The 71,445-nt window shown below is 44.1% G+C and overlaps 2 protein-coding genes across 2 annotated transcripts; one reads left to right on the top strand and one right to left on the bottom strand.

The window, feature by feature from the left end:
* Positions 1-12,439: 12,439 nt before the first annotated feature.
* Positions 12,440-21,882, bottom strand: Clrn2 (clarin 2). Its single transcript, XM_028865862.2, has 3 exons — positions 21,436-21,882; positions 15,926-16,105; positions 12,440-12,853 (listed from the first exon to the last, which is right to left on the bottom strand). Exons 1-3 carry the CDS (start codon positions 21,686-21,688, stop codon positions 12,588-12,590), a joined length of 699 nt encoding a protein of 232 aa, XP_028721695.1. The 5' UTR covers positions 21,689-21,882; the 3' UTR covers positions 12,440-12,587.
* A 3,759-nt stretch (positions 21,883-25,641) lies between these two features.
* On the top strand, positions 25,642-42,565 carry Qdpr (quinoid dihydropteridine reductase). The gene is made up of 7 exons (XM_028865861.2): positions 25,642-25,836; positions 28,282-28,374; positions 31,740-31,836; positions 32,709-32,849; positions 37,611-37,719; positions 39,361-39,444; positions 41,971-42,565. The coding sequence occupies exons 1-7, from the start codon at positions 25,741-25,743 to the stop codon at positions 42,074-42,076; spliced, it is 726 nt and encodes a 241-aa protein (XP_028721694.1). The 5' UTR covers positions 25,642-25,740; the 3' UTR covers positions 42,077-42,565.
* Positions 42,566-71,445: the final 28,880 nt, after the last annotated feature.

Here is a 71,445-nt window from a genome sequence, read left to right as displayed (position 1 = left end):
TACAGAATCACAGACTAGAGTTTGCTGGCGTTTTGTTAACGTTAGGGGTTTGCATCAGCGTAGACATTTCTCGGTCTTGAGAACATGCTCCCCTGTCATGTATGTTTCTGTTCTCCACTGTGGGTGGCAGAGACTAAAGATCAAGCCTCCCCACTAGGGAAGCGTTTTCCTTGGCTGCAGTTCAGTAGGCAGCTTGCACTGCATTATGCTTTATCCTGGCAGAGTTCCACGGGCATTGCTTATGCAATGGGGATGCTGACAAAGCCAGCATGTCTCTGAGGTTGTTAATTAATCCATCTCCACTCCTTGGGAGGTGATTCAGGTATATGTATGGAGTGACCTTTAACAGGCAGAAACACATTTCTCAGAGTGTGCTATAGTGTAAACATAATTCATCCGAGTGTTTATTAAAGATGCTGACTTCCAGGTTTCACCCTGGGCCCGCTCTCTCAGAACCTTGAACACAGTCTGAAAATATGCTACTCTAAAATACTTCCTCAGGTCAATTTAATACTCTGTCCTCCATTCCTTAGAATATGGTTCTAGTTAGAAAAATCAGTTCCAGACGATTGAGTAGTATACAGCCATAGACAGAAGCGGCCACTTGAATCTATGCACAGATTCAGCCCAAGGAAAATGGGAGGTGTGGAGGATTTGTATCGAGTAGGGCACACTTGGCAAGGGGTGGGCCTGACTATGCTAGAACACAGGGCACGTTCCCTGGCCTCTGAGAAAAGAATGGCTCAGAAAATAGATTTTGTGGTGATATTGTGTTTCCCCAAATACTGTGCACCCTAATAAACTTATCTGGGGTCAGAGAACAGAACAGCCACTAGATACAGAGGCCAGAAAATGGTGGCACACACGCCTTTAATCCTATCACTTGGAGGGCAAAGATCCATTCAGATCTCTATGAGTTTAAAGCCACACTGGAAACAGCCAGGCATGGTGACTCTTGCCTTTAATCTCAGGAAGTGATGGCAGAAAGGTATATAAGGCGTGAGGCTCAGGAACTAGCCTGGTTAAGCTTTTAGGCTTTTGAGCAGCAGTTCAGCTGAAATCCATTTGGATGAGGACTCAGAGGTTTCCAGTCTGAGGAAACAGGATCAGCTGAGGAAACTGGTGAGGTGAGAAAGCTGTGGCTTGTTCTGCTTCTCTGATCTTCCAGCGTTCACCCCAACACCTGGCTTCAGGTTCGTTCTTAATAATAAGACCTTTTAAGATTTGTGCTACAAGATTTCATTTTTATTAGTTTTCAAGTAAGAAGAACACAACTCCACATTCCCTCCTGAGCCCTTGAGATCTGTGTGCTTGGCTGATGTCTACTGATCAATGTACAGATTCAAGCAATTGCCCTTACATTGGAACATGCAGGTTGAGGGTCCTCCAGGGCTTAGGAATAAGTTCACCACGGCCAGCTGTTTGTGGCTCACGCAACACTACCCTCTGCACTAGGGCAGTCCTTCCCAGGCATGGAGAGGCCTAGAATGCCTCATTGCAAGGATGTCCGATTGTCTACAGGTCCTGCAAAGATGCGATCTCTGATGCTATCGGACTGGGGTGGCCCAGAGACTCCATTGTATCAAGGTCTCTACTGCTGCTGCTGGTGGTGGTGGTGGTGGTGGCTCACTACCTCTGAGCAGTGGCCTGGCCTTTTCTTTCTCCTTCCTTCGTGCATTCCTCCCTCCCTCCCTCCCTCCCTCCCTCCCTCCCTCCCTCCCTTCCTCCTTCCCTCCTCTCTCCCTCCCTTACCTCCCCCGCCATGTGTGTGCATGTGCAGTGTATTTTGAGTGCACCCATGTGTGCACGTGGGGAGACCAGTGCCTTCCTCTCTCAATTTCTACCTCTTTTTTTTTTTTTTTTTTTTTTTTTTTTTTTTGAGACAGAGTCTCTCAGTGAACCTGAATTAGTTTTTCAAAACAGTGAAGCTGGGCTGGGATGTAGCTTAACGGTGGTTCAGCATTTGTCTAACACGAGCAAGGCCTTGTGTTTGGTTCCTAGAAACAAAATTACTCCCAACAATTTTGAACTTTGACCAGATTAACTTTGAACTTTGCTACTGGAATAAGTCCTTGTACACACCTCCATCTTGCTTACTCCCCCTAAATGATGTAAGGTATTGACTAGTCATGGGGATTTAAGGAAATAAATAAAAATATGAGCAGTGTTTTAATCTTTGTTTTCTTTCTCATAATTTTTCATTACAGGTTTTATATTATTAAAATGACAGTAACTCTCAAGAAAGGTAGACATTTATAGGCAAAATATCGAGTCCTGTCATTTGTCAGATGTACCCATCTTGAGCATCTTATGTTTGTTGGATTATCATTTTAGGTCCTTCTGTTGCTGCAGAAGATCACTGTGACTTCACTGATAACAGGTGAGTTGTCAGATCTCTACCATCCCTTTTCTGTTCCCATGGTCCTGCAACACCCTGAGCTATGACACCCCCCCCAATATACATAGAAATAGTGCATGAGATGTGAAAAGGGTATTTCTTACTCAGCTGAGACTGGAAAGTGGAATCTAGCATGTTAGAATTATGATTTAAGGTCTATTGTTCAGCCATCCTGCAACCCAGGCAGTAAGGATAATGAATTGATAGCTGGTAGACTGCTTCCCCCTAGTGGTGAAGCTGCTTGTAGTACTTCAGTTTTCACATGTGCTTAACATCAGAATTGCTTATGAATTAGTCTGAATTAGTGTCATGGATTGATTTTGCTATGACAGTGACAACATACACATTCGTGATACTATCACACAATGCTAAAACCATTACATAGCTATTTTAACAACTGAATCAATAATATCCAAGGCATTCAAAGCTCGTGTCTTGTCTAATTTCTTTCTGACTCATCATTTCAACTCATGAAACAGATTATTTCTGATTTGCTGTAAAGAAATCTGAAATAAATGCATGGGATTATGTGACTTAATGTCCTAGTTAGCTGTGATGGTTAACTTGATGTGGAGACAGTTATCTGAGAAGAGATTCTGCATTGTGAAATCTCCTCCCCCAACCTTCTCCTTCCCCATTCAGGCTGGTAGCAGACATTTCTTAGGGGAGGTTCGTTATGCCCAGTACAGCCGACCAAGTTCAAAGAGATGACCTGTCACATGGTTGGCCAACTCCAACCTCACTGCAACAATTGTGTCCATCCCTTTCCTACTCTGAAAACAGAATCAGCTAAGCATTTCCTCACCAGCAATTTCCCTAGAAACTCTCTCTTGCCCTGGCATGTGATTACTGCTAATGATTTTATTTATAAACCCATCACTGCTCGAGCAAGGCTGTGTCAGGATGGGGTTGGTCCTGTGCCCAACCTTTTGTTAGGATCCAATGAATTATTTGCTTCTGCCTCTAAACAATGTCATATTCATCTGCGTATCCCCAGGGCCCAGCAGTATGATAGGGATAGTGTAATGCTCTCAATATTTCTACTGAGAGTAAAGCTGAAATAGTCTGGTCTAGGGGAGAACAGAGCAGGTGCAACAGAGCACATACCTGGCAGCATTTTATTAAGACTTTCTTGTTAAAGGAGAGGTGGAAATGGAGGACAGGGTTCAAGGTTTGGCTGAAGCAAGATTGGATCAAGCCGACAATCTCGAAAAATGCTAATCAGACTATGTTGTTGTAGTCTCTATGCTCTTAAGTACATTTGAAATTATCCTCAGCAAGAAGTAGAAACAAACCCACATCTGTTTGAAATACATAGGTTCAAGAAGGAAGTGGTGGAGGGAGAATGAACTGGGCTGTTACTTCTGCAGGGCAAAGCTTGTTTACTTTGCCTTTGTCACGTCAGCTATTTGTGGGGAACAATAACTGTGACACCCACCTCTTTTAGGGGAGAAGCCCAGATGAGGGTGCTGACAGTCTTGGCTTGTCAGCCCTTGCAATGGCTCTTAGTTCCCCAGAGATAAAACCCCCATTCAACTACAAGAAGAAACAATTGGATCATAAAGTGGATATGGTTACATGTCAGCTTTTGGCTCAGATTCTGTAAACCGATTCCTCTTTAACAATGGCCTGAAGAAGAGATCACAAGACCTGATGGCATTGTCTGATGTGAGAAGCCTGGAAATTTCCACTACTGGGGGATGATGTCATGGGACTTGATACCATTATAGCCATTTTAAAAAATTCAAGCATGAAAACGACATACAAAGAAGAAATAGGTTTGATTCTTTTTTTTTTTTTTCAAGTGAAGAATATAGACTAAAAGTAAATACATGGTGGGTCTGTAGATGGGGAATGCTGTGATGGCTCTTCTGCAAGGGATGAAAGGTTGAGGTACAGTGCTGCACCACTGGACGAGCCCTGCAAACATTAGGCTAAATGGAAAATGGTGACCATACAATCATACACTTATTGTTGTATTTCTTTGCAATGTCCAGAACGGTCAGCTCTGTAGAAATACCTAGAAAATGAGTGGTTGCTAAGGTCTGTGCAACACACACACACACACACACACACACACACACACACAGAGTGAGAGAGAGAGAGAGAGAGAGAGAGAGAGAGAGAGAGAGAGAGAGAGAGAACTGTTAGATCCAGGGTTTGTAGAGGGGTGGTAATGAGAATGTCCTGAAACTATGGTGATGCTACATGATTCTGCAAATATACTGAAAACCATTGAGTCAACCACTTTATTTTTTATGTAGTTTTTAATTATATGTGAGCATGTGATCTATTTGGGGTATGTGTATAGTTGCCTTCAGAGTCCAGAAGATGGTGTTGGATTTCCTGCAGCTGGAATTACAGGTGCTTGGGAGCCACCCAACATGGGTACTGAACACTGAACTTGAATCCTGTGCATTCACACAATACTAATTATAATGAAAAAAGTAGTAACTACAGTGAAGAAACGTGGCTGTACCACTCAGTGAATGTCAGCACCAGTAGGGTTCTGTGGGTCTTCTGTAGGATGGACACAAGTCATTTCGCTGACCTGTGCCAAGAATGCAATCCAAGTCTGAAGGTGAATAGCAGGAAGTCTAAATGGAGGGAAATTCTATTAAGGAAATCTGTGCTATCAAAAAACACCAAGGTCATCAACAACAATGGACCAAGACCTTCCTAGTTTAGAGGAACGAAAGAGCTGCACAGCCTAAATGTAACCTGGGCTCTGAAACTGTAGGGCTGAGGGGAGGCTCAGTGGGTACAGTGCTTAATAGGTAAGCCCGAGGATCCGAGTTAAGATCTCCAGAAAAACTGGAGTAAGATCTATAGATGAGAGAATGGGACTGTGGCAACATTAATTTCTTGAGTTTGATCATTGTACTGTATTTATTTAGCTTTTAGGAAATACAGATTGAAGTATTTGTGGGTAAGGAATGTCTACACTTAATGTTCAAAATATTATATGTGTGTTGGCACCCAAACACGTTAACACAAGAAACATTTTTTTTTAAATCAGTGCAGAACTTCAAATAGCTTGCTCGAGAAGCAGAAGTCAACACAGCTGGCAGACAGCAGGCACATAAGGAGGCACCCCCTAGATGGGTCAGTGTAGGTGGCACCTAAGAGGAACATCCCCAGCACACACAGGCTTCAACGAGGACAGCACATTTCTCTCTCCAGCAGCGCCAGCAAGCCTGCTGTTCCCATGAACATCTGTCTACAGCTCTCTGCCTCTGACCTGTTGAAGTCTCGTAAGGTTGAGAAAATTGTTATGCTATGAAAGGAGGAAAAAAATGCTTGACAACCAATGTATATTTTTTCCCCAAGAGTTCAAGAGTGAAAGAAAGATTGCTTCTGCTGGATGGTCATTTGTCATTTTGATTATTATTCCCCCTGTCAAAAAAAGCTCTGGGAAAAATAATTGCATGCCATGTTTTTATATTAGTTTTATTGAGCTAAGAACTCAGCTATAAATATCATAGAATATCTAATCAAAATATAATAGAAATGGTGGTGGGTATCTTCTCACAATGTTGAATTTCCAGGGTGGCTGTGTGACATCATCACTTGTCGCATTGATGGTCAGGTTATGAAACAGCCAACATGAAGTCCAGCCCAACACTATCACGTGGGAGGTAGTGCCCATTATAGCCTGTGTATTTTATGTGGCATTGAATCACCTTAAAGTTTTTAGAGTATGAAGGAAAAGGAGAGATCAACTTATGCAATTTCCTTGTTTTATAAGTGAGAAAACCATGCTTTTCGTTATGTAACTCAAATTCTGGCAGGAGGAACTACTTCTTGTTTTGTTTTGTTTTTTGCCCCCCCAGGACCTGACATGTGATGATCCTTGATTAGGAGGAAGTTTTATCCCCATCACATTGTGATTGTGCTTGCTGACATTGTGTGTTTGGGATGGTTTAAGATGACTTAGTCTATGTAGGTCAATATCAAGGAACTCTATTTTCTATACATTTTTATTTTATTAAACCAGTAACATAATACAAGTGTATTTTAAGACCCAGATATTTAATCTCCTCTCTTCCTACTCTGCTAAATTCCATGTAGGAATCTCTTCCATGGTGTCTCTGTGAGATGCTCTTCAGACTGGACATGATTCTCTTTGGAATATTTGAAACTCTCAAGATGTTATAGATTCTTCTATGATTTCTTTCTTTCTTTTTTTTTTTTTTTTGAGATGGGGTTTCACTGTGTAGCTATGGCTGTCCTGAAACTCACTGTGTAGACTAGGTTGTCCTTGAACTCACAGACATCTGCCTGCCTCTGCCTCTAGAGTCCTGGGATTAAAGGCATTTGACACTTCCGCTTTGTTTCTATGATTCTTTCAAAACCTGTGGAGCCTGTCACTGGAACCATGCTGACTTATAGAAGCCTGCATTCCCACACACCAGAAGACATCCACCTTGATGCAGGCCAATCACAGTTGTCTTTGAAGCAAAACTGAGTCCACTCTGCTCCCTTGTCCATAAGGTGGTCTGCACATGCCCTTTGGCAGTGACTAGTCAAGCACCAGACTTGCTAACTTCCCTGGCACTCTGCCCACCCCCAGCTACTCAGAGAATGAGGTTTTGCAAGGCAGGGACTTGGGCCTGTTTGTTCACTGCTGTATTTGGAATGGCTAGATCAGCTTCAAGCTTGTTGAATGAATAAATGTCCCAAGAGCCTCAAATACTTACAACATAAACTGTTTTCAGAGTGTTCTGTGCCTATGTTGATAAAAACAGAAGAAAATAATCAAACAAAAAACCCTGGTCAACAGGTCTTCACATTCAATATAACATTTCCCCTTGTTTTCAACTCACTGTGCTTCCCCGTTGCTTTCTTTTGGATTCCTCTCTTGTCAGATTAACTGTCTCATCTAGCCATGTGCCACCTATTCCTCTATAGATGATTTTGAGGTCTGGTCTGGGATGAGGATGGAGGAGTAGAGAGGAATCCTAAGCATTTAGAGCAGAGAAGGCACCATGAAGTCTTCCTGAGATCCCACTGCTAAAGACACCTCATGCTATGTTTTCAGGAGACAGAGAAATCAAGCTGAAATAGATTGGAAGCTTCCTTCCTCATAGCCCACTGTGGTGGTTTGGCTAAGATTATCCCTCAGAGGCTCAGATGTTTGAATATTTAGTTCCCAGTTAGTATTGCTGTTTGGGAGTGTCTAGGAGATGCGGCATAGCTGGAAGAAGTATGTCACTTGGGGTGGGCTTTGAGGTTTCCAAGCCTTGTGCTATTTCCAGTTTGCTCTCTCTGTTTTGTTTTTATCACAGCAATAGAAAAGTGACTAATAGCCGGGCAGTGGTGGCGCACACTTTTAATCCCAGCAATTGGGAGGCAGAGCCAGGCAGACCTCTGTGAGTTCGAGGCCAGCCTGGTCTACATAGTGAGATCCAGGACAGGCACCAAAACTACACTGAGAAACCCAGTCTCAAAAAACAAAAAAACAAAACAAAACAGCAACAACAAAATCCCAAAACAAACAAACAAAAAAAAGAAAGAAAGAAAGAAAGAAAGAAAGAAAGAAGGAAAGAAAGAAGGAAAGAAAGAAAAGAAAAGTGACTAATTTTCTCCCGTAGTGCTGGAAGGTGCTTTCGGTTGCTGTGGGTGAGCTGTCATCAACAGTCTTACCCAGCTAAGGACCCCACAAGCAACACTACTGAGAGGCTAGTGTCAAAACATGCCCACTGGTACAAAAGTGATAAGTCTGTGTTTACAGGGGTAACCAACCACTCAGTAACTTAATCTGAGGCCCTCTTTACAGGAGCGAATCCTCAGTTGCCCTATCCAAAAGGCCATGGCGTGGGATGTTAAATGCTCTAGTGGGAAAACTACTAATGCTATCATACTAAATGGACATGCCATGCCCATCAAATGGCTTTCTAAGTAACCATGTTTATACCCATAGGTTATTAATGCTGCCAACTTTGATCAGAGAAGCTTCTTTATGCAGTGAGCACCAGTAGCTCCAGCATCTCATAATTGGCCATTGAGATGAGAATAAATGCCAGTTCACATTCAGTCATCAACTCAACATCTTGTCACCTGTACCCCATCTTCCAAGGCTCAGGGAACGTCATATCATGAGGGTGTCCTAGTTTGTTTTCTATTGCTGTAATAAACACCATAACCAAAAGCAACTGAGGGAGGAAAGGGTTTATTTCACCTTACAGTCTGTCAGGAAGAGAAATCAGGGAAGGAACTCAAGGCAGGAACCTGGAGGCAAGAACTGGAACAGAGATCATGGAAGAATGTTGTTTACTGACTTTCTCACTATGGCTCACTCACTCAGCTGTGTGTGTGTTTGTGTGTGTGTGTGTGTGTGTGTGTGTGTGTGTGTGTGTGTGTGTGTGTTTTATAGCACAGGATCACCTACCTACCCGGGGATGGCACCATCTATAGTCATCTGGACCCTCTTATGCCAGTCTTTAATCAAGAAAATGCCCCCACAGACTAGCCTACAAGCTGATCTGATGAAAGCATTTTCTCTATTTCCCATCTTTTCCCAGATGACCCTGGCTGTTGTCAAGTTGACAAACAAATCAAAAACTAACCAGAACAAAGGGGAAATAAAGAATGTAAGAGTAGGAGGAAGGGGGAAGAGTGGTGTGGAATGTAGATTGGTAGGAATGGACGATGCGATCGCTGCACAAGATCTGTATAATACTGGACCTGCCAACAGCCTGTCATGGAAGGGGGAGGGGCTCATGAAGCCCCACCACTCCCTGAGGATTTATATGCTGTTAATGAATGCTGAGGGAGGGGGATGATGTATTCTTCAGTCGTATAGTCACTGGTAAGATGCCCAACCTCTTGCAAATTACCCCTCACCCATTCTCTTATGAGCAACCCTAATGTAACTCACCATATCATTAAAAGAAAGAAGAAAGCAGGCCAAAACATTAGGAATATTAGTTGGGAAGAGGAAGGTGATCAATGGAAGAGGGAGGGGAGTCTAAGGGAGTGTAACTGGGAGTGTATATAATCAAAATGCATCATATAAATGTAAAAATGTCATAAAGGGGTCCATTATTTATAACTAATATCTACTAATAAAAATAAAATTCATTTGGAAACAAGAACAACCAAATTTTAAACAATAAAACAAAGCAACAACCACCTCCTTCCAGACTTCCTGAAGTCATCAGGTAAGGTGTGAAGTTTTTAAAGAAGTTAAGTAGCTTTGGAGATAAATAACCTTTGCCCAGCTCAAAGATAGGATACTACAAAGATGGACATCTTAGCTAGCTGGAATCATTGAAAAAAAAATGGATGAATATAGTTAATAGTAAAGCTTCTCCAGAAAAATAAAGCCAATAGGATGTGTGTGTGTGTGTGTGTGTGTGTGTGTGTGTGTGTGTGTGTGTGTATGCATACACAGTCAACGTTCCATATGTGCAGTTCAGCAACAATGCATTTAACCAGTCATAGATCATGAATGGATTTGAATCTGCCATGGTTGTGTCTGTACTGAACATGTGCACACATTTTCCCTTTGTCTTCATTCCCTAAGCAACATAGCATGACGAGTGTCTACAGGGTAGTCACATTTATTAGGTGATCTAAGTTGCCCGGAGATAATCAAGTACATGAAAGAAAAGCTGGTCATATGCAAACATCATGCCATTTTATATAGGGGATTTGACTGTTCACGAAAGGGTTTTGAGTATCTGAGGAAGGTCTTAATTGATTGATTCTTAGGAGTTGGTTCGTGTGACTGTGGAGGATGCCATGTCCAAGTTCCACAGGGTTAGCTGGTGAAACTGGATAGGCATGAAGCTAAGTGTGAGGGATTCAAGGAAACTGCAGCTGAGTCTTGGTAGCTTGTCCCCTGGGCAGGCAGGGAGGTAGATGTATGGGAACCAAGGAAACTGCACAGATCTTGATAGCTGTCTCCTGATAGTAAGAACTCTGATGGTTAAGCATTACCACTTTATGTTCTTCCTTATATATCAAAACCCCAGCCACTTGAGCCCTTCCTCAGTTACTATATATGTGCAGTAACGAGTGTGCATCCTCAAAAAAATCTGAACTCATTAGAATATCATTTGCATTTTGGTCTTCCTTGTCAGCTTTTAAGTACCATGGGAAGAATTACCCTACAGAGGGAGCTTTGGTCTTCCATGATTCCTTAACCCCATGAATAAGACACCCACTTCCTAAGTATTTATAAACCTTTATTAAAAAATCTTCAATGCTTGGCCCACTTCTGGCCCCTCCTTTGGGACTGCATACTCCATTCTCTCTTTGGAGTATACGCTTTGCTTTGCTAAATGAATGCCTGATTAAACTGTCTGTATCTCTTTTTTAAATTCTTTCCTTAGAGAAGACAAGAACTGAGAAGAAACTTTCACCAGGTAACACCAATGGTTAGATGGAAACTCAGAGATCCAGTCCAAAGGCAGAGTTCTCTCTCTCTTAGAGGAGGTCAGTTTTTTCCATTAAGACATTCAACTGGTTGGATAAGGCCCTCGAATTTATAAAAAGTCAGATGCAAACATTAACTTTGTCAAAAAAGTGTCTTCAAAGAAGCATTTATTTGACAGAACAAATAAGTGGCTGTTATGGCCTATGTAAGCGGACACAGTGGATTAACTCTCATGAACTGCTTAGGAAATGTCTCTCAAAACAGGTTGAAGAAGGCCACATTCTCATCTCTTTCAACATTCTCATGCGTGGCCTTCCTGGGACTTCATGCCTTGTGTGTTCCTTCATTACTGACTCAACTTGGGATTCTTTATCAACCTTGCATCCCTCACCACTGGAAAAAGCCTACTCATCTTTCACAGTTCAGATCAAATGTTAGCTCAGCGAAACTTTAATACCACACTTTATCCAGGAGACTTCATTTCTTCCTGTTTCCCTGTGCCGGGGCTACTTTAACATTCTTACATTGCATCACTTGTATATCAAACTGCAGATCAGCAGCATGGCTTTAAAAGTATAGGGGGAGTTTCCCGAAGGTGGTATTTGTTGGAACTACCAATCCTAGGAGCAACGAAGGGAAGACATTAGAATTGGGAAAACTTAGAAACTCAGAGGCGGAGTTCCATAAAGCTTAATGACCTCTAGAAAGGGGCACTACTTGCCTGGTCCTGATTTACCTGAGCTTGCTGGATGGGCTGCATGGGCAAGAGACCCTGACCCAGCAAGAATGGGTATCAACTGTTTGCTGCTGCCCAAGTCTTAGTTAACTGTTACAAGTGTCAAGAGGTGGGAAAATTTAAGATATGCTGCTTTGCTTTGTTAGTATGGGTACTTACTTAATCTAATAATGTATCTTCCATAATTTGTTCTGATTTTGCACAGTGTCTGTCATAATTGATGTAAAAAGTTTATATGATCTAAAAATAATATGCATTCTGGTACCAGACTTAGTAGATTTCATGCCTCATCTCACCAAGTTGCACAACTTGTCTGTACCTTGATTTTTCCATCTGTCAAATGGAGCTAGAATGGCTCTGGCCACTTGGGAGGATCTAGATAGTTAATAGGTGGAAACGTCTTGGAATGGTTGGTGCTCTGGGCTGGGGCTATCGCTCATTTGCAGAGTCTGCCTCATATATGCAAAGCCTGGACTTGATTGGCACCACCAAGAAGAAAAAAAAAAGAAATAAAGGAAAAGTCAAGCAACCAAACAAATAAACCTGTGTTCAGCATATAGTGGCCACTCAGAAACCCACAGTCATTCCCATTCCTAGTGTTATTGTTGTTAGTTGATTTCTGTGTCATGTGGATATGTTCTTACTTCTCAAGGATCGGGGCATGATCATAGTTTCTTTGCACACCTCCAATACTATAGAGAACAAGCTCTACTGAGTCTTACTGGAGTTTATGTGACCTTGTTTGCAGAGATCCCCAACAGCACCATTGGAACCTCACAACCAAGCCTGCGAAGTGGCTATTACCCCCTTTTGACAGACGAGGGAACTGAGAATTAGTCAATAAGTGAATCGTCCAGTGTCAGACACAGCTGACCGGTTCAGCTCCAAGGTCATTAAAAAGAAACACCCTGGTCATTGAGAGTTTTTCCTTTCTGGCCCAGCCAACTCTTTAATCCCCCACAGCCTTCCTTTTACTACCAAGAACACTTGGATTAAGAAGGCTGGAAAAAGCAAAACCCCCATTGATGTCGCAAACTGATTAAAAGAAAGGTGTGGGCAGGAGCCGGATATCAGTATAAAATGTCCTCGGGGGTAACGGTGGCCTCTTCCATTTTAGTCTTGATCTCTGGGAGGGGAATTTGACTGATTGCCACCACAACCAAGTTTGCTGCGTGGGCCGAGGCACTCGCCACGCATATCCAAAATGACTCTTCATACTGTTCTTCCACCACGACAAACTGAAAGAGCCTCTCCTGGAAGTTGGCAATTCTTTCCGTCAGGTCGTGAAATTTCACTGCAGCCATGAAGCTGCCGATGGCTAGTGCCACGACTCCACCTGAAACCCAAAATAGCGCCTTTACTTACTGCTCCTCTTGGCAGTCGTAAGGTCTCTACTTCTGTGCTGTGTGAAACAAAATCGTTTGGGTGTGAAGAATGAATACAGCAACACAAATTTGAATTTGTGTTTAAAAGCAGGAGACAACCCACAGAGTATCAAAGGCAAGAGGGACAGTTTTCTAGAAAGAGAATAAATTAATAACAGATGGACTAGAATCTGGATGCCTCTAACTCCTCTTTCCAGTAGTATCCCTATTAGAGGACCACTTTCTAGACCCCTTACGCCTTCTGTATAGATGGTGAACACTGTGTACAAAGAGGTAAGATCCTATTCGGTAGGGTGAGGTTTCACCTTCTGGCTGCACTGTTCTACAGAGGGTGGAAACGCTGGAATTCCAAACCTCATTTAACTCCCTAGCAATTGAGCAAAACTTAGAAGTTGTTTGGTGGGTCCCCTCCCCCATTTTAATTGAACTTGACAGTCAAAAAGACACAATAAACCGAGTCTGGTAGTGTATGTATATAATTCAAAGGCTTGAGAGGCTAAGGCAGGAGGATTGCAAGTCTGAAGACAATTGACCTACAAAAAGAGAATCAGAGAATCAGGGAAGGGTGGGCAAGGTGATGTTCGCTTTTAATGCCAGTACTTGGGAGGCAGAGGCAGGTGGATCTCTGTGAGACTGAGAGTAGCCTGGTCTACATAGAGGGTTCCAGGTGAGCCAGGACTATGTGGTGAGACCCTGTCTTAAAAGAGAGAGAGAGAGAAAGAGAGAGAGAGAGAGAGAGAGAGAGAGAGAGAGAGAGAGAGAGAGAGAGAGAGAGGAAGAAATAACAAAACAAAAACCCATTCTTAACTGTGTGTGGAGACTCATAATTGTAACACATGAGAGACTGAAATGGGTCACCGTGAATTGGAGTTCAGTCTGGGATACAGATTAAGACCTTGTCTTTAAAAACAATTTAAAAAAAGGATATATTTTCTATGTTTTTAAAAGATTGTTACACAGTCACTAAAGAAACTTTGGAGACCAGAGACAACTATAAGTACGGAAAATAAAACTTAGTTTCACCCTAAAGACCAGGCATACTTTGTACACATTAGTATGTTTCTTACATTTCATTCTTTTGAATACAACCAAAGGTACTCTTAACTTGATTTTAAATTTGGTTTCTTTTCCTTTCACCTGAGGATGTTCCTGGGTTGTTAACTGTTCTATAAGGGCATGACTTTAAAAACATGTATACTATCTTATTCTGGAGCCATGCCTACATTTTAAAGGATGGCCTTGTTTCTGGGACTCCAGATGTTAGGAACTGTATTCTCTCCATAAGCCCCATCTATGGGGTTCTTCAAAGAGCCAAAGGCTATTTACATTTTTATTCTTTTTGACAATATGTTTCTTCTGATTGCCTATTTGTTAGGATCTCATCAGTGGAATTAGAACAGTGGTTCTCAACCTTCCTAATGCTGGTGACCCCCAACCACAAAATTATTTCACTGCTATTTCATAACTGTATTTTATTACTGTTATGAATTGTAATGCAAATATTTGCTCCATGATCTCCAAAGGGGCGAAGACCCACAGGTTGAGAACCACTTAGTTAGAGAGTCCTAGGACTCTAGAAATGTAGACTCTATTCTCTAGATATGTACAGAAATAAGTATTTATTTAATGAGTAGGACTGAATACTTTTTACGGTAAGAGTCTGCCGAGGTAAGACACCTGCACTCCTGGTGATTGTACAGGATAGCTAGCCTTTATATACAAAGGCAAATACATAGCAATGGATGCACTATAATATATGTTACAAAACCAGTATTTGTGTTTACAATTTATAATCCTCTTATACATGGCTAAGGAGGTGAGAGATTATTGCCATAGTGGAAGATTGGCCGTCCCATATGGGTTTTCTGAGACAGTCTTCTTTTTCATAGGATTTTGTTGTTGTCATTATAGACGATGTATTAAGTACATAATTAAAGGTAACTCTTATTTTCCACGTGTTCATATATTAGCTAACCTATGTGAACACAACACTGTTTCTTTCAGCAAAGAAAACATTCCTTTCCACCAAGGTTTTGGACCCAGTGAGGGGCATGTAAAAGAGCGGGGAGTAAATATTTTAATTTCTTCATACTTTTCATCTGACTACTTACGTTACAAGACTTGATGGCTTTAGAGACCATTAAGGGTGGACCCCTTCCCTCATGGTCAGTTTTTCTCCCTCCTGCCTGTCTTTGGACCCTACCTTCTGTTTTTCTTGTAATACTGGAAGGGGAAGACTCTCTTTAGGATCCAAATGACCATATGGGTGGAGGTACCTGATTGAGACCCATTAAGGGAAAGCTACTTCTTCCTGGTCAAAGGATATAATTAAAATTCTATCTCTGGCTCTGGGTGGAGACCTACCATTCCAAACTACCCTAAACATTGCATTCTAGTGTCCCTTCTGTTTAAGAGTTACTCGAGCTCAGCCTGTCAATCACCCAACTAGGAGTCTACCCTTCCATGGTGGACTTTAGGGCGTTAGGACTTTCCTTTCCCTTGAGAAATCTGACTTATATGTGGATGTGCTAAGGGGATGGGAGGAGCAATTAAACCCTTAATAAGATAACTTATTTACCTTTCTTCGAAGCCCCTTCTTTTCTGGAGCCACTCCGGCAGCCTGCCCACCCTTCTGAAAAATGGAACTTCTCCAAAGTTCTCTTTATTACTGTTTAGATCCTGGCCAGGGGCCTAAGCACGCTTTCTGGGACACCGTGGGGCTTCTGCTGAAGTTCTCTCCTTTCACCACACAGCTTACTGACTTCTGTCCCCGAAGCTGACTGCTTTCTTGAAGTCACGGACTTTCTCTTCTCCATCTCCCTCCTCCTGGCAGCTGCCAAGATTTAGAGCTTGTCTTCTCTCTTGTTTTTCTCCCAGACTCCAATAAAAATGCACCTTAGCTTCCTTCTGAGTATGTTTTTAAATTCTTTCATTAACAAGACTAAGGGCCCCAAAAAGGTTAACACTTGGGAGCCCAGCCTGATGGTGTGGACACCAGTTTCCCTCCCCTGGGGGCTTCTTACCTGCCAGGACATTCCAAAGGCAGATGCCACCAGGGCCATTGACTGCCCTGTAGGGGACTTGAATGATGTTGAGAATAGCAAAGCCCATGCTGACCAGAGCCAGGGCCAAGGCCAGGAAGAGCAGCAGCAGAATCGTGACATGGAGGCTTGCATTGAGCTCCTTCACCAGATGTGGGAAGACTGTGGAGAGAGAAATTATTTCAAGGTCAGAGCGTGGCTCCTTTCATAATGCCAGGACTTGCTTATCTCAAGCTAAGTAAGTAGAGGATAAGGGCAAGACACAAAAATGCTGGGTTTTCCAAAACCAGGAGACATCCTGCGATGGGTCCGTGGACCCTAGAGCTATCACTTGTTAGTTGACTAGGAATCTTCATCCTGGTAGAGTGAACACAAATCCAAATGTACCCCACAGTGGACATAACACTGACCCTGTAGTCCTGGGTGGGATCTGATGTAAACTGCTGCATGATGGGAGCCATAAGCCTAAGTGACCCTTGACACACATGCTGCCATATTTGGGCTTCTCTCTCCTTTCCTTAGATCTAGGCCTTGCTTAAGTCTCCATAGCACCAGAACCTCTTGTTACAAATACAAGGACCTCTTCTCAGAAATCAGGTGAACCAGCTGCAGTTAGGCAATTAGGCAGTTAGACAAGAGTAGATAGATAACCCTCAGAGCAACATTTCCTGCTGGCCAAACAGCCCATAATTAAGTCCCGTCCTGCTTGCACCCCCCCATTACTAAGTCCCTTCCTGCTCACAACCCCCTTTGCCTACCTATATATGCCTTGTGAGAAAAATAAAAATTTGGAGCTTGATCAGAGGTCCTGTCTTGCTCTCATTCTTTGTGTCTCTTGTCCCTCTCATTCGCTGACCCTTCCTCTAGGTCCCCGTTGAAGACCTCGCTGGCCAGGGCCGCTGCACTTCACATAAGCCCCAGGCACAGGCAGGACAGGGTAGGAAAAAGGCACTCTCGAGTCTTATAGGGATGCTCAGTCCTACATCCCCATTAAAAGGCAACGTGATCAAAGGCAGCATCTATCAAAGCAATTTCATTGCTAGTCATTGTTGTTCAGACAGACCAATGCATTCAAAGTTGTGTACATACATTGGCTGTTCATTACAATAGCAAATGTATGGAGATAGATTAATTCCTCCAGTCAACAAAGTGGTTGAATAAATTTAGTTATGACATCACAATGCAGAGTTTAGAAAGAACTGGTCACAGGCACATGATGATATGAACCTATATTTGGAGTTGATTAGATGAGAAATTGAGAACCATATTATGACGACGAAGAAGAGGGAACCTGGGGCACAAGGACTGATGTGGGGAAAGGAGGTCAAGAGTACTCAATCCACAGCTTCCAGCTGAAGTGTCTTAATTAATCATCCAGACTATTGGCACAGGGTGAATCTCTGACTCACATTCACATTCATGTGGATTACTCCTGGCTCAGGAACTTCCTGGGAACCAAGGTTTTAATTACCTTTTATATGTTACTACTCAGAAATTCAAGTCTTTCTTTAGGAGCTTCAGTTTAACAGTTTGTTCACTAGGTTTTTCTCCCCCAATACCCTCAAACAGGGTTTCTCTGTGTAGCCTTGGCTGTCCTGAAACTCACTATGTAGACCAGGCTGGCCTTGAACTCAGAGATCCACCTGCCTCTGCCTCCTGTGTGCTGGGTTTCCTTCAGTTTTTAAGAAGAACTCTACATTTAACTCTGTTGCATGGTATTGCCCCCATAATACTGTGGCTCACTCCTTTTTCATGTTTGTACCATTTCCAAGAGTTTTAGGCATTTCTCACTTAATGAAGTTGAGGTTTGCAGCTTGGAATCCACAGCGACGAACACAGTTGATCCATGGCTGCCACTGATAATCAGGTATAAGCTGTGTACAGCCCCTTCATACACATTCTTCCTTTTCCCCCTCTCTCTCCTTCCTGTGTCTGTGTGTACATGTACATGTGAGTGTTCGTGTTTGTGCTCATGCATGTGGAGGCCAGAGATCAGCCTCAGGGTGTTCCTCAGATGCTATCCACCTTGTTTTTGAGTGTCTGTCACTGAGACCCAGGGCTTTCCACTTAATCCAGGTTTGCTGGCTAACAAATCCTGGGGACCCTCTCATCTCTACTGCCCCAACATTAAGATTACGAAGGCATGCCTCTATACCTAGCTTTTTACATGGGAGGTGGGGATGGAGCTGAGGTCTCCATGCTCGCATGAGGAGCGTTTTGCTGACTGAGTTTGTGCCCCAGGTCACCCTCTCTTATTCTTGCAGACGTGGAAACTGAGGTTTAGAGAAGTTAAATCGTTTAGCCAAGACCACATAGCCCGGTAGTAATGCCTAACTATTCTGCGAAAGGGCTGATAGGAGAAAAATCAGAAACCTTAGATAAACGAGTTTAAAATTGTGTGGTGGTGACACACGCCTTTAATCCCAGCACTTGGGAGGCAGAGGCAGAGACAGGCAGATCTCTCTGAGTTTGAGGACAGCCTTGTCTATAGGGTGAGTTCCAGGGCTACACAGAGAAACCCTGTCTCAAAAAAAAAAAGTTTAAAATTTTAATCACAGTGTAGCTCAAATTCTAGAAGGCTCAATTTGAATTTAAGCTTTTTTTTTTTTTTTTAAATCTAAGAAGCAATACTTGAATATTATTCTTATTCTATCAGCATTTAAACTTAGATGATTTGTTTGTTTCTGATTTTTTTGCCCTGGTGAGATAAACAAATAATCACAGAATTGGAAGACAGATCCAGGTTTTAGCCCTTGGGGAGAGAATTCTTTGGTAAGATGTGGGAAGGGGACTAGAGAGCTAAACTTCAACATAATGTAAGTTAGGTATATTCACAGAAGTTATTTCATGTATTGATATCTCTAATTCGCAATTTCTTCTTTAATAAAATGTCATCATAAAGTCTGGGTAGAGGAAATGAACCCCGGGATGGCATCTGAGATTCTCTAGTGACTATGGTCTAGTCTGAATGTGCTCCATGTCTCCTAAGTCACACAGCAGGCTTCTCAGGGCAGGCACTGGTCTGCTCTGTTGTCTCTTTTCCTGGTGGTGCCTGGCTTGTATCTACTCAACAGTACCCCTGAATGCACGCATGCCATTCATTTAAAGCTTGCTGCTTTCTTTCTGCAGCTACTCCAGCATTACTTTTATTTCGGAAGTTCTAGATGGTTGGTGGTGGCAAATGTCTTGGTGTTGCCATGACCAATGAGAGAGTTGAGTCTCTCAGAAGAGTCTCTGTGATGGTGAGGAAAGAGGCTGTTTGTGAATGAGATGTGATAAAAATCTCCTAGTCTAAAGTTCACAAAGCACTTTCCCAAGCTCTTCTCTGCTGATTTACCCTGTAAACAGGGATATTCTTCTGCAGACCTTCAGAAAGTGGGGAATCCTGTGAAGGGTGGGAAATGCTACTGTACTCCATAGCTACTTCCAGTTTACATTGTACTGGACTTGAGAGATGTGCCCTGAAGGAATTTAGATCATCTCTAGAGAGGTAATAATATACACACAATGTCTCTACAGCACACGATGGAAGGAAGAAGCTACCTCAGGCTTCCTGAGAGCTTTCAAGCACGATCTTTTCCAAGGTACTGTGAATGAACACTTCTAAGGTACTGTGAATGAACACTTCTAAGGTACTGTGAATGAACACTTTATACATCCTCTGGGACAACCCGAAAGAGCAGCTGAAAACAAAACATTCTCAAACACTGCCTGACTCACAGATGAAAATGAAACACCTTTTATGCACCTCACACGTTTTTTTGATGATTGAGACTAGATCACACTAGAGGAAATGGATGGTTCTTGTGGTTATCTTTCTTAGAAGGAAGGAGCAGGAGAGAATCTTCCCATTAGAAGCAGTTTAAGTTTCTGGGAGCTGAGGATGGCTCAGTTTCCACTAGCATTCAGGCACCACTAGCACATGAGAGGACCACAGGCACTAGGCTGCTCTGCCATGCTCTCACATACTAAGGTTTCATAAGTGTCCCACGGACATACTGGCAGCCAGAGCATTCAGATCAAGTACCATTGTCATAGTCTCTTTTTAACATATCCTTTTCTTTGTTTATGTGTATGATTATTTTTCAACTTCTACTTTTTTTTGGTGTGTGTGTGTGTGTGTGTGTGTGTGTGTGTGTGTGTGTGTGTGTGTAGTTTGTACCTCTGTGTGTGGGCTTTCACAGAACAGGACATTGGATGTCCTACTGTATCAATCTCTGCCTTATTTCTCAGAGACAGGGTCTCTCACTGAACTCAGAGCTATGCTAGCAGCCAGCAATCTGTCTGTCTCTACTCTCAAGACAGCACTAGAGTTACATGCTTGTGTGTGACCAAGCCTGAGCCACCTCTCCGGCCCCCTAGGTTGTGGTAGTAATGGAGTTATTTCCCCAATACTTAAGGTCCATTGTAATTGCTAGGTGAATATAAATATATTCAGAGATTCTTTTCTCAAACATAATGAACATGTCTTTCCTTTCTATATAGAAATGAAGAGCATTTGTATAATGTTTGTCAAGGGGTTCAACCTTTTATTTTTCTGTATTTAGTGAGATGCATGTCCTGGCCAGGTTTTTAAACATTCCCACACAGTTCTGAGATACAGAAATCAAGTGATGGGTGAGATTTCTAATCCCCACTGACAAGCTATTGATTAACTATAGTTTTGTAGGACACTATTTTTACTAGTGACCTAATGGATTGTCTTGTTTTTTTCTTTCCCAGAAGATCTTTCCTAAGCCATTTTTGGACTCCAGCCTTAAGTCTTCATGGGGCTACTTTGTTTACCTTCTGAGCTCTGAACTCGGGCCAGTGCTGCTGGCTGCTCATCTTTAAACCATCACGCGCCTTCCTCAGTCTCCTTGCCAGGAAACGTGTCAGCTGCTCTTCAAACCCCAGAAGTCTGCTCCCAGCAAAGTCCCGCTGCTGTTCCTCAGGCTATGCAGCTTTCACATACATGGATGTGGGAGCAGTCACCATGCTTCCTGGCGGCCCCCTTTTGCAGGCAGTCTGCCCCTGTACACTGATGTAGTGAAGACTGCCAGGGTCACACACATGGCATGGCTCTGTTGTTACTTGGCAGAATGAGTGACCCCAGGTGAATAATGTAACTTCTCAAGCCTCAATGTACTCTGATGAAAAATGGGAGCATTCATGATGCCTTCATTATAAGTGTGTTGTAAATCTTAAAAGAATCAGTCAATGCGCAGCTTCTAGTGGGATGCTTGACACATGAGTACTCCATATTTTACTAATCATTATTACTAGAAGTAAACTACAAAATATACAAATTCCTATTTCTAGTATTTTGTTTATCTCCTTTAGAAAAGAAAAAAAATTCTCTTTGCATTGCTACACAGGAGCTATTGGCTGCCTATAGATTTTGATGTTTTGTCTTAGATAGGCAATAGTCAAATCTCACTTAGACATGAGCACTCCTGTAAAACAAAAATGCACACACCAGTTTACATGCCCCAATATACTCACATACTCACTTGTAAATTGGGACTGGCGGCCCCCGAGCCCACATTGCCGTATTTTACAACCTCGGAAGAGCCCATAGTAAATGTCCCCGATGAATTTGACCAGTTCTGGGTCTGTGGCATTGACCAAATCCACTCCAGTTTGACACAGGATCTTCCCACTCAACCAATGGGGCACAGCCAAGGCAACGATGATCAGAAGGAAGGAAGAGAAGCTGAGTAGAGACGCCAGCCCGTACCACGCCTTTTTGAACCATCCAGGCATGCTAGTGAGTGCAGATCATCCTCCAGGGCTCTGGGCAGCAGTAGGGCAAGTGGACATCTTCAGACACTCGGTGATAGCCAGCTCCATACACACCAAGTCAAGACTTCCAGTCCATCTCCTCATCCTCCTTCAGTGCCTGCCTCCTCAGCTTGTGTTTACTACATGCCCATCCCAGCCTCTGCAGGTGATCTTCCCCTGACTCGATAGAGCAGAGTGTGTTACCCAAGGAAGTAACCCTATATCTCCCACTGGACTAGGGTTTCAGCAGAGGCTTAATTGTTCCTCCGTTCGAGTATTTAAGTAATCGTGATGTGGATGCCATAAGGACCAGAGAGTTATTACCAAGCAGAGCCAGGGAGAACTGCTGACAAAGGATGCTAACTAGACTTAAAAAAATAAAAATTGCATGGCAGAAGCAAAGCAGAACGGACCCATTAGCGCTCACATGTGTTAGCGACAATGTGCAGGATCAAATGTCGATCTCTTCCAGGCGTGCCCTGGCATTTCTTTCTCTAAAATGTCACTGCTGTCAGAGTCTCTGGAACTGTTACCAATACCATTAATCAACCCTGGTTCATAAGGCTTAAATTGAAATGTATGAATTAGAACTGTATGGATTTGTTGCTGGATGAACGGTAACATGAAATCTGTTTATTGTGATCACAGGGACATCCTATCCCCTGCTCCCACTTTTCCATGGCATTTGACATGGGCCAGACACCTTTATTTCTTTTTCTTTTTGTACATTCTCCCAATGCATCTCAGACTTTGATTTGCAGGAAGTCCTTCCTTAGCTTTCTGGGCATTAGGATTATAGGAGCAAGGTACCTGCCGGGCTGAGAAGTTATCAAAAACTCAAGATCTATCTATCTATCTATCTATCTATCTATCTATCTATCTATCTATCTATCTATCACCTATCTATATCATCTATCTACCTATTTATCCATCCATCCATCCATCCATCCATCCATCAATCCATCCATCCATCCATGTATTATGTATGTATGTATCATCTATCTACCTACCTACCTATTATCTATCTATCAATCATCTATTTATACATCTATCTATGTATCTTTCATCTATCATTTGTCAATCATCTATCTATCTATCTATCCATCCATCCATCCATGTATGTATGTATGGAGCAAAATTGGGCAAAGGCAGCTCAATAAACTTTCCAATGTTTCCTATAGCTGGAGGGGCTTCTGAAGTTACATTTGTTGGTCAGTAGGAACCTGAGATTTTCTTGGAGATACGGACATGTTATAGAAGCGACATGTTATAGAAGAGAAGTCCTGCTCATGAGGGGACTCACTAAAGTAGCCTCTCCATAATGGAAAGAGCAGTATTTCTGAAGCTTGTGGGGAGCTCTACCAGACAACAAAGGGCTTTAGTGTATGATTTTGCATCTCTGATGCTCCAGCAACCCCATGGGCCAGGCCACTCTTTTTCTTATGGGCAAAGTAATGGAGACACTGGGCTGGAATATGGGTCTTTGAAATACAATGGCTTATCTTTACCACAGTGGCCTGGAAATAAAAAAAAAAAGTTTATCTGCCAACAAATGACACAATGCATATAAGAGCCCTTGAAGACTATTTGGCATATTAATACATGACAAATAATATTAGCTGATATTCTTAGTTTAACATTAAAGGTATATTTAGAAGATAGGATGTACCTATGCCTTGGAGTTACAATTCTGTGTTAAATGATGGGCTTATATCAACTTTCAATGTTTTGAGGGCTTTCAGCTCATGCCGTGCTGACTCAAGTGCTGGTTGAGAGGAATTCCAGCTATCAAAGACCAGATTCAAAGTCGCTCTCTTAGGCAGGTGTTTGAGACTCTCATGTATTTACAGCCAGCCATAGGACTGTTGTGTGCAGAAAAGTGAACTTGTACACATAGATGGCTTAAAACTGCCTGCCACGAGGAGGGCACTGCATAAATGTGCCTTTCGCTCCCACTAGGTTTCTCAACAATTCTACTTTGGATGGTAATGCAGCTCCTGACAGTGGAATGTTCTGCCAGCCACATCCTGATGTCTGCTGACATAGGTCTTCAGGTCTCACCTGTTACGGGTAAAACTGTGTTGTCTACAAGGCACCCTGTGAGCTGGAGGTGCACAAAGAAGTTCAATTTACTATCTGTTTCCGAAGGCTACAGCAGAGACAGATAGCAGTTTTTTTGTTTTTGTTTTTTTTTTTTTTTGAGACAGGGTTTCTCTGTGTAGTTTTGCGCCTTTCCTGGAACTTGCTTTGGAGACCAGGCTGGCCTCGAACTCACAGAGATCCGCCTGGCTCTGCCTCCCAAGTGCTGGGATTAAAGGCGTGCGCCACCACCGCCCAGCTCAGATAGCAGTTCTTAGCTCAAGGTGATCTTTACCCCTCAGGGAACCTTTGGCAATATTTAGAGTGTTTTTTCTCCCTTCTTCTCCCTCCCCCTGGCTCCAGGGATTGAGTTTAAGTCTTTGGGCATGTTAGGCAAATGCTTCATCATTGGGTTACATCCTTAGCACTCTTTTTATTTTGAAACAGGGTCTCATTAAGTTACCTAGTCTGGCCTTGAGTTCAGTCTGTGGTCCAGGGAGACCTTGAGCTCGTGGTCCTCTTGCCTCAGCCTCAGTATCTGGGATTCCAGGCTTATGCTACCAGGCCTGGCTAGAGATAGTTTTGATCTTTATGACTGGGGGCAGGGGCTTGCTATTGACTCCTAGGGTTAGAGTCCAGAGATGCTGTGAGTACTATAAACAGACAGGCCACTCTCAGTTCCAGTTATCTGGTGCTAAAGGTCGGCAGTGCAGTTGTTAAGAAACTCTGTGCTCATGAGCAGAAATCATTAACCTACCAGTGGTGGGTGACACAGTATCTGTTGGGGGGAGGCTGGCATCATTTGGTGGGTCTCAAATGTAGATCCAGGATAACCCTTGCTTACACGTAGCCAGAGAGGTGTAAGGACAGACCTAAAACTTACCATAGCTAAATTTGTGCTCCTACCAGACTAAGCCTGTTGTGCTGTCTTCTAATACTATTTTAAATATAGTAACAACTCCCCACCATATTCTCTGTTTTAAAGGCATGAATTCCAGAAATGGAAACATTTAAACTATAGAGCACTACAAATTTTGTATCACTGTTTTGGCAGATTTTCACCTTTAAATGCATCCCCAGATAGATAATTTGTCTTCCATTTGGAAAAAATGTAACAGACTTCTAAGAGGTTCAGTAAATTTTAATAACCAGTACCGATAAGACTAATACTGTTAGCCGCACACTGCTCGATGTACCTTTCACACTCTTTTCTCCAACTCTTAGAAGCACAGACTATTATTCACATTTTATTAGCGAGGATAAACTGAGGCACACAAGAACTGAAGGAATTAGTTAGGCCACACAGCTATTAGGCAATGGGGTCAAGCAAAGTTCATACTTTTATTTGAGGGTTAAAATATTTTAGGTGGTCTACTAAGTGTCTGCAATTACTTTCAGCCACTTAGCTTCTGCACTACGGAACTCTTGTTCCTGGCTGGGGCGTGGCGCTCCTAAAAGATCGCTTGCCTGAGGGCGGAACTTTGTTGCTGTCCACAAGGTTGGTAGTGTTCCGAGCTTAGGCGGAGAAAGTGCTGCGCGCCTACTGGCCGACAAGCGAGGGCGGGTCACAGGGCCGAATGTAGAGCAGGCGCCTAGGTAGCTACGCTCCTATTGGCTCACGGGCGGCGGAGGCGGGGCAGATGGGCGGGGCGCAGTAGAGAGCGCGTACCTAGGCGGCTGAGCGTCTCCGCCCTCACCGAGGGGAGGCGTGGTTTAATGTATCTCCGCCTTAGGGCGGGGCACAGTCGAGATCACGCGCCCCAACTGGCGCCCTCCTATTGGCCGAAGTGGGAGGCGTGGCTCGGCAATGGCTCCGTCTCCCGGGGCGGAGCTTCGGGGGCGGGGCGCAGGTAGGGAAGGGCAACCCACTTGAGTTCCGCGTGGGGTAGCGGCTGCCACCGCAGTGCGTTCGCGCTTGGTATTCGTACGTCCCGCGGGAGCCTGTCAGGAGAAGAATGGCAGCTTCGGGCGAGGCGCGCCGGGTGCTGGTGTACGGCGGCCGGGGCGCGCTGGGCTCGCGCTGCGTACAGGCCTTCCGAGCCCGCAACTGGGTAACGCTGCGGGACGGCCGCTGCGAGCGGCAGACACTTGGAGAAGGGGGTGGGTGGGAGGGGTTACCCTCCCTGTGCACCCTTGACTAGGCTACACTCGCAAGCTCCGGTCTGTTCTAGGCCAGAGGTGTCGAGCCTTTGCCCTGCAGGGAGCGTGTGGTGTAGGTGCTCCTTAGGTTTCCTCCAGGCCCAGAAGGTCCAGCATGACTCGGGAGGGAAGAGGCAGAAGGGAGACTCTGGAGTTGGGCTGCCCGAAGTTATTAGCCCAGTGACCTTGAATTGATTAACGCCCTCTAGTCTCAGTTCCCCAGTAAAATAAAAGTGACGATAATGTTCTTGTTTACTTTTGGGTCGATCGTGATGGTTCAACGGAATAACAGGTAAAAGCCTTTTAAATGCTAGCTGTCACCAATACTGCGGCTAAATTTTATTACCCGTGTTGCTTTAGCCCTGTTGGATCTGGCAGTCGAAGGCTCAAGTCCGCAGCTGCAGACATCTTTGCTTAGTTAAGGATATTTCAACTACTTTGCCTAGTCAGGTGTCCACTCCCAGAGGACAAATGGGCACGGAGCTGATCTTGGCTCCAGCCTCTTAGCAGGGATCAGCATGGTTCAGCACAGGAGACTTGTCCTAGAGTCAGCCCTGGGGCTTTGGAGCACCTTCCTGAGAGTTTAGTTAGCAGAAGCAGCAGCCTACTACTGCAAGGGATCCCCTGGGATCAAGAGAAGGGCCCAGGAGTTCGTTCTGGCTTCAGTGTGGTACAAAAATAATATCACTATCTGTTTAGAACATTGGAAGACTGGGGTGTCTTCCACGATCTGTGGAGATGGAGGGTGGAGACAAAGGCCGCGTTGAAGGTGTGGGCTTTGTCTGCCTCAACTGGGCCCTGTACTCCTACCTGTCAGCTTTCTCTAACTTCATTGATCCTCCCTCCTCCACCGGTTATCTTTTATTGTCACATTGACAACCTAGAGTCATCCTGGAAGAGGGAACCTCAGTGGATGAGTTGCTCAGCTGATTCGCCTGTGGCCATGTCTTTGAGAGCTTATCTTGATGGATAATTGATGTGAGAGGACTTAGCCTGTTATGGATGGCACTATCTCTAGGCAGGCTGGGCCTTGGCTGCATAAGAAAACAGCTGAGCATGAGCCAGGGAGCCAGCTACTAGCCAGGGTCCCTCCTTGGCCTTTGCATTGGGTCTGCTGTGCTAATTTACCCCGAATTCTGTTTCCCTTTCCTTCTTGGCACCCTAGGGAGGGCTGGGGTGGAGCCGACTTTGTCTCAGTATTATTCCCCATGGTTTGTGGTGTACAGGTAATGAGTGTTGTTGAATGATGCTGTACTTGCAGCTAAAGATAGATACTGACCTCTGGGGTCTTCAGCCTGAAGGACCCTGGAGGTTTCTGCAGTCAAACTCAGTGATGCTAGGACTATTCTTCATCTCATTTTGTTCTTATTCTTACTAACCCTGTTAATCATTCACCTGCTTTCTTTGATGAGGAAGATTGGCTCTTTATGGCTGAGCCAGCATTAGTACCTGAGTTGGGCATCTACACTGAAGGCCCATCTGTCTGCTGCAGAGCCGGGGGGACTTCTATAGGACAACTGGACAGCTATCCATCTCTATGCACCCAAGAGTTGTTAAGGGTTTTATGCTTGAAATGGTTTTATAAAATGAAAAGAATAACAGCATGTGGCGTGTGTAGTTTATATTTTGGCATCTGGCATTTGCAAGGATGGCTCATCCAGGCTCCCACCCTCCATGTTTTTTGTAGCCAACTCCTGTGCTAGCAGGTTTAAGTATTTGTGGCAGAGATCATAGGCCAGCAAAGCCTTTGGTTCTCACTATGGGCTCTTTACAGAGGCTCTGCTGACTTCGGCGTTTCTAGGTACATGTAGAGTTTGGCCTTCAGAGTCCAGCATGGAAGAGGAAGGAACACGATGACTTGGGGTGAATGAAGTGTGTTCGAAGGTGGATCAACTGCAGTCAGTGGCCCCTAAAGGATGCCTGGGAGATCAGTTGTTATTTCCTTTCTCTAGTGGGTTTTTGTTTACATGGTAAACATCCAAAAATCTGAGATACTTTTAAATATGAAGCTTTTTAAGGGCTATGGGATGTTCCAGCTGAGAAGTTTCATGACATGAAACCTATTGCGTGTTCAAGATTATTAAAAGCACCATGTAAAATTTCTTTTAGACAGAGTATACAATGTATATGAAATGTGCATGTGAAATGTGGATTTTGTGTTTAAACTCCAGTCCTATTCCCAAGATAAGTACATGCAAATATTTCAGAATCCCAAGTTGCAAACTGGAACATTTTTCTGTCCCATGCATTTCAGTTTGAGCCTCTTCACTTTTTCTGTTGTTCCCAATTCTGGGTGTGGCTGTTTCGAGAAGTAACAACTCACTGACTGTCACCCCAAACTGTTTTTCTTGCTCCAGTGGGTCGCCAGCATCGACGTGGTGGAGAATGAAGAGGCCAGTGCCAGTGTCATTGTTAAAATGACAGACTCATTTACGGAGCAGGCTGACCAGGTAATTCTAAAAGGCCCCTCCCTCACTGTGACAGGAGAGGCCCAGGGTGGTTTCTCTGGCTGTGTCCTTTGTCTGCCAATTCCCAAATCCTCCAAGGAAAACTTAGAAAAAGGGAAAAACAAAACTAAAAGCAAAAACAAAGGTAAATTTTAGGATCCATTTCTGACTAGCTTATTTTGGCATGTTTCCTTGTCTTTACTTTGCATGCTGTGTGTGATAACTGCTTTTGCATGTCATATGTTTTATATTGATGTTAGATTTTTAAAACTTTACCCTTTAGTTGAAATACTTTATCTCATGTAAATGCTTTGTTGATGTATAATATTTTATTTTGCTGATTGGCTATGGCTTACTTAGTTTCTCTTTATTGTATGCCTCAGTCTTTTTTCTTAATTAAGTTCATTTTTTGTTTGGTTTTACTATTTAACAAGAATAGTGTGGTTAGACATCTTTGTCTATCTGATATATTTTGAAAAGTGAAGTTAACCTTGTTCAAAGATAAATACTAGCAATATATTATTTTCAGTTATGAAATTATATGCAAATTGTGAAATAGGAAACCATATAGAACTTTAGAAATATGTAAATAAATGGTAATTCTACCTTTTCCTCCAAGATAGTGCTGCTCCTCAGAAGGACCACCATTGCCATCTGGATGGATTTTTTTTTTTTTTTTTTTTTTTTTTTTTTGGTGGATGTTTTAGTATGAGTATCTTAGAGGTTCTTAAGCGGGTCCTTCTTCTGGAAGATCCCTTCTGATCCTCTGCCTGGAGGACTCAGGCCAGTGTTCCCACCCTCATTCCCAAGGAAATCCCTGCCTCCTTCCCTGTGTGTTGTACTCTGTTTTCAGGGACTCCTGGATAGGCAGGTGGGCCACTTCACAGTGGGGTCACTAGGTTTCAGCCAGTAAGTGACAGTCCGAGAAGCTAGTTAGTGCTAGAGTTAGGGCAGGAGTTCCCTGACACGAACTCAGTCTGTAAGTGGGCCTACCTTGTGTTCTCTCTGGTGGTCTCAACGATTCATGTTCCTTGGCTGTTTTAAACCACAGATGTGGGAAAGACTTGCAGAGAGTTCCTGGTCTTTGCCTAAGGTCACGCAGGTAGGAGAGTGGCAAAAGCTATTAGCTATAGTTTGTGCCTGGGCAGTGGATTTTATGTTTGTGCTTTTACCTGCCTCAAAGCAATCACGTGGATAAAGCAGTGAAAGCGGCTTGGAGAGCCGTAGTCCTTCCAAGTGTGGGTTCTGCCTTCAGCATTTCCTCAGTTCTGAAGTATACGTTCTGACGGCAATGTGGGTTTATTTACTCATCATTATTATTGTTAGTATTGTTACTGGAGGCGGAAGAAAGGGAGGCAAATGAATGATTAAGAGTGTTAAAGTGGGCGTACATGCTGTAATTGATGTACGGAGGTCAGAGGGCAACTTTTGGTAGTTAGTTCTTGCCTTCCATCCCTGGATCTAGGGGTTAAACTAACTAACAGGTCTATATGGGAAGCACTTTTATTTGCTGAACCATCCTGCTAGCCACCATACAGGGTTTTGAATGTTGAGACTTGACTAAATAGAATGTTGAGCCTTGACTAAATAGAATGTGTCAGCAGGGCAAAATGTGTTATTTTAATCCTAGCTTTTTAAGATCTCTACTTCCCTTCATCCCATTGTGAGTCTCAGAGTCAACTACATGATACTTGGATTTTAATTTTGAGGCATCGGAAGAGAAAGTTAGTCTTAGTGCATGTGAAATTGGTCCCCTGGTCAAGACATTCAACCAGGGAGAAGAGATGCAGAAGTGAGAACTGACTCTAGAAGTTTAAGAGGCGGGAATTTGGAACTGCCTTACTTTATTACATGAATGAAGCATAGGTTAAAGTCAGATGGTCCATAGCTGCTGCTTGTTCTGTGCTCCCTTGAAGAGTAGGCAGCGTGGCACGGCTCCTGTGCTCGTCCAGATGTGGGGAGTTGATGCAGCCTCTGGCAGTCAGGGTCTAGTCAGTGGTTCTCAACCTTCCTAATGCTGGGACCCTTTAATGCAGTTCTTCATGTTGTGGTGACCCCCTGCCATAAAATTACTTCATAATTGTAATTTTGCTGCTGTTGTAAATTGTAATGTAAATATATGTGTTTTTCTATGGTCTTAGATGACCCTTGTGAACTGGTTGTTTGACCCCCAAAGGGCTCATGGTCCACAGGTTGAGAACTGCTGGTCTAGGTTCTGGCCTGAGAGACTTGACTTCTGAAAGAAGGGGAGGGGGGCTCCAGGATTGTTCAAGGTCATAGGAGGAAGGTCAACAAATAATATAGTCAGAGTAGGTAAAAGACACAGGATTTTAGAATCTGCATGAAAGGAAAGCGTTAAGTGTGGTTCTCAGGAAAAGCTTGATTTTCACTGGCCGGGCATTCCCTTTGAAGGAACAGTTTGAGGCTTCAGAAAAGAAGTAATGGTTCAATAGAGATGTCACTGGAGAGACTCTGGGTCTTGGTACGAGATTTCAAAAGATGGAGCATACTGAACACTTCAGAGGCATTACCTCGGACATTCCAGCCAATAAGAGCCACAATGGTTGGCCAGCATGGCCTGCATGCCAGACTGCCCTTTTAATAAATGATAATGAGAGTGTATGGATATTTTCTCAGGGTTTTAACATTTCAAACATAGAGACCATTGAAATTAACCCCACGTACTCAGCATGTACTAGCATTTCCCGGTGACTCTCATTTTCTTACTCTTGTGTTTCTTAATGATATTTCTTTGTTAAAGATGTTTTTGTACTCGGTGGTGTTGGCACATGCCTTAAATCCCAGCACTCGGGAGGCAGAGTCAGGGGGATCTCTGTGAGTTCGAGGCCATTCTGGTCTACAGAGTGAGTTCTAGGACAGTCTGGGCTGTTACACAGAGAAAACCTGTCTCAAAATAACAACAACAACAAAATCAAAAACAACAATAACAACAACAAAAAAAACTAAAACAAAAAAAGCCCAATGTTTTTGTTTGGAGTTGGGGTGGGGTGAGTGGAATGGAACCTTCTCATATCAGGAGCCTGTGATTCCTGAAGAAGATTTGGAAAGGAACATACCAGAACCTCACTTGTTTGTCATGCGGCTCTAGTGATTTTCTTAAGCCTCTTCCCCCCCTTTCTTTATGTTTAGATTTCAGGAAGTGCTCATGCCTTTTAGAATTGTCACATAGAGGCTCCCCCTTAGGAAATTCATATTAAAAAGTTGTTGGTGTCACGGTCCAAAATGCATGGAACTTCTTCCATATAATTTCCCCAGCCTGTTGCGAGGTACTTTGTAAACTGGCTTAAAAAGAAGGGAGAGAGAAAACAAGGCCTGCTTCAGCTCACCCTTTGCCTCTTTTGTTTAAGGTCACTGCTGAGGTTGGAAAGCTCCTGGGTGACCAGAAAGTAGATGCGATTCTCTGTGTGGCTGGAGGATGGGCCGGGGGCAATGCCAAATCCAAGTGTGAGTCCTTTCCCGAGTTAATTATTGCTTCTGCCCTGCTCTTTGTCTAGCTGACACGGCTCTGGTCTAGGTGAGGCACCAGGCCAGCTGGCTTTCTGTTTGTCTTTTGGGATCCTGGCCCCAGCTCTGCCTCTTCATTTGATTCGTGATGATAGCAGTGGGTAATTTGTAGGGCTTGACTACTCAACAGTTCCGCAGGCTGGGAAGTCCAGGGCTGAAGTTCGTTGGGTGTCTAGTGAGAGATTTCTATCAGCATTATCCCACGGAGGAGGGTGGGCTGTGAAGAGAGCCTGGGAACTGGGGAGGTGGGGGCTGACAGTGCGACATGTGTTACCACCTGTTCCTTTCCAGTCTCTGGAATGGCTAGAGGGCTAACGCAGCTGTGAAATGGTTGCTGTTCCTGCTCTCTTTTACAGACTTTTAAAGGCTCTCATTAACTTCATCCATGAAAATGTAACTCTGTAAAAACCCTCTTTATGGCTGCAGGGTGATCGTTGCATGGATTTTTATCAGGGGTAGAAGCCAGAATAGGGATAGAAGTCCCTTTTACAAATCTAACGGCCTTCATAAAGTATAACCATTTTTGAAGCCATGTCAGTCTGGTGAGTCTGTTGACCCCAGGTTTATTTGCTAAAATTTATTGGCTGAAATTTTGGCAGTTAGCATGTGAGGAAGCTGAGACCCAGGGGACAGCATGACCTGTGTTTAAACCTGTGCCTCTGACCACTGAGGTCTGTTCTGTTTTTGTTAGACCTCCTTGGTAGACCAGCAGGGCCTGGAGGGCTTCTTGTCGTGCAGGGCAGTGTGAGTTGAACTTGCCTTCTGGGTTTTTCTCTGGGAATGCATTTTTTTTTTTTTTGCCCTTTTCCCAGCACTCTTTAAAAACTGTGACCTGATGTGGAAGCAGAGTATGTGGACATCCACCATCTCCAGCCACTTGGCCACAAAGCACCTGAAGGAAGGAGGCCTCTTGACCCTGGCTGGGGCCAAAGCTGCCTTGGATGGGACTCCTGGTAAGCCTTCATTTTGTGCAGTGTGAATTCTGCTGGGGCTACTGGATACATCTTGGGTTGAGGAGGTGCGGTTCCCTTCCTGCTCTCAGGAGCTTTCCTATTGGGGAGATTTAATTTCTCTTATGCCAGAGTCGTCTTATGGGGAGCAGTCTTAATCTTCTTGTTTGCATTTGTCCCCAGCTCATGGTACTGTAATTTGGCACCCTGTCTGGTTTATGGTCTGTGATCAATAGAGGGATAAACAGTAAACGGGATGTAGATTAGTTACCACTCACATCTTACCATTACATTGTAATGGTGGGCCCCAGGGAAATATTTTGGCAGGCGGATTCTCCACCCTGATTCTCTGGTCAAATGTCTGCCACAGTTTCTTTAGTTGTAAAACAATGACAATATTACCTAACTTAAGAGCAACCACAGAGTTGTTGACACATAGATAGTGCCTACCACATGGTAGGTCTTACAGTATTCACATCATATTATTATATATACTTTCCACTTCACATTTATTTTTGTTGAATCATGGTGTAGGCATCATTGTTACCTTTTCAATTCCTTGGTTAGAAAAGCAAATTTGGAGAGTTAAATAAATTGTCCAGATTTATTTAATGAATCTGTAGTGAATATACTTTGAACCAAACCCCTGATCAGTTCTAAATTGTGAGCTGTTTCCATTCCACCATGAAGACTCTTTCTTTTGCATTCTTATTCCCTGTATTCTTTTGCTGGGCCTGCCGTGCCTTGGCCTACTCAATTAACAGACACGTTTCCTAACGATTCTAGAGGCGAGATGTCTAAGATCAGGATGTTGGTGTGGTTGGTTTCGAGACCTTACTCATGGGCTTGTAGATGGCTGCCTTGTTGTATCCTAGATGATCATCCCTCTGTTTGTCTGGGTCCTAAGTTCTACCCCTGAGAAGCACATTGGCCTTTCTAGATTAGGGTTGCACCCTAATGACCTCATTTTAACTTAATTACCACTTTAAAGACCTTGTCTCTAAATACAGTAATTTTCTGAATTATTGGGAGATTATGACAACATATAAATTTGGGGAGCGGGGTGCATTTTATGTCATACATTCATTTAGGGCCAAGGCTAAAGGGACTTAAGTAAGGGCCACAGAGGGTGGGCACTAAGTCCCATGTGTACTACCTGGCTTTAAGAGGTACGCTTCTTTGAATGTGAGTGGTAGAGATCTTGGGGCACCTTCTCAGTTTTAATGTAACTCACTGAACCATGAGGCTCTTGCTAATTAGTAATTTCTTGCTGCTCATCTCATTTCGTAGAGCATAAGATCTAACAGGTCTGTGACTGTTGCAATAATTAAAGCTGTGTAAATGTTAGATGTCTGTCTGGTTCAGAGCTGGTTTTTATTAAAAGTGACATAGGGCAGAGGCACTAGAAAGTAAATAGAGAAATGAGTAATAGGTTGACATTTCAAAAACAAAACCCCAGCATTGAAAGACTCGTTTTTTAAAGGACAAAGCAGGCTCCCGTTTCCTTTGGTTTACAAGTACAGATGGTTTCACATGATGGCTCATCTTAATGATCCTTCTGCTCAGCAGCCATTCTGTGCTGTGGTTGTGCCACTCTTGAGGGACTCTATGATCACGTTATAAGTTGGAAGAAAGTGTCCAGCGTAGCTGTATGCACTTTTTTTTATATTTTGCAAATGATCTCATATCTGTGCTGTTCTGTTGAATTAAGCCATGGGTTGCTGGTTGCTCATTTCTTTCCTCCCAAAGCTTTTTGGCCTTCATAGTGTTGGAATGAAAAGGTAGAGAGCGCCCTGTACTTTGCTGAGTTGTATTTTTAAACCACCACTGGCTTAGGTGAAGGATGGTGAAATACTCCTCTAAGTAGCTTCTTGAGACCTTGACCCTCTTTGGCAATCAGCGTTGTTGCTGAAGCTGGTCAGTGATTGGTCCCAGGACTGGGCTGTGAATCCCACCTCCCTGGACTTAGGTTGCCTCTTCAGCTATTGAACTTGTGGGCCTTCCATGACAACAGCATCACTGACTTGAGTGAGCAGAGCCTCAGTGAGTTGTGGGGGGAGAGGAAGCCTGAGGCAGCCTCTGCGCCAATGTCAAGATGTGCTCAAATGGATGCCCTGAATATGTGCAGCTGTTAATGCACATTACACTGTAGCAGGAATCTTAAAAGTTCTTATTAATAAAATCAAACCTGAGGCGAGTTATTGGGGTCCATGCTGGTAGATCAGAGAGACAGAACAAGCCACAGCTATCTCACCTCGCCGGATCCTCAGCTGGTCTTATCTCCTCAGACTGGAGGGCTCTGAGTCCTCATCCGGAATGGGTCTCAGCTGAATTACTGCTCAAAAGCCTGAATGCTTAACCAGCCAAAATCATCTTGTTTCTGGTCCTCACGCCTTATATATCTTTCTGCTTTCTACCACCACTCACTGGGATTAAAGGCTGGCTTTCTGGGATTAAAGGCGTGTGTCACCATGCTTGGCTATTTCCAATGTGGCCTTGAACTCACAGAGATCCAGAGGGATTTCTATCTCTGGAATGCTAGGATTAAAGGTGTGAGTGCCACCATTTTCTAGCCTTTGTATTTAGTGGCTGTCTGTTCTCTGACCCCAGAAGTTTATTAAGGTACACGATATTTTGGGGAACACAATACCACCACATTACACCTTGGTCAATTACCGTCTAAGCAGATGTCCTGGACAACTCAAGGGCAGAAAATGAGAGAGTAGAGAAGAGTCTGTCCTGTAAACAGTCTGTGGAGGAGCAGATATGACCAAGGGCCCAGAGTCTGTTGAATAGAACTTAAGGGAGAAAATGGGATGGCAGTGTATTATTTTCGTTCATGTACTTTTTATTAGCTTGTTTTAACTAGTGTGTGTAGGAAACATTCATATGGTGCTTTAGGGTACACATTTAATAGGGAGACGATCATCTGCTCAAGTGCCCGATCCCTACGACACTCCCGAGGTACAGTTGGTCACAGACGTCAGACATCCTTTTGGAAGTATTCTATGTGTGTTCTTGTGGGCATCCACACCATACTACTATTTCCATTCAGATATTTGTATATTAGAGAGGGCTTCATCCTGTGTAGTCTGGAATGAATTTGAATTTACACTCCAATTACTAGGATGGCAGGTGTGTGCCTCCATGGCCATCACATTCATATGAATAAAAAATGTATTGAGGGTTGGGGAGATGGGCTTTGTGGGTAAAGGCACTTGCCACCAAGCCTGATGACCAGAATTCGATCCCTGGGACTCATGTGGTGGATGGAGAGAAACAACTTCCACAAGCTATCCTCTGATTCAAGCTATCTTTTGATTTCCATACATGTGCTATGGTATGTGCACACATGCCCAATCACACATACATGCACGCATATAAAATAAATAAACAAACAAATAAATAAATGTAATTTAAAAGATGTATTGAATACCTCCTTCTGAGGCTGGGCATGGCAGCTCATGCCAGTAATCCACGGGCAGAGGTAGAGTTGCCGTAAGTTTGAGGCCAAGCCAGGGCTATGTGGCTGCTTCTTGTCTAGCCAGGGCTATATAATAAGAACCTGTCTCAAAAAACAGAGGCTGGAGAGATGGTTCAGTGGCTTAAGCACATGATGCTCTTGCAGAGGACCTGAGTTGGGTTCCCAGCACTCACATCAGGAAGCTCACAACCACCTCTAACTCCAGTTCTAGGGGGACTGATGCCTCGGGGCTCTAGGGCTACCTGCACTCAAGTGTAGTGATGGCTGTGGCTGGGAGGACTACTGATTCTCCTTGACTCACAGTGCTGAGGAATCATTGCGTGTCGTGTCCTTAGCCATGACTTTCAACTTGGGTCCTGGGTTTCACCCTTGGAGTCAGGGAGCTGCCTTGCATTTTCATATGCTTAGCACTGAATCCGGGCATTCATGCTCAGAGGAGGCTCAATGACAGATGAGGGTTAAGTGGGTTTGGTGCCTGGAAGCAAGGAGTCTTTTTTAAGCACTAGCTAGCCTTTCAAGGCAGCAGAATGGTGGCGATGGGCATGAAGATCATAGAGAAATTATGTCAAGGTCAGAGTTATAACAGACAACCAGAACTTGTCAGAACACACAGTCTGCTGCTCTGCATGTTGGATAAAGAAGGGAACGCCCCCGATGGACTGTAGATTTCTGCTCCATGATGTGAATAACTGCACTAGTAGGATGCTGGGAGCAGTGAGGAACAGAAGGGAGAGTGGGAAAACACCTTCCTTTATGCTCCTGGGCAAGCAGCTGAGTCAAGCCAGTCCTATGCTAAGCCGTGTCCTCATCAGCTCAGCAGTCCTTCACGCCACCTGACCTCTGTGGCCTCCCTGGCTTTTCCTGGCTGATTTCTGGTCCTCAGTGCAGCCTCGTTGATGGGTTGGGTGTACACATGAACAAGCAAGGCTAGACAATCTGTGACCATTTCAGTCATCTGGAAAACAGGTGTGAGATCCCCACTTTTGAAGTGCCCAGTCTAGGACCTTTTGTACTTCTCCATGCCACCTGAAGAAGCGGAATGCCTGTCGACATGAGTGCCCTTTAAAAACCTGCATTCATAGGAACTGGCCAGAGGCCACACCCACGCCCACCCGTCCCATCATTACCTTTCTCTGGTTGCTGTTATTTTGGTAGGGCTACTGAGGGTGCCCTGCTTGGGGGATGCCAGGTATGGCTGTGGCTAAAGTCTTAAGGGACCAGAGAGCTGAGGAGATTGCACCTGATGTCTGTGTAACCAACTGTTTTCTTCACTTTCCCAGGCATGATCGGCTACGGCATGGCCAAGGGCGCCGTCCATCAGCTGTGCCAGAGCCTTGCGGGGAAGAACAGCGGCATGCCCCCCGGGGCTGCTGCCGTTGCTGTGCTCCCGTAGGTGCTCAGGAGGTCCTATTGCTCACACCCTGCCCGCTGCTGAGTGTCGCATTTTGAGAGTCTCTTTCTGTCATGCTTTGAGTGTGTGTCACCAAAGGCCCTTAAGCGCCTGCCTTACTGTATTCCTGTCACTGTACACAGTGCCCTAGACTAGGTATTTTATAAGCCACAGAATTGTACTGATCGCAGTTATATGGACTGGAAAGTCTAAGTTGAGGATGCCAGCAGGATAGGTGTCTACTGAGAGCTTGTTCCTAAAGATCAGTGGTCCTCAATCTTCCTAGTGCTTTGACCCTTTAATATAGTTCCCCACGTTGTGCTGACCCCCAACCATAATATTTTGTTGCTACTTCATAACTGTAATTTTGCTGCTGTTATGAATAATAATGTAAATATCTGTATTGTCTGATCAGTTGTCACAGGGGTTTGGGACGACCCCTGTTCACAGGGGTTGTTTGGTCCCCAAAGGGGTTTCTACCCACAGGTTGAGAACTGCTGCTGTAGATGGTACATTTTTCTGCTAGCATATGGTCGAAGGGCAAACAGGCTTCCTCAGCCCCCTTCTGTAAGTGTCCCAGTCCATCTATGGGGCCACACCCCCGACCTAATTATCTCCTAAAGGCCCTACTCCTGTTACACTGCAGACTGGGTCTCAACCTAGGACTCTGGGCTGGGAGGTACCGTCAGCCCGTCACAGTATTTCAGGATTTTGATGATTCGTCTTGAGGGATGTGTCTATCTTTTTTTTTTTTTTTGCCTCTTTTGTGTTTTCTTCTCTACTCCTACTTTCAAAGTGTCTACACACTTTATTTTACTTTATATAGTTTTTTTTCTGTTTTCACATTGTTATAAAGCCAGTGTGTGTGTGTTTGTGTGCGTGTGTGTGTTTGTGTAGCCAGGCATGGGCAGCAGTGTGGGGGAAATGAGGTAGGAGATCATGGGAATCTATGGGTGCATTTCTCACTGACCAGGAAGCGAATCTCTACTCAGCTGTCTCAGGCAGAAGTTGCTGCCTTGGACATGGCATGTTCTTTCTCAATGCCTCTTGCTTCCAGTTTGTGAAGGGCCCTGGGGCAGCTCAGGGACCAGCTTTCCAGTCTTTCGCTTAGGAGGTTTTATGACTGAGCTGCCTCCCGGCTGTTCTGACTGATGTCTGAGGCCCAAATGTTTTGTACCATTTTGAATTCTCTTCTTGAAAATCCTAAGTTTCTTGGAAGGCAGCCATATACTTAAAAATAATACTTTACAATTTTGATATTTTGAGGAATATTATTTCACATAAATCCTTGGAAATGAGTCTGCTGCATTTTAGAGTGTACCCGCGGACTTAATAAAGTACTTGCCTTTGATAAAGGCTGTATTTGACGTAAAGGTAAAATGTGACTCTCCCTGTTTTGTTCTTGTCTGCCCTAGTGTGAGTCACAAAGAGCCTTATTGGATTTCCCTCAGATGTGATTTTTGTTAATGTGGACAGCTTGCCGGTCTCTGATTATCCTGTCTGATCTCTCCATGTAAATGTCGTGCTCAGGACCAGAGGCTCCCAGTGCTGATGCTGTGTTTGTCTCTTCATGCTCGAGAACCAGACTCCTGTTATTACAAAGACGATGCCCAAATGACACACTTATCTCTACACTGCAGGGTTACCCTGGATACTCCAATGAACAGGAAATCAATGCCCGAGGCAGACTTCAGCTCCTGGACACCCTTAGAGTTCCTGGTTGAGTGAGTATCACAGAAGGGGTGGTGACTAAGCAGCCTCCAGTCTCTGTCCCCTGCCCTTTGGGGACTCTCAGTGATGCGGGGTAAGGTTCTGGGGCTCTGAGAGCCTGAGGCACCTGCATTTGGAGAAGAGCAATTGTGTGGAGGGATTACTAGTCCTGACATGAGTCCTGACTTCTTTGCTTCTCCCTGCCTGGCGGAAGTGAGCATATTTGCAAACTGCCCTAGGACACAGATGGCTTGCCTGTGTGTAATGAGGTCCATGGTGAGGGTGCAGAGAATGAAACGTGTCGTGTGTGTTAAACACCTGACAGCGTGGCTGACCCATAGCACTGTTCAGTAATCCCCATCTCCTGGTTATAAATCGGCAGTGTATCCAGGAGTAACCCTGAGGCAGGAAGACAGGGAGGAAGTCTCAGTCATATATCTCAGTCAATGCTGACTTACAGATGTAGGGTTGTGAGCTGCCTGGTGTGCATGCTGGGGAACTGAACTCGAGTCCTCTACAAAAACAGTATGCATTCTTAACCAATGAGACAGCTATGTCTCTATCCCTTCCACCTCACGTTATGAGACAGTCTCTCACTGGACCGGAAACTCACTGTTTCTGCCATACTGGCTGGCACACAAACACCAGAGAGCTTCTCGCCTCTGCCTCCCCAGCGCTGGGATTCTAGGCATGAATAGCTGTGCCTGACTTTTTTTTTAAAAATGTGAGTTCTGGAGATCTAAATTAGAGCCCCAGGCTTTTGTGACAAGTACTCTACTAAGTGAGGCATCTCCTCCGCTCACGCATCCTGTTTCTTTAGTTAACCCTCCTAGAAAATTATTTTTATGTGACTGAGTATCCTGCCCAAAGACTAGCAAACATAGGCTCTTATTTAGGCAGTGTGGCTGCGGGCCTGTGGGCCTGCTAACCACACAGGGAGCTGGGCGTCATGCTTTAACACTTGACTGAGAAAGGGAGTTGCAGAAGACACCATGATTTGATTTGTGATTGCTTTTACATTTCTCCTTAAAGGCCAATGTTCCCACAATGCTTGAGTGACATATTAACCTAGTATCTAGACTCTGGACCCAACATTGAGGCTGCTGGGCCTGAATTCATGCTCATGCACAGGTCCCCCGACAAGGGCTGTCAGACACCCCTTTCCTCTAGCAACCACTTTACCCACTTGACAAGTTAGAGTGAAGTTTGTTTGAAATGCTTGTGAGTAGTACATGACTTTCTTTACCGGTACGGTAAGCATGCCTTCTCTGTCATCCACTCCACACTGCTGGAGAGGCCAAAGGCAGGACAGGCATGTGTGGTGAATACGGAAACCCTTTGTCTCTCTCAAAGACACCCAGCTCAACTCTAGTCCAGAGATGGGACCATGAACAGTGACAGTATTTCAGGCTGTTTTAGCAATGCTCTGGGTTTGAAGACTATACACTTTCTATACACTATATTCAGAGAAGGAGCCTGAGTGTCTGGCAGCTGACTGTCATGTCTAGTCCACAGGGTTGCACGTTGGGACCACAGAGCATCCTAAGAGCTGAGTGTTTTCCAGGTAGAGGTCTGAAGTCCTGGCAGTGGATCCTCAGGTGGATGGTACTCAAGGGTACTCAAATGTAAATGCTTCACTGTTAGACGCTGTTACCTGCTTGTTGCTGTTTCTTGGAAATTTTGCGCCTTTTTTCTCCCTGGTTTTGAAACTTCATAAACAGGGTCTTCCTTTGTTCCACAGAGGCTTAGGTACCCCTCTCCACAAACAGCTAGTTGTTTTAAGTCCTGATATATTCTACTACAACAGCTTGCTTTTTATATCTTGCCTTGGGTACCCCATGCATGTTTGCTAAAATTAAAGAAGGAATTTGGGTTCTTTTAAACTTGAGAAGAAATAGAGCATAAGCTGGCTTTCTTTATCTGTGGGTTCTCATGCACCAATTCAGCCAACTTCACATCAAAACCACTGAAAGAAATGCTTCTGTACTAAGTAGGTGGAGACCCCCCTTGTCGTTTAACTAAAGACAGTGCAGTTCAACAGTTGCTTATAAGGTGGGATGTGTGGTGTGAGTTACTGTCAGTAATCTGGGGGTGGTTTGGGGAAATATATGGAGCATGTGTGTGGGTTATATGCAGATAGCATGCCCCTTACTTAAAGGGTCTGAGTGACCTTCTTGGATGTTGGGGTCCTTGGAAGTCTAGGAAACTAGACCTCCATAGGTACTCAGGGATGCCTGTATGGTACATTTATCTGTCTCTTATAGTTAATCACCTAAAATCCATTTTATTAGTTAAACTCATACTACTGTGTTGTGAAGCATTTTGTCCATGTAGAAAAGGACAAAAGTGAAAGCTATGATTACATTAATTCCTGGTCAGGCACTGAGGTCTTTGGGGACCTGTTTATATATTCCTGATGTCTAGTGACTTTCTCATAGCTCCCCCCAGAAACCACCTTTCACACCCAAGGCCACCAGTATGAATATTAGCATGTACCAGAGTTTTGCTTTAAGAATGTAAAATATATTTTCTTATTCTAGAACCTTCCATGATTGGATCACTGGGAATAAACGGCCGAACTCAGGAAGCCTAATCCAGGTGGTAACCACAGAAGGGAAGACAGAGCTTACTCCAGCGTATTTTTAAGCCTCATCTCAGTGCCTGGGAGAGCCCTCCCGAAGCATCACTAACCTGTGTGTGGCTGAATCTGGCCCCATGTTTTCTGTATGCCTGTTTGCGGTATGAGATAAGCAGTCCTGTTTGTCCCTTCCATACAGTGTGGTGTTTAGGAAATGGGCAGAGAGGCCTGTAGGTGGCACTGTCATTGCCGAGGGCCCAGGCGTGTGGGCAGCCTGCGTCATGGCATCCTGGGTTGCTCTGGAGACCCTCAATAGTCCTCTCATTTGTTGGCATTTGGGCACTTGGAAGTCCAGCCTGTTTTTGAATTCCATGTTGGTGCCATAGAGGTGATTTTTGTGGCCTGAAATTGAACTGTCTTGAAAATTCTTTTGTGATGTAAGCAAACCCAACCGACTGTCATGATATCCTTTTGTGTCCTAGTCTAAGCTAAGTGTGCGGGAGAACCACCTGTGAGTATTTGGGGGGTTCTTCCTAATAAACACACTTCATGTCTTGTGTTGCCTTTTTTACTCAAGTCCTGACTTACATACAGTGGTCCTAGAAGAGGGGAACCATGAGGTACGGGGTCTCCTGGTGTCTTAAAAGAGGGTAGAGTTGATCTGAGACAAGTGTTTTCTGCATGGGATCGCAGGCTCCAGCCTGCCATGTGCACATGACTAGAGGGTGGGATCGCTCTGTGAGGTCAGAAGCAGCTCTCCATGTGACTGATTCACACTGTTCTGGCTAAGGAGTTGTGATGTAATCCAGTCTGGTCAATTAGCTGGGGAAACTGAGGCCCAGGGAGATAATTAGCATTGTCATTGCTGCTAGCACTTGCATAAGGCCAGAATCCCATCACCAGATGGTCGCCGGTTATAAAGACCTTCACTTTGCTTTCTCTTTCATCAAGTGACACACCACCAGCCGTTTGAAGGCAAGGGCTTCAGCTTTTGGGACACAACTCTGGTGTACAGCCATCACCTCTAGTTCCAAAGTATTTTCGTTGGCAAAGTCAAATCCAGGGCTCGTAAGCAGTTCCTCAGTGCTCCCTCCCTCTGGCTCCTGCCTCCACTCATCTGCATCTGTTTCAGTGGATTTTTCTCTTCTGGGTATTTCATAACACCTGACATCTTATCTGGCTCACACATGGCATGGTCTCCGTACCCTCCCTCTCTAGACTGTGTATGAGTACATGTCTCCTGGTGATGGAGGAGTAAGAGTCCCTTGTATCAGAAGACATTTTGTTCATCCAGTTGACACGTGGATACACTCTTGGGCTCTCTCCTTCTTCGGGCTGTTGTAACGTATACTGTAAACATTCCTATTCAGGTGCTTGCGTGTCTGTCTTCAGTCTGTAAGCAAGCAAGGGGGACTAGAGCATCGAAATAAGTGGGGTAACTGGCACCAAAGTTATGCGGAGAAGATCAAGGACTGAGTTTGCTAAAATATAGAGAGGGGCTGAAGAGATGGCTCAGCGGTTAAGAGCACTGGCTGCTCTTTTCAGAGGACCTGGGTTTGATTCCCAGCACCCCCACATGGTGCCTCACAACTACCTGGAACTCCACTTCTAGGGGATCTGATGCCTTCTCATGTGCACAGACTTACATGCTGACAAAACACCCATACACATAAAAGTGAGCTTTAAAAGAAAGAGTAATGTAAATGACACTAGTCCGTCCATCTTGTGCTACTGCAATGGAAATACTAGAGGCTAGTAAAAAAAAAAAAAGGTTCGTGTTGCTCTCGTTTACTGGAGAGTGGGTAACTATAAAGAAAATAGGTTTATGTTGCTCACATTTCAAGAGGCTCAAGGCCCACATGTGATGGGGGGTTAAGCTTTAGCACATCGACAGTCAGGGAGCACAAATCATATCCAAACAATAGCAGACACTGACGGGAGACAGGCAGGGAGGCGAGAGAAGAACTAAGGCCGCAGTGTCCTGAGGCTAAAGAGCATGTGGCAGGGAGAGCTGGACGGTGATGTTAAATGCTGCCAAGAAGAAAAATGAAAGCTGAGAACTAGCTGCTGGCCACCGGCACTGTGATCTGGAAGAGAGGCTTCAGGAGAGTAGCCGGCGTGGGAAGAGGAGTGAGCCTTAGTATGGGTGGAGAGGAATTGCTGTAGAGACACCACTAACTCATACCTGGTGGAGTCTTGTGAACTTAGTCCTTGAATATAATCTAGAAGGGTCTACCAGGTTTTGGCTCTGCTCTGTTCTCATAGGTAGGCTCTATTGCTAAAGTTTATTGAGGAGCTGGTCTGATACATGGACTTCGAATTCTGGCTTCCTGGATTTTCAGGTTCCTCAGCTTGTCTGGACTGTGTGCCCCTAGGTACTCATTTTTAGCCAGATTGTTCGCAAAATGGGTTTTGCTGGCTGGGAGGTCAGCCTGCATGTTTCTGGAAGCTGGGCTTGCTCACTGCTTCTGGAATGATCAGAGCTTCATGGCATGGCTGGAGAGTGCTGGGAAGGCAGCCTGTTGTGGTCTGTTCCAGTAAGCTCTTGAGACCTTTTCTTTGCAGCTTTGAGCTTGAGTTCAACTCACCCATAGCAGTGGGCTAGAGAAACGGAGTCTGAAGAGGTCAGCCTGCATGGGACTCAATTCTTCCACTTATTTCTGTACAACCCTGAATGTCTGCATTTATCTCTCATGTCTCAGTCATAGGATGAAGTCATAATGTTCTTCAAGGATGAACCGAATATAGGCTAAGGGCCTGACATATTTAAGTGCTCAGAAAAAAGCCCATCCATGTGATAGTATGTATCAACAGCTCATTTTGTGTGTGTGTGTGTGTGTGTGTGTGTGTGTGTGTGTGTGTGTGTGTGTATACATGTATGAGCAGGTATGTGAGCATGTGTGCACACATGGAAACCAGAGATCAATTTCAGATGTTATTCTACCATCTACTTTGTTTTCAGAGACAGGTCTTTCACTAGGACCCAAGGTTCACTCATAGGGCTAGGCTGGCTGGTGAATGAGCCCCAGGATCCGCCTGTCTCCATCTTCCCAGTGCTGGGATCACAAGTGTGCACCATGGTGCCCTGCTTTTCACATGGGTGCAGGGGATTGAACTCAGGTCTTCTTGATTCTGTGGCAAGCATTTTATTGACTGAGCTATCTCATAGTTTTAGCATTTTTTTAAAAACATTTTTTAGTTAGTATACAAAACAATGGATTTCATGACACGTACATGTCATGTATGCCCTTGCACGTTGCTTATACTTCCCACCACTCTCACCGCTTCTTCTCAACTGGGACTACCCCTTCAACAGTACCCATCTATTTTCATGTCTTATGCATGTGTATATGTTATATACACACATATATAATATACACAGACACTCACATGTAAGTCAGGCTATATTCTGCATAGGAGAGAAAGTGTGAATACATTCTACCTTAAGGTCTTCTCCTCCTCCCCCTTGTTCTAGATCCCTCCCTCCCCCTTCTGCTTTGATATCATGTATATTTATTCATACTCATCTAGTTCCCCAAATGGAAGAAAACATTTGTTCTTTCCTTCTCTATTTTATTGATTCCTTACCTAACCTCTGTTATTTCTTTGCACATACTACTTTAAGTTTGTCTTGCTCTTGTTTATATAAAACCATGAGGTGCATCATTACATTATTTATTCTTTATTATTTTTAATGTAACTACATCTCTAAATTTTATAGAACAAACTTTTCTGTCATTTTTATTAAAATGCGATTCATTTTTATTTCCAAATAATATCTCATATGGATGTATCACCTCCACTTAGCAGCTACTAGACATTTGAATTCCTTTAGCCTTTTGGCCATTATGAAGTGTACTATGATTATTCATGGGTATGTTTTCATTTTGTTGCATATGTGCCAATGAATATAATTTCTGAATATGAGATGGTTAAGTCTGTGTTTATTTTTGAAGTTGCCACACTGTTTTCCAAACCAGTGCCACCATTTGACTTTTCTGTTGGAAATGCAAAATGGTACCAGTTGCACCACACTGTAGCTGGAGTTTTCTTCAGTCTTGCCCAGCCCCATGGATCCCACAACCGCTTAAAAATAATCACTCAGAGGCTCATATTAATTAAACTGCTTGGCAATTAGCTCAGGCCTACCACTGTCTAGCTTTTACACTTATACTCAGCCCATTTCTATTAATCTATACCTTGCCACGTGGCTTGTGGCTTACCGGTAACTTACATCTTGCTAAAGGTAACATCTTGTTACTCATCTCAGGGGCTGGCAGCATCATCTGACTCAGCCTTCTTCCACCCAGCATTCTCCTCTCTTCTTGTCCCACCTACACTATCCTTCCTGACTGGCTACTGGCCAATCAGCATTTTATTTATCAATCAGTCATAGCAACATATATTCACAGCATATAGGACATCCCACAGCACCACACACTAGACTTAACATGTTATTGTCTGTCATTTTGGTTATGGTTATTCTAGTGGATATCATATGTTCTCCTACTGTGCTTTTGATTTGTATTCCCCTCACTGATGATACTATCTTATCATGTGCTGGTGGCCATTTGTGTTTTGCTCCTTTGCCCATTTTCAATTATGTTACTTTTTATTGAATAAAAATCAGGAGCTGAGGTGGGAGCCCTGGTGGAAGATGGAGGGAGAGGGGTGGAGATGAAGTGTTCTGTTCCAGGTACATCTCAAGGGTAGTGAGTCCTGTCGTGGTGGTGTCTCTGTAGCCCCTGCTCCTAATGACCAGCCCCTCTATCAGGATCAGCTCTCTAGTGTGTCTACTCTTCCTTCTGACTCTCAGCCATGAGGTAGTGGGGCCTTCTGACCATGGCTAAATGTGATTACACAATCTCATTTGGATTCTAGATTTTTCCATTACTCATAAGACTCACTCATATTAAATTCTGCTGGCATGTGTTCAGGCTGGTCAGTGAAATATGAATGTTAATATCCCCTGTCTGGGGGCTCTGGGTTAATTTCTGGAAAGAGGATTATGGGCAGATGATTTTCTAGAGTATTCTTAGCATTAAGAGACCATCTGGGCCGGGCGGTGGTGGCGCACGCCTTTAATCCCAGCACTCGGGAGGCAGAGGCAGGCGGATCTCTGTGAGTTCGAGGCCAGCCTGGGCTACCAAGTGAGCTCCAGGAGAGGCGCAAAGCTACACAGAGAAACCCTGTCTCGAAAAACCAAAAAAAAAAAAAAAAAAAAAAAAAAAAAAAAAAAAAAAAAGAGACCATCTGCAGGCCTAAAGACACCCCTGGGTTAAATGAGTCCCTTTCCTAAGTTTCTCAAGAAACCGGAGTCTATGCTTTAATTTCCTCAGGTTTCTGGATATATTGTTTATTTCTGGGGGAATTATATACTATATTTTTTCCAAATTATTTTTGTCCCTCGATAGGTAATATGGGCTGTGAATCAAAATGAAAGAAAAACTAGAATGTTCCATCTTATCAGTTCCCTCAGAAACGTGCACTAGAACAGTGAGGTGGCCGCAGTGATAGCTGCCAGGTTAGGGTGGTTTGTATTTTAGTGCATGTGCGAAGGCCATTTAACAGAACTTCTTCGGGAAGTAATCCAGTGGTCTCCATCAGTACTCTAAGAACTTTACATCATCTGAGCTAATAATTCCACCAGATGCTAGGTAAGAACCAGACACCAGGACAGAAACTGGTAGCAAATGTAATTCCTATGTTATACATTGCTGAAATCTTGGAAATAAACCTGAAGACCCACAGTTGAACAGTGTTAAATAATCACCACCTTAACATTTCTCTAACATTTACCTGTTGTGGCCACGATCTCCTTTGTGAGCCTTCTCTAGTCTTCACAACTCCACGGAGGAAACGTTCCTCTGCCTATTTTGCTGAGGAGAGTAAGGTGTAGAGAATGACTGCCTAACATCACACAGCTACGATGTAGCAAAAGCTTGCATTTGGATGAGCTTTCAGGGCCCTGCACTCTATCAGACTGCAAATAAGCAGTGCAATTAATTAGCACAACTGTGCTAATAATAAACATGATGGTGCTATTAAAATCTGTTTGAAGGAGAAATAGATGAGATCTACATGAGCAAACTGGGGGTGAGGGGCTAGTGGAGGGCAAGGGATAGGGGATGAGAACATAAGGGAACGGGAGCTGGAAGAGGGACAGAGTGGGAGAGCGAGGAAAGAGATAACATGATAGATGAAGACATCATGGGAATAGAGAAAAACAGGGTGCTAGGGAGGTTCCCAGGAATCCACAAGGATAACCCCACCTTAGACTACTGGCAATAGTCGAGAGGGTGCCTGAACTGACCTACTCTGGTGATCAGATGGGTGAATACCCTGTCATCATAGAGCCTTCATCTAGTAACTGATGGAAGCAGATGCAGAGATCCATGGCTGGGCTCCAGGCTGAGCTCCAGGAGTCCAATTGATGAGAGAGAGGAGGGATTCTATGAGCAGGGGACATTGAGCTCATGATGGGAAAATGTACAGACACTGCTAGCCAAACTAGTAGAAATGTGCGAACTGTGGACCAATAGCTGTGGAGCTCCCATGGTACTGAACTAGGCCCTCTGGATAGGTGAGACAGTTGTGTAGCTTGAACTGTTTAGGGGGCCCCCAGGCAGTGGGATTGGGATCCATCCCTGGTGCATGAGTTGGCTTTTTGGAGCCCAGTGCCTATGGTGGGAGACCTTGCACAGCCTTGGTGCAGGGGAAGGGGGTTGGACCTGCCTCAACTGAATGCACCAGGCTCTGCTAACTGCCCATGGGATGTCTTACCTTGTCACAGGAGGAAATGGTGGGCTGGGGGAGGTATAGCTGGGGGGTGGACGGGAGGAGGGAGGAAAGGGGGATCTGTGGTTGGTATGTAAAAAGAATAGAAAATTTCTTAATAATAATAAAAAAATCTCAGTTTGAAATAAACCTTAAGTGATATGAGAAAGTCTTCATAGCATAATGCTGTATGATGCACATGTGGTAGGTGATGTCATCCCAATTACATTAAAACATGTTGTCATGAAGACACAGTTTTGAAGATTTCACCATCACTGTCCTATTATGGCTAGTGTGTCAGGGTTTAACTGGCAATGTTCTGAAAATTGGTGAGTCGATAACATAATTGTGAAACAATGTGTATGCATTGGTAGAAAAAGCTAGATGGAAATGTACCAATATCAACTAGAGCTAGGAGGTCTTTATAATTATTTTTTATTAAATGCCAGTCTGTGAGTGCATATTAAGTGAGTGCAGTGCCTGCAGAGGCCAGAAGAGGGCACCAGATCACCCTGGAGCAGGAGTTACAGACAGACGTGAGCAGGAATTGAACTTGATTTCTTTGGAATAGCCCCAGTGCTCTTACCTGCCGAGCCACCTCTCCTGCCCTGGTGGAGGTTCTTTAAGCTTATACAAGTGAGTTGTATAAGTTGATCCTTGGTACTTCCTTCTGTTGGAAAAATACGATTCATTTAGTTTCTCCTCATTTAGTTAATTATTTGTCTTCATTTGTATATTGTCCATCTTTCTTGTTAGCTGATGAGCAAACAGCAGACCTTGTTTATTTTATGAAACTCTGCACCCTGTTGTTAAGTTTTGGATGATCTAGTCAAGCGGCTGGCAGGCCAGGTGCCATGAGTGCTGAGTCATTGATCGACACTGCCTTTGCTTCACGTGTGGGTCTCAGGAACAGTGATGACACATGGTGACTCCTGTGTATCAGGTACACCTGTGTACTCCTGTGTATCAGGTACACCTCACACCACTTCATTCTCACCATGGATGGCCCTATTATATAGGCACTGTTAACTCCCCATTTTACAGATGGGAAAACAGGTACAATGAGGGGCAGCCACACACCTAGCATGCACCCATGACTGGCAAAACCCACTCCTCCTAGGATAATTTCATATTCTCTCTATCAGTCTTTCTGGAGTTTTCCCTTTGAGGAGTCCTTTGGACTGGGGCACCCTGAACTGCTTCAACTCCATGCAGAAGTTTAAAACACTGACAGAAAGCCCCATGACTGTGTGCTGATCCAGGTTAACTGGGAGGTTGGGGGGGGGGGCGGGCAGATGGTCTCATCGACTGCCTAGTACTGTCCCAACTTGATAAAGTGAAGTGCGTTGGCTTCCCTGCCTCCCCCATTTTTCTCTTCTTGGGTTCCATGCCCCCAGCCCTTCTACCTCAGACCATTTCCCCAATAAACCAGTGCCCGCAAACCTTATCTCTAGTGTTCCCTTTGAAGGGTGGGTGCAGGGTAAACTATTTTAAAACTCTACCACTGTCTTTGTTAAATTATACGTGTGCTAAGTTTTTTTTTTTTTTTTTTTTTTTTTAATTCTTGTCTCTTCAGACTGCAGAGACCACCTCATCAGTTATGTGGTGGATCATAAATGATTAGTCCAGAAGCAGATAGTTCATGAGTCTGTAAGTAGCCAACAGGGTGGGCACTGGGGGCCGTGACCTTCCTGAGGAGATTTCTGGTTACTCTCCCTTGATGCTACAACAACCCTGGGCAGCAGATGTCATTATTGCCCTATTTCACACATGAGGAACAGAGCAAGAGAGATTAGTTCACTTACCTGGAGTCTCACAGCTTTGGGAATGAAGTGGATTAATTCTGAACTCTAGTCAATTCCCAAGTTTACCTCATCTGTTTAATTACCCAGGCACCATGGAGGAGTCTTCTGGGAGAATACAGCCGTGGAAAGGCAGCGTGAGGGGGAGCACTCAGGAGGCAGGCGACGCATCATGAAGTGTGTCTGGCTCGTGATTTTTTTTTTTTTCACTTCATATCGATTCTTTGTGGATTTCACATCATGCATCCCAATCCCACTCATCTCTTCATCCCCTCGCTGCGTCCTCTGCCCTTGCCACCTCCCCCACAAAGCAAATTTAAAAATAAAACCAACCAACCAACCAACCAACCAACCAAACAAACAAAACAAAACAAAAAACCAAAACCAACCAAACAAAAAACAAATTAAAAGAAAAATCTCAGTGTAGAAGCTGTAGTGTGTCCCAGTGAGTCACACAGTGTACCTTTTAGACTATACATCTAAAAGGTGTATAGTATCTTTACTTGTTCCTTGCAATGAGGCATTGGTCTGGTTCAAGGCCTCTGGCTTCTGCTACACCCCGATACTGGGCCCTCACTAGGACTCCTGGATATCCCATTGCCCTGTGTCAAGGAGATCCTGTAACTTTGGATCTGTGGATCCAGCCCCTTCACACACTCCAGCAGTACGTAGGTGAGGTGAGTGCCTGGGATGGGCTCCCTTGTAATCCTGGTTCTGGGCCTGGGTGGTAGCTGGGTTGGTCAGCCCGCCAGCTTTCCCTCATCATCACCACCTGGCCAAGCTCTCCAGCACTGCCCACCGCCCTCCCATCTGCCATGTGGTGGCAAAAACAAAAACCTGCCCTCCCTCCCCCTGCCACCTGCTGCAGGTGAGAGACCTGGCCCCACGGTCACAAGTGTGAGAGAGCTGGTCCCGCCCCTCACCAGCGGCACACATGGGAGGGGGGGCCCTGCCCCTCAATGGGGCAGCACACTAGCTGACCCTGTTGGGCTGGCAGGTGAGCCGGGCCTGTGGGCCTGAGAGCAGGAGAGCTGCTCCGCCTCCTTTTGCATAAGCCATGAGGTGGCAAGGGTAAGGGAAATACGCCCTCCTCGCTCCCACCCCTTGCCACCTGTGACAGGTGGGAGAGCTGTTTCTGCTCCTCACCAAGTACAGCAATCCAGAGGGCGGGCCCGGAACCTCGCCTGGGCAAAACAGTAGAGCTGGCCCTGGTGGTGTGAGTGCGGGTGAGCCGGACCCGAGAGTGTGAGAGCAGGACAACTGTCCCCACTCCTCGATGTCTCCTCCACTGGGTGAGCTAGCCAGGGCTAGTGATTTTTATCTTATAAGTCACACACAGGGCATGCTGGATCACTGAAACCAAGAGCATTTTGAAGGCTACATGCAGTTTGAAACATTTCCACAAGGGGGCAGGCATTGGCAACAGATGCACTCTGGTGCTGGAGAGCCCCGTGAGAAACAAAGTTCCTATTCAAGCTCTGTCTCTGCAGACCCAGGGTCGATAAGTCAGCTCGCATGCTGGAGATCATTCCTGCGCCTGCTGCGTTTTTCTTGCCCCTGTGCCCTCCCACCACATTCCGCGTGTCTACTTCCTTCACTGAAATGGAAATTGGTTGAAAGCGTAGTAAACGCTTCCACAACTCAAAATAGGTGCTTCTAAACCAGCATGTCAGATACCCTGCAGATATTTACATTATGATTCATAGCACATTTGCAGTTATGAAGTAGAAATGAAATGATTTTATGTGGGGGTCACCACAACTTGAGGAACTGTTTTAAAGGGTCCCAGCATTAGGAAGGTTGAGAACCACTCTTCTAAACCTTGACCCTTGCAAGTCCTTAAAGTCCAGTCCCTGAAAAAGAAAACAACACAGCACAGATAACAGTCACAGCCTCGACATCAGTGCACTCCCCCAGAACACGTCTCAACCCCAGAAACAGGTCTGGTCCCCTGCTGTTTGTATCAGGATCCCTGGTATAGGGTCTGTCACTCTTAGAAAATGGTTATCGCTCCAAGTTTAGGCTCAGCTAGTCAGGCTTGGTGCTGGGAGATTTAGCAGAAATTTCTCCTCTCCTCTCTCCTCTGTTAGAATTCTGCCCTCACTCCAGCTACATGACCTCACAGGTGCACTTCAGGAGTTAAGCAAAGGGTCTTGCATCTTATATCATCAATGTGCACTGGCGACTACGTGAACATGGTCACGCAGTCAGCACATGCGGGTTATAGCTCCATAATCTTGCTTCACTGGGAGCCCTTAAAAAGCCTGATGCAGATCCCACCCTCTCTCTCTGCTCTACTCTCTCTCCCCCACCCCAAAAATTTTCCCTCTGCTCTCTGCACATGCTCCCCACCCTTTCCTCCTAATAAAACTCTGAAACTAATACTGGGTTCTGTCGTGACCCTGACCTTTCTGCTGGTAACCAGTGCCATAACCAGTGCTACTTATCATTCATTTCAACCTCTCCTTCCCTCTCCCTCCCCAGTTCCCTCTCTATCTCTGTTCAGACTTGTTATGTGGACAAAGATGACCTCCACTGTTACCTTGCCTTCCATTTCTCAATTGGTGAGATTACAAGTATGCCTGACTGACTATATCCAGTTTTTGTGGTCCTGGGATGCAAACACTCTACCAACTGAGCTAATTCCCCACTCCCCCTTTTGTGATGTTGTAGAAAGCATCCAGGGCCTTGTGCATGCTAGGTAAACTCTTTACACAGAACTATACCACCAGCTGAGCATATGCCATTTTTGACTAATAATTTGAATGCATTAGAATTTTTCCCATTTAAAGACAAAGTCATTGAGCCCTGGGAAGTTTAATCCTACCATTGGTAGTTCCTGGAGCCATCATCTAAGTCACATTTTTGGACTTCTCCTTGGTGGTGTCTGTTGACTTATCATTGTACCACATGAGTATAATTCAGTGGTCCATGAGGAGAAGAGTGACATGCTAAGCAGCTGTTTTCAATGTCAACTAAACCCAACACAAAGGACTGCAGAAGGAAACATGAGAATGGGGAAACAGGGTTGCTACTGCTGTTGCTGTCAGCCTCAGCTTCCTGACCCACATACTTCTAGAGGATGAAGATGAGAGGAACATGCTTTGTTCCAGACACTGGCCTATCGGTCTGTGCTCTGCTCAGCCATGGCTGTCCTGGAGAGTCTTGGTGGCAGCAGGTCTGCCTGACCTGCACAGAGGAGGAAACAAAGAACCAAGAGTATCAAAGTGAGTCTAAGTTCAAGGCCAGCCACAGTGAGTGGGAGAGCCTGTGTACAGGCCAGCCATAGTGAGTGGGAGAGCCTGTGTAGAACTCTGGTTCCCTATCCTGAGGACCTAGACACTTTGTTCGGAGCTTTCTAAAGCAGAACGCACACTGCCATTTGTATGACATTAGGGGCTAATGATAATAGACTTAATAAAATGTTCATTTGATGTGTATCATAAAAATACATAACAACTATGTCAAAGCCTTGGCTCCATGAGCATTGTTTGGATGAGTTTAAGTAGATAGTAAGTTAAAAATTGGATCAATTTAAATATTATATAAAGAGTATAAACTGATACCCATGAAGGGTATCAGTTTCCTCTGGCTATAACAGATGGCCACAAACTTAGTGCCTTGAAACAATACAAATTTATTACCTTACAGTTATTCAGGAGTGTCAGCAGGGCTGGGTTCCTTTTGCCTTCCTTGGCTTGAGGCTGCTCTCTTATCTTATTCTGACCTCGGCTTCTGTTGTCATGCTTCCTTTATTCTGTTTTAGACCATGTCTTCTGTATGCGTGTGTGTGTGTGTGTGTGTGTGTGTGTGTGTGTGTGTGTGTGTGTGTAAGACAGAGGTCAACCTCGGCTATCATTTCTTAAGTGCTATCCATCTTACAGGATCTTTCATTGCCAGTAAGTCTGGGCTGTATATTCATATGGAGCTTGCCTCCATATATATTTATGCAGGCAAGCTCTAAAGGTCTGCCAGCCTACACAGTCCCAGAGCTGGGGCTACAAATACACACCACCACACCTTTACAATTTTTATTAAAATGTTTATTATTTTAGTTTATGTGCATTAGTGTTTTGTATGTCTGTGTATCACGTGTACCCTAGAACTGGAATTGTGGATGCTTGGGGGCTGGGGATCAAATCTGGATCCTCCGTAAGAACTACAGGTGCTCCTACCCACTGACCCATCTCTTCAGCCCCAACACATCCATGATGTTTTTAATGTCGGTTATGGGATCAAACTCAGGCCCTCATGCTTGTATGGCAAGGGCTCCACCTACTGAGCCATCTCCTCAGCCTCTTGTCTTCTTTTTTATTTAGAGTTGTATTAAGTGCAACTGGCTGATTCAGGATAATTTCACCATTTTAATCCTATTTTATTATATCATAAGATCTTATTTTGTGAAATACTTAGATCCCAGGGATTAGGCTCCATTATGTATTGGGGGCATTATTGTATCCTGCAGTAGAGATAGATGAATATATGGGGATAATGCCAAGTGCAGGTTGGGAAATACCTCCTTACATCACAGCTGCCTCCTTAAAGGCCATTTTTGGGATTCACCACCATTTTTCTTGGGATCCTTGTGGCTCCTTAGGCAGAGGAAGACTTCAGTATCTGAGAGTGTAATCACTTACTAGTTAGTGGTCATAGGTCATACCATGAGATTCCCTTTGGAGAACTGGTGACCTGGAGTTTAACCTGGAAGTTAAGAGTGTAAAGAGCTGGCCTGTCCACACAAAGGTTTGGGCAGAATTATAGTAAAGATTGCACTCAGCTTTGCTGAGGTGGAACAAGACTGAATAACACTTAGGATGGTCATGATTTGTCTGGAGTGTTTTCATTCTTGCCAGGCAATGTTTCCTTTGCTTGGAAAGATATTTAGGATGTGTGTGTGTGTGTGTGTGTGTGTATGCATACACATCATTATGTGCTTCAAAGAAATGCCTGACTCCTTCTGGCTAGAGTTTTTCCTCTCTGATCCCTTCCTCTCTCCAGTTAATGGAAGGCTGGTTTCTCCCTTCCTTCCTTCCTTCCTTCCTTCCTTCCTTCCTTCCTTCCTTCCTTCCTTCCTTTCTTTCCTTCTTCTTCTTCTTCTTCTTCTTCTTCTTCTTCTTCTTCTTCTTCTTCTTCTTCTTCTTCTTCTTCTTCTTCTTCTTATTCTTATTCTTATTCTTATTCTTATTCTTATTCTTATTCTTATTCTTATTCTTCTTGAGACAGGGTTTCTCTGTGTAGTTTTGGTGCCTGTCCTGGATCTTACTCTGTAGACCAGGCTGGCCTCCAACTCACAGAGATCCGCCTGGCTCAGCCTGCTGAGTGCTGGGATTAAAGGCTGATTTCTATATCTGCATCTTGAGTGACAGAGAGCAGCACCCATGCTGAGAAGTGACACAGACACAGGCAAGCTAGAGAGCAAACATCCGGGAAAATCCCAGCCTTCCTCACACATAGGAATTCTTACCATGACCCCTTGGATCCACAGAGATTACACAGTGACCTTGAAAGGACCAGCTAGGATTTTAGTCAACTCTGTGTGACTCCAAGGGAGTTCTGGAATTTGTAACAAGGGTACTGGTGACTGCTCTTTGGGGACAGGTTAATCTCAAATCTTGCCAGAGCCTTAGCGTTGTATCAAGTTGATCCTTGGGGTCAAGGTGGGTAGGCGTTGCCTGGTGGTGGTTTGGTGTGGAGAATGGCTTTTGATGGGCTGTCAAAGATCCACAAAAGCAGACCCTGGGGTGGTAAAGACAGCAGTGCGCTAGCATAATAGGTGGAAGAACCAAACTTCATGCAGATCCAGCTGGATGTCTTAGAGGGAGGATGGAGGAGAAGTCAGGAGTCAGGGGGAGATCAGGAGAGTCAGGAAAATGATGAGTCACACATGGTGGGATAGAGGACTTGGTCTCTGTGAAACCTGTCTGGGTTTGCTAAGTGGCACTAAATGTTGATCTCTGTGAAACCTACCTGGGTTTGCTAAGTGACACTTAATGACAGTCTCCTCCCTCTCACAGGGCTTGGGAGATGAGACCTATCTGCAGAGACTCTCCAAATAGGCAACACATTCTTTTGGAAGCTTCCAGTTTCCTCTGGCAGGCACTTTAAGATGGTCAAGGGTCAGTCATCCTGAGGATGTAGCCTTGAGCTGTTAGAGACTATGTGAGTGACTTTTTTTCAAGTCTTTATGGGCCAAGCTTAATATAAAGTCAGGAAAGACTTCAGAGCTTGGCTAGAGTGTAGTTAGGGAGAGAATCTTGGTCAGGGCTATCTTCAGTGTGATCCTGTACCAGGACCAAGAGTGTGTTCCTTAGTACACCATTGTGTCATAGTGGGAACAGGAGGCTATGGCAACAAAGGTATCACTACCAAGGAAAATGCCAAAATTATATCTGTCTGTCTGTCTATCTAATCTCTATCATCTATGAATTGATCTATATCTACAAATTGTCTGAGCTTCAAATCTGCATCATCTGTTATCTTTTTATTTGTAATTATTATCATGTATGTATGTATCTATCATCTATCCATCTGTCTATCATCTATCTAATCTTTATCATCTATCATCTATGAATTGATCTATATCTATAAATTGTCTGAGCTTCAAATGTGCATTATCTGTTATCTTTTTATTTGTAATTATTGTCATGTATGCATCTATTTATCTGTCTATCTAATCTCTGTCATCTATCATCTATGAATTGATCTATATTTATATATTGTCTGAGCTTCAAATCTGCATCATCTGTTACCTTTTTATTTGTAATTATTATCACGTATGTAGGTATATGTAATTATGAATGTATGTGTGTATGATTGTATGCATGTGTGTATCAATCTTTCCCTTGAAGAACTTCTCAGAGCCTCTAATATTGTACATTGTAAATCTCCAAGAGGAAATTTTTTGGCAGTCACTGTCTGGAGAAGCCACACCTAGCACTGGGTGAGTACTCTGTTATGTGTGTGGCATGAGTGAATGGGTCGATGTAATAGATGACTGACTTCGGAAGTGAAAGTGAGAAGGATGATTTTCCCCACAGTCCAGTGCAGCCTGGGCTATGGCAATGATTGCATTTATAACTATAACATTTGGGGCTGGAGAGATGGCTCAGCAGTTAAGAGCACAGGCTGCTCTTTCAAAGGGCTGAAGTTTGGTTCCTAGCACTCATGTTGGGCAGCTCACAGCTGCCTAAAACTCCAGCTCCAGGGGCACCTGACACCTCTGGCTTCTCTGAGCTCTTGTACTCACGTTGTTGCCCCCCACCCCACCACACAGATATAACATAATTAAAAACATTTTAAAAAGTGTAAACATTTACTATGCTTATGGCTATAGCTTATAAAGAACCCGTTATGTGCCAGGGATGATGCTAGGCTTGCTTCTATTATGTTTTTAGTTGAAATGGGATCAAGAAACATAATTAGCCATTTCGGTGATTGTGCAACTACTTTTTTTGGGGGGCCTCACTCAGTCGAAGTAATTATTACAAAGCAGTTGTGATAGCCTGGCAAAGATGTCATCTAACTTGGTATCATATAGGAAGGGCCAAAATCCTGCTGTCCCCCCCCCCCAGCTCCTTGAATGGTATGTAATTAATGACAGCGAGAGGCATAATTAGTCACTAGGAGTGTTCAGCTCTTTGACACGTGGCATTTACTGTGGATGTAGATCTTTCGTGTTTCAGGGAACCGTGGTGTCTTGTATGTCATTAGGGGAAAGCAGGCTGCCAGGTTAAACTCTAATTAAATGTTACCATTGTTATTTGAAAAATAACAGCTTGGTGTTGGTGGCAGACTCTATCAGTGGCCGGTATTAGAACATTTAGACATTATAGGCTGTCTAATGCATGCCACACACTGCCCAGGAAGCCTTCCTTGATTTTACAATGAAGTGGAAACAAAGAAAATTAATATGGTTAGGATGTAAATGAGGATGTCAGTTAGCCCAGGAAGGGATTATGTTGTTTCTGTTTTTCTTTGAACCTTTCTATCAAGGCTTTGGGAGCAGGCTGGGTGTGTTCCCGAGCCATGGGTTCCAAGTGGAAGTCACGTTCCTGGAGGACAGTGTGATGCTCAATCCATCTTGTCTTCCTATGTGCAACATCCATGGAGGAGTTGTCTGTGTAGGAAGGAAAACAGCCTTTCCTAAGTGGGAGAAAAAACTTTGAGTCTGGAGAGGACATCTGCTGAGGATGCTCTTGTTATATAGGAAAGTGAACATAATGCAGAATCTTCCATAAATGTGACTGTTGGGGAGGCAGCATGATGGGCATTGAGAACCATAGAGGTTTTACTAATTGAATATGGACAGATTAACCATGTGATTGGCATTGTGACTATGGGTGGCTACTGCCTTTGAAGCTTTTAGATTCCACAACAGGACCCATAATTGCACTATGAGATAGATGACAGAGTCCACATCTCAAATCCTTAGGTTTTCTGTGTGACTTTTGGTAGGTTACTTTACCTCTCTGTTTCTCATATGCATATCTGTACTTATCTGTAATGGACCATTAGCCACTCCCTCCCAGGCTTGTCAAAACCTAAAGAAGATGTCATATTAAAGTTTCAGCAGAGTGCTCTGTTTACATACCCAGCCCTGAGCATCTTGCTGGCTTCATCTCTTCTACTTCCTTTCGTTCCAGAGTAAATACTAACTTAGGGCCAGACTAACTTACATCTGAGATAGGTCATGCTTGTCCTAGACAAAACAGACACAGCAGGATGAAGGAGTCTTGTTCCTTCTTACCAACCTTGACTTAAAGCCCATCAATTAGACGCCATTCTGTGTTTGGGAATGTCTCAGGGTGTTGGTATTGTCCTGTCTATCAAATTTAAGCCACAAATGAATGTTTCATCATTTGTTCTTTTTTTGCACAGGTTGCATAGACCTGTGGACTACGCAGGTAGCTGGTCCTGATGGGTGTAGTGATGGCCAGTCTCTGGAGTCACATTATTTACTGACCATATGCTTAGGAGAGGTTTATAGACATTCTCAGCCTCAGTTTTCACATACGTTATGTTTGGAGACTCCTTCTTCACAGGAGTGTTGTGATAATTAAATGAGATATTATTTTAAAAATAGAATTGATCTTATATAACACACCCACAAATATATATCAATTTATATATAATATATCGGTACATTAACCTATTAGTGATGTCATAACAAAACACTCTAGGTTGGATAGTTTATAAACAACAGAGATGCATTTTTTTTACAGTTCTGGAAGCTTATAAATCTACAGTGGTCATGGTGCCAGAATTTCAGGTTCTCATAAGGGCTGCTCTTTGCTCCAAGCCTGAGCATTGCTGTGCATCTCCATGTGGAAGACAGAGGGGCAGGAAGGGCTCAGGCAGTTCCTCCAACCTTTGATAACGTCACTCATTTATTCATGAGGACCAAATCCCTCCCGAAGGCACTGCCTCTTAGTATTGCAGTTTTGGGGTAAATTTGTAGCATGAATTGGCAGGGTCATAAATGTCCAAATCATAGCAATATTTTTTCTCTTTTTGTTTGTTTGAGACAGGGTCCTACAGTGCAGCCCTGTTAAGATTTGGGAGAGTCTTAGAGTTGGGCTACCTGCATTTTGCATTATGACATGATCATGAGACAACAGGGCCCTGGGGTGGAATGTTGTGATTTAAAGCAGACCGTTTGGGTTTCAAGTTGACCAGAGGCTGACTTAGGATGCTTCATTTTGAGTGGCAGCTTGACTGGAGTAAGAAAGGACTGGGACATCGATGAGGTACTGCTCCCTGTGGGTCTGTGAGGGTGTTAGACTTGCGAGGCAGCTTAAAGAGACAGGAGACAGAAAAGAGAGCAGTCAGACTCCAGCAGACAGGACTGCTTATTTCAGACGACAAGGGACAGACACAGCAGTAGAGGTGTCTGCTGAACAGGAACTGGGGTACTTGGAGTTTGTACAGGGGGTTTGAAGAATGAAGTTAAATGCATCTTCTGAGGCTATGTGCAAGCCCGCAGTTTCTGGAGTTGTTTGTCTGGATGAGGCTGTTTCATCTTTAGAAATTGACTCGTCCCAGCTCTCAGGATGCTGGTCATAGTGGGCGACTGAGTTTAGCAATGGCAGTAAGGTGAAAGGGGCTGGAGTTTCAACATGGGTGGGGCGGTCAGGAAGCCTTAGGGAAGAAAGGTTTCTTGATTAGCATTTGGCAGAGTTTGTTCAAGGTTTATTTCAACAGAGGGCATCTCCAGAGAGGATTAGCTGACTGAGAAAGACCTGTTCCCAGTGTGATCACCCCATGCCACGGGCCAAAGTCCCAGACTGAATACAGAGGAAGAAAGGAGAAAATGAGCTGAGCATCAACATGGTCTGCCCAGATGTGAGAAGCTCCTGCTGCACAGCTGGGAGCCGCCACTGCTGCCATGCCTTCCCATCACAATGGGCCCCCATCCCTAGAACTGTGAACCAGTGCAAGTTTCTTCCTTCTTGTCAGATGTTTGCTCACAGTAACAAGAAAAGTAAATGACACATCATGTCATGGGTGTTTGCGAAAATTCAGTGGCAAACAAGGAAATTTTGTATAAAGGTGAGGGGATAGTTGACCATCCTTCCAATGTCAAAAGTACACAAGCCGGAAAGACTGTTTTCAGAAATAACTTTTTGAAGATACCAAGGTCAAGGCAGTAGTGGATTTTGACACTGTCGTATTTCTTGACCCAGGCTGCATCTGTTTAGTGCAAACTGATTGAGTTGTACAGTTGAGAAGGTGTCTGTGTGTAGGATATGCTTCGATAAGAAAATGAGATTGGATGCTGGAATCCTTGATTATAATATGAGAATCAGGTATGGAAAGACACATATGGCTATCGACTGTCTTTCTGTCTCTTAGGTGTCTGTCTAGTCCTGCCCCCTGCACTTGCAGAGCTGTGTCAGATACTTTATATCTTACTTGAACTGAAAGCTCCATTATTTCCTGATGCTTCTGGAAAATACAGCTTTATTCCCCTTCAGAAACGCCATTGGTATGGCAATTTCTTCCCCATTGTTTGTATCAAGTTGGTGGTTTTGATGCAATAGCTACTGCAGTCCTTGTCTCAGAAGTTCCAACAGAGTCAGCTTCATGTGGTGGTGATAGAAAGTCTCCACTGTAACCAGAAAACGGCCTGCTAAACTCAGGGCTGAGTTCAAACACACCTTGATCATGATGCCAGTGCAGGAGTGATGTCCTGGCAGACACTCACTGTTGAGGAGGCTTCCCCATACTCCAGTCAAGAACAGCACCATTTGGCAAAGTAGGAAGAACCCTGAGCAGGTAACACTTTACAGTTTAGGACTGAGTGAAGAAAGGAAATTTTTTTTTTTTTTTTTTTTTTTTTTTTTTTTTGGTTTTTCCATTTTTCGAGACAGGGTTTCTCTGTGTAGCTTTGCGCCTTTCCTGGAACTCACTTGGTAGTCCAGGCTGGCCTCGAACTCACGGAGATCCGCCTGGCTCTGCCTCCCAAGTGCTGGGATTAAAGGCGTGCGCCACCACCGCCCGGCAAAAGGAAAATTTTTAATGAAGTTTAGCTTTCTTAAGTAGAAGACACCGCTGTACTTCACGGTCCTTCAACTGAGGGTTAAACGGGGAAGAAGTTGTATGTGAACAGGGACCCTGAGTGTCTGAAAATGGGGGTGCTTCAGTGCCTCTCAAAAAGGGCCAGACAGCCTAGCCCTTGTCCTCATCCTTTTGGACAACAAGGGGATCCTTCATAATAAGTGAAGTATGGCTCTTTAGAGTATGAGTCTTTCATTTAGGTAAACCTGAGGGTAAGGATTGAAAATTGGCATTAGAAGGGGGAAAACAGGAAGAGCAGGGCACCCCGGGGTGACCCTCAGTTTTGTCTGCCAGCCCTTCTCACACTCCAACCCAACACGCACTAATGCCCCAGTCTATAGGTCTTCAGTGGACAGCTTAAGAGTCACAGTTGAGCCAGCTCAGTGACCTACAGTTTTTGTTTCATTTTCTTTTCTTTTTGGTTTTTCGAGACAGGGTTTCTCTGTGTAGCTTTGCACTTTTCCTGGAACTCACTTTGTAGCCCAGGCTGGCCTCGAACTCACAGAGATCCACCTGTCCCTGCCTCCCAAGTGCTGGGATTAAAGGCATGCACCACTACTGCCAGGCTACTATCTTTTCTTCTTTTTTAATCATCTGCATATTCCTTTTCAACATTGGGTATGTCAGTGCCGTGCGGCACCCCCCCCCCCCCCCCCCCGCCCTTCACTGGATGGGTAAATAGCTCAGCCACTATCTTTACAGAAATATGTCTTGTAGTGAGGCTATAAAAAGGAATAGGCTCACGTGATTGTGGAGACTGAAAGGGCCTAAGATCTGCCATGGGGAAGCTGGAGACCCAGGAGAACCAATGTGAGTTTCAGTCTAAAAGCTGCAGGCTCGAAGCTCAAGTAGAGCTAATGTTTCAGCCCACATCCAACAGCTGGAAGAGAGAACGCCCCAGCCAGGAGAGCCTGTCACAAGTCCTGTCTCTTTCCACTTCTGGGTTCTCTGCAGGGCTTTGTGGGAGCCAGTACTTCAGAGAGGATCATTGGCTTTACTTCATCTGTGCATTCAGGATATGAGTCTCATTCACCAATACCATTGCAGACACACCCAGAAGAATGTTTGACCAAATGCCTGGCTTCCCCTGGCTGGGTCAAGCTGACATGTGAAATTCACCAGGCAGTGTAATTCAAGGGAAAGGAGGTCTCTCCTCCAGAGGGCTTCAGCTTTAGTTTTGGAATTGTTTTGTCCTGTTCCTTACACATTTATTCCTTCAATAAATACCCCCTAAGAGACTACATGCAAGGCACTGTGTTGAGTACTGGGGTACTATTAACCAAGTAGTTTACTGGGCAGAGCAGCAGCAGCTGCAACAATAACAAATCTACACGGCTTGTGTGAATGCTGTGTACAGGCAGCTCTTGTCAGTGTGCACGAAATCAGATGCAAGATGGCAGAGGGTTTGTTCTCAACTAAAAAAAAATTAGGAAGCATCCATTTATAACTTGCCTCACTGTTTGCTTGTAATTTTAGGAGCTCTATCTCCTCTCCTCTTTCCTCTTCCCTCTCTTTCTTTTCTCTCTTTGTTTCTCTCTCTCTCTTTCTTTTCCTTCCTTCCTTCCTTCCTTCCTTCCTTCCTTCCTTCCTTCCTTCCTTCCTTTCTTTCTTTCTTTCTTTCTTTCTTTCTTGTTTTATAGACAGGGTTCTTACTATGTATCTCTGGCTAGCCTGGAACTCAGTATGTAGACCAAGCTGGCCCGGAGCTCACAGAAATCCACTGGCCTCTCCCTCCTGAGTGCCGGGATTAAAGGTGTGTGCTGCCACCACATTGGCTCATGGATGTCTTAGTTTAGCTTTGTTCTCCCATAACTATACATAATTGATCATGTAAAGCTCCATGAGTACTCATGTGAAGCGAAAGATCTGTCTCTTCAGTCATATGAATCCAATTATCTTTCTGTTTACCTCAATCCTATGAGTTGTCTGATATTCATTAGCATTTTTCTTTTAAGTTTTCTTTTATTATAATAGAGTAAGAACAAGTATTCTGCAAATTTACAAAACAAAATAATAGCTGGTTTTTACAATGCTTACTTAATTGTTATGGGAATTTTATTGAGTGCTTATTTAATCATGGGCTGGGAGTGCATTTCTGGACCATGCTACAAGGCTGCATTTTGGTCAGTGAGTTATTAGAAAAAGAAGTTGGTGTGGTGGCCAAGCCCACCAATACACAAGGACTAGTGTACAAAGGATATGATTAGCTTGTTTTCAAACAGAACTACGGTCACGCTGACAACTGTCTCTTGGTTATACTTATCACATGATATAGAGTCTAACCCAGGCTGCCAGTCAGTACCTGCGAGTTCTACTTGATGTGAAGTGATGGTGTGGGATTTCCTGTGAGTTGGACAGAGCAGGGTTGAGATACCCACTGGCTGCCTCATTTGACTTAACTCTTTGAGCCTCAGTTTTTGTGACTGCAAAATAGGAGTAATAAGAACCTCAGTGGGCTACAGCCATCTCTTTGTAAAGAGGATTTAGTGTGAAACTTGGAGCACCGTAGTTATCTAAAAGTACTTGGGTTGCCATTTTTTCATTCAAATTTCTTTTAAGAGAATTGTTAAGCGAATTGTTGTAGGTGCTCAGTTATGATATTAATAATGAAACTGAAAAATAAAATTAGTTTTTTTTTATCACCACTCTAGATAGAGGCAGTGGGGCCTGGGAGAATTAAGGCAAAGAGGCAGGCTAAAGTCTTATGAAATAGCAAACAGAGCATCAAACAATTTATACTCTGAGGGTTAAGAGAAGTCACACGAGCAATGTTCTCATGAGTTCAGGCTGTATACAATCACAAGGACAAGCCACACATGATAAGAACATGTTTTTTCATAGAGGACATTTTTCATAAAGGACATTTAAACCTTTGATTCAACAACAGCAAGCAATAATGAATAACTCGAAGTAAACTCACTCTTATCCACCACACCTGGCAGAAGCATGAAAACTAATTCCAAGAACAATTCTGTGTTTTAAAGAAACTGAGGTCACAAGACGCTTGGCTTCCTTTCTTGGAGTGTTCACAAGCGCTCACAATCCTCTCCCTTCACAGGACTCCATTCCTGGACCATATTCCAACAGTTTTTCATTTGGGAGAAGACTGAAACTGTTTAAGAGTTTACTTTTTGCTTTGTTTTCTGGCTAAGAAATCCAAGTGAGAGGGAGAGGGAGAGGGAGAGGGAGAGGGAGAGGGAGAGGGAGAGGGAGAGGGAGAGAGGGAGAGAGAGAGAGAGAGAGAGAGAGAGAGAGAGAGAGAGAGAGAGAGAGAGAGAGAGAGAGAGGACAGGGAACTGAAAAGGGATCCATGAGAGGAGATAAAAGAGCCCTTAAGGGAGACGATGGAGCGCTTAATAGAATATATGTAATTTGAGTGTGGAAGGGGAAATACTGGGAATGGAAGGGTTTAAGTAGGGATGGGAATATGAAAGTAGGAGAGCAGAATGGGTGGGAAGAGAGTCAACCAAAAATACCTCAAGGAAATCTGCTACTTTGTAAGCCAATTAAAGGGAGAAGAAAGAAAATAAAGAAATAAGGGTCAGAAGAGAAAATTCAATGGTTAACAGCATCATTGCTCTTGCAGAAGACCTGGGTTTGGTTCCCAAAAAGTTGCATCAGGTACCTTATAACCATCTGTAACTCCAGTTACAGGTGGCAGGCAGCCAATCCAGGTCCAGGGGACATACCCTCTTCTGGCTTCTGTGATCACCTGCATGTGTGTGGTGCACATATATACATTCAGGTGTGCAGATTCAGAAAATGAATACATGTTTTTAAAAAGAAATGAAATAAAATGAAAAAATAAGGTCATAGGTGAGAAAGGTGGGGAGTCTACACCACCGCTCTGTGAAAGGGGTTTCTGCTTCAGGGCATGCAGGGGGACCTGCCCCAGGTCTCTGCTCAGGTTAGCTTTTAGTGGGAGCAGCAAGTGGCCTCTTCTGCCTGCTTCTTTCTGTTAGGTCTGCTGTCCAAGGAGAGTGGGCTGATGGGAGAATCACTTTTTTTTTTTTTTTTTAAAGATTTTATTTATTTATCATGTATACAGTGTTCTGTCTGCATGTATCCCTGCAGGCCAGAAGAGGGCACCAGATTGCATTACAGATGGTTGTGAGCCACCATGTGGTTGCTGGGAATTGAACTCAGGACCTTTGGAAGAGCAAGCAGTGCTCTTAACCTCTGAGCCATCTCTCCAGCCCAGGGAGAATCACTTGTACATAGCTAACTGACGAAGCCTGTGTGAGCCTTTTTAAGTGGACATTAAGAGCCCACCAATCTGGGTTCCTCTTCTTGGAGCCATAGAGGAATATACCTCTCAGTTTCCTTGAAGCAAGCAGAGGAATATGTATGTATGTGTCTGATTCTGTCTACAGTGCTCTGGCTTATGCAATGTCACTTCTGAGCCCAAGCACAGGCTACAAAGACTCCATATCCCCATATGCTTCAACTTTGTCTTGAGAAGTCATAGTTTTTAATGTGAGCATCACCTCTGTCACTGAGTCACATGGATCACATTCACCCTGGAGAGCTGCCCATATAAACAGTGGTCTCTTTAAGTATAAGAAATAAACTTATATGGAATTAAGGTACTGAAACTTGAGAACCATTGTGACTGCCTTTTAACCCAGTTGGTCCTAACCAGTGTAACCTTTTAGAGGAGGTTTAAAATGTGCTCTGGAATCTACATGCTATCAACTCTCTTCAGAGCCTACCAAATAGTACAGTCTTAAATGATGGATGATCAAGACTAAAAGTGGAAGAGAAGAGAAGCATTGCATCTAGACAAGTGACAACAGAAATACTATGTAAAGTAGTACCCGATTATTTTTCAGAGTTTTGAAGTAGACTGCAATCTTCCTGCATTCCAGATTCCCAAATTCTGAGCACTTGCCTATTTCAAAGTGATTGTCCCTGAAGACCGCTGTTTTCAAAATGCCTTGAAGACTGCTCACAGCAAAAACCAGCTAAGTGTGTTGGCCCACCCCACGGCAAGCCGGGAATAAGCACAAGACTCCCTTTCACTTGATGTGAACAAATTTGGGTCAGCAAATACAGGTGGGAGATTAGTTTAGATCAAATCACTGTGCTGGCTCTCAGAACACAGAGATGAATGGGGCTTGCTTCCTGCCCTCGAGGCGCTCCCAGTCTATGGGGAAAGGGCCATGCAGACAGAACTAGTTAGCCCTGGGAAGTGCTTCAGGAGAGATATAAAAAGATGGAAGATGCAGCGTCAAGAGGAAGCAGAGATCTATCCTGATTTGGGGAACTAGGGGGCTGTATAGTACTTGGGTTAGCACTTGAAGGACAACCAAGACCGTGAGTTTTCTGTGAGCTCTGAAAAGCAGCCAGTCTCGTTTCTGAAGCATTAGGACTTTTTACTCCGTGCCATGGTCAGACACACCAGCTCAGAGATGTTTGCAGTTTGGGCTCTTTCAAAGCCCATGTAACTAGAGATCCAGGTTAATGGGGAAACAGTCACAATATTGTCACTGAGTGCAGTATCTTGTTGATATGTTTTGCTAAATTGCCCTTACGAGTCACCAACCCCTTTTGCTTCCTGCCCTATAACAAAAAGCACTGCAGAATGAACTCCCCCACAACACCATGTACTGGGCTCTTGGCAGCCTTCCTCATGTGGCAGTTCTTTCCAGATGTGCCTTTTAACGTGTAGACTTTAGAATCCTGTAATAATGGATGCAAGAGACACAGGAGGCTGAGAGCCAATCTTCTATGTCATACAAAGATCAGTTTCTTAAACTGTGATTCCCTGGAACCGTTTTGGAAATATTAGTAGGTGCGCTATATGCTGAGGCTTAGCATTTTTCTTTTTTTTTTTTCTATTTATTATCTCTCAGCTGCATACTCACCCTTTCATGAGGGAGGGTTCCTAAGGAAGTATAAAGCCTTTCTCCTTTGCAACAAACTTAAAACTTGGACAGTAGAGGGCGCAGGAGGGACATCACAGGAGAAAGGAGCAGCTCCCACACGTGATTGCCCCATAATGCTCTCAGCCACAGAGCAGCTCAGCCATCCAGCACATGTACTCTAGGGAGATTTTCTTTTTACGTCGACACAGAGGATTAGGCATTTCAACGACCTTTTGCTATGTGGAGGGCCTCAACCCTGCACGCTCTAATAATACCTGAATCCTAGCCTTGAGGAAGAACCCCACTTCCAAGTCTGTCCTTCCTTAGGTACTCACTCGTCTTTGGCTTTAGAGTAATATTTAGCATTCATTTTACATCTTTATACTTACTCTCTTGAGTTTAATAAGTGTTTGTGTTAAACTTTCCCTGTTCAAGTTTCTATACAAATTCTCTTTAGGCTCCTACTAACACAGTCAGGGTATAACAATGACTCAAATACTTACCTTGGGGTCCATTTATATTCTTAAAGACCCGAAAGAGCTTCTTTGTAGCTATTTCGTAGGTTGAATTATTTGTTATATAGGAAAGAAGAACTAAGACATTTTAAAGATGTTTAAAAGCTAATTCCTTAAAGGGGTTAAACCTATTACATACTAAACAATACTGAAAGAAAACCCCACATTTTCAACACAAAAGGTGTTAGTGAGACAAATAGTTGTGCTCCCTTTTGCAAAAGTCTTTCGTGTCTGATGACAGAAGACAGAGCTTCTTAGAGCCTCTTCTGCAACCTGCTGGGGTCGGTTGTTTAGCTCCAAATTTATGTAAGAAATCCCTAACTCCTCACAAACTTGTGTAAATGGAGGAGGCTGTTAATAGCCCTTTTAGGTGAGTGTGGACTTCTTTTTTGCTGAGACATCAAAAGTCAACAAGTGAGAGTTTTGTTTTGATTGTGGATTGTGACTCCCTACTGCCCTTCCCCACCCCCCATGATGCTGCTGATCAAACACAAGGCCACGGTGGTAGTATCTACAAGGTTGGTATCAAGGCTTTTGTAGCCGAGAGATAGGCTGTCAACAAGATTCATGTTCTGGAAGCTTGGTGTACAGTGTGGGAATGTGGAAGGTAAAGGGACCTTGGAAGTAGAGGCTTGGTCACTGGGGAGTGCTGGTGTCCTGGAGTAACTGCTCAGGAAGAAAACTGAAGATTATCATGAGTCTCGCTGGATTCTTGTTTTGGATTTGAGTTCTCCACCTTACACGTGCTCCGCCATTCACCTTGAGGTCTTTGCCAGAGCTGAATTGAGATGATGTGGGAGACATGCCCTTAGGACCTCCCAGAGCCATAAATAAAACAAGCCTCCTTTCTTTATAAAATTAGCTTGTATAAAGTATTTCATTATAGTAATAGAAAGTGGACTAATGGCCGGGCGGTGGTGGCACATGCCTTTAATCCCAGCACTCGGGAGGCAGAACCAGGCGGATCTCTATGAGTTTGAGGCCAGCCTGGTCTACAGAGTGAGATCCAGGAAAGGAGCAAAGCTATACAGAGAAACCCTGTCCAAAAAAAAAAAAAAAAAAAAAAAAAAAAAAAAAAAAAAAAAAAAAAAAAAAAAAAAAAAAAAAAAAAAGAAAGAAAGAAAGAAAGAAAGAAAGAAAGAAAGAAAGAAAAAGAAAGTGGACTAACACAATGTAGACGCTGAAACCAAAATCCATGAGTCTATCTGGTACTTTGAGTATGTCTTTTGCCCACTAATGACTGTGATGTTGTTCCTTGCTCATTTAAAAAATGCTGGTTTGTTGAGTTATACAGACACTGCAACACTGCGATGTTTCTTTATACAACAAACAGACTGTATCTGTACTGGCTGGTCTTGTCAGCTTGACACAACAAGCTAGAGTCTTCAGAGAGAAGGGAGCCTCAGTTGAAGAAAGGCCTCCACCAGACCCAGCTGTAAGGAATTTTCTCAATGGGGGAGGACCAAGCCCATTGTGGGTGGTGCCATCCCTGGGCAGCTGGTCCTGGGTTCTGTAAGAAAGCAGGCTGAGCAAGCCATGAGGAGCAAGCCAGTAAGCAGCACCCCTTCATGGCTTCTGCATCAGTCCTGTCTCCAGGATCCTGCCTTGTTGGAGTTCCTGTCCTGACTTCCTTCAATAATGAACAGCAATGTGGAAGTGTAAACCAAATAAACCCTTTCTCCCCCAACTTGCTTTTTTGTCATGGTGTTTTGTTGCAGCAATAGAAACCCTAACTAAGACAATATCCATTCATATTACAACTGATGTCATTTAAAAATTGTTTTAGCTTGGTCTCCTATTCCTTGTTCTCCCTCTCTGTTCTTGATCCAGCTGGGATTTCCTGCTCTCTTTCCCTTGACCCTCACCCTATATTGCTCCCACTCATGTCCAGGTTGTTCATGTAGATCTCAGCCATTTCTCTGTCATTGGGCGATCCTCGTGTCTTTCTTGGGGTCCTGTTTTCCAGGTAGCCTCACTGGTGATGTGAGTAGCAGTCCAGTCATCCTTGTTCCACATCTAATATCTTCCTATGAGTGAGTACATACCATATTTGTCTTTCTGAGTCTGGGTTACCTCACTCAGGATGATTTTTTCTAGATCCATCCATTTGCCTGCAAACCTCATGATGTCATTGTTTTTCTCTGCTGAGTAGTATTCCATTGTGTATATGTGCCACAATTTATTTATCCATTCTTCAGTTGAAGGGCATCTAGGTTGTTTCCAGGTTTTGGCTATTACAAACAATGCTGATATGAACATAGCTGAGCAAGTGCTCTTGTGGTATGATTGAGCATTTCTTGGGTATATGCCCAAGAGTGGTATAGCTGGATCTTGAGGGAGATTGATTCCCAATTTTCTAAGAAAGCGCCATATTGATTTCCAAAGTGGTTGTACAAGCTTGCATTCCCACCAGCAGTGGAGGAGAGTTCCCCTAGTTCCACATCTTCTCTAGCATAAAGTGTCTTCAGTGTTTTTGATCTTAGCCATTCTGACAGGCGTAAGGTGGTATCTCAGAGTTGTTTTGATTTGCATTTCCCTGAGGATTAGGGATGTTGAGCAATTCCTTAAATGTCTTTCAGCCATTTGAGTTTCCTCTGAGAAAAGGAAGAAACAAAGTGCTAAAGAGCCCCACAGAAATCCACAAAGATACTCCCACAAAAGACTGCTGGCAATGGTCGAGAGACAGCCAGGACTGACCTACTCTGGTGATGGGATGGCCAAACACCCTAATAGTTGTGCCAGAAACCCCATCCAAGGACTGAGGAATCTGGATACAGACATCCACGACTAGGCTCCGGGTGGAGCACCAGGAGTCTAATTAGTGAGAAAGAGGAGAGTTTATATGAGTGAGAATTGTTGAAAACAAGGTTGGATAAAGCACAGGGACAAATAGCCAAACGAATGGAAACACATGAACTAT

This window comes from Peromyscus leucopus, chromosome 10 (assembly GCF_004664715.2).
Source record: "Peromyscus leucopus breed LL Stock chromosome 10, UCI_PerLeu_2.1, whole genome shotgun sequence".
Taxonomy (NCBI): Eukaryota; Metazoa; Chordata; class Mammalia; order Rodentia; family Cricetidae; genus Peromyscus; species Peromyscus leucopus.
The sequence above is the reverse complement of the archived record's forward strand: the minus strand, read 5'-3'. Positions and strand labels throughout refer to the sequence as shown.

Excerpts from the sequence above, each read along its gene's own strand:
- Clrn2 (XM_028865862.2), bottom strand. The coding sequence starts at position 21,688 with ATGCCTGGATGGTTCAAAAAGGCGTGGTACGGGCTGGCGTCTCTACTC. Across the intron at positions 16,106-21,435 it reads CCGCCAGTCCCAATTTACAA|TCTTCCCACATCTGGTGAAG; the intron begins GTGAGTATGTGA and ends CTCTCTCCACAG. Across the intron at positions 12,854-15,925 it reads CCTTTGGAATGTCCTGGCAG|GTGGAGTCGTGGCACTAGCC; the intron begins GTAAGAAGCCCC and ends TTTGGGTTTCAG.
- Qdpr (XM_028865861.2), top strand. The coding sequence starts at position 25,741 with ATGGCAGCTTCGGGCGAGGCGCGCCGGGTGCTGGTGTACGGCGGCCGG. Across the intron at positions 32,850-37,610 it reads TGCCTTGGATGGGACTCCTG|GCATGATCGGCTACGGCATG; the intron begins GTAAGCCTTCAT and ends TCACTTTCCCAG. Across the intron at positions 39,445-41,970 it reads CCCTTAGAGTTCCTGGTTGA|AACCTTCCATGATTGGATCA; the intron begins GTGAGTATCACA and ends TTCTTATTCTAG.